Source organism: Herpailurus yagouaroundi, unplaced genomic scaffold (genome assembly GCF_014898765.1).
Source record: "Herpailurus yagouaroundi ecotype Mexico unplaced genomic scaffold, PumYag 159, whole genome shotgun sequence".
In the NCBI taxonomy this organism is placed as follows: Eukaryota; Metazoa; Chordata; class Mammalia; order Carnivora; family Felidae; genus Herpailurus; species Herpailurus yagouaroundi.
In genome coordinates, this window is record NW_024412400.1 from 73,920,155 (window position 1) to 73,992,243 (window position 72,089).

At 40.2% G+C, this 72,089-nt stretch overlaps 2 protein-coding genes and 1 long non-coding RNA gene across 3 annotated transcripts; 1 reads left to right on the plus strand and 2 right to left on the minus strand.

The window, feature by feature from the left end:
* Positions 1-4,734: 4,734 nt before the first annotated feature.
* Positions 4,735-32,291, minus strand: LOC121034040 (uncharacterized). The gene is made up of 3 exons (XR_005792257.1): positions 32,147-32,291; positions 6,020-6,103; positions 4,735-5,007 (listed from the first exon to the last, which is right to left on the minus strand). It is a non-coding gene; the product is annotated as an uncharacterized LOC121034040 (long non-coding RNA).
* Positions 32,292-49,020: 16,729 nt separating this feature from the next.
* On the minus strand, positions 49,021-51,662 carry LOC121034039 (uncharacterized). Its single transcript, XM_040480858.1, has 2 exons — positions 51,083-51,662; positions 49,021-50,807 (listed from the first exon to the last, which is right to left on the minus strand). The coding sequence occupies exons 1-2, from the start codon at positions 51,086-51,088 to the stop codon at positions 50,076-50,078; spliced, it is 738 nt and encodes a 245-aa protein (XP_040336792.1). The 5' UTR covers positions 51,089-51,662; the 3' UTR covers positions 49,021-50,075.
* Positions 51,663-66,380: 14,718 nt separating this feature from the next.
* Positions 66,381-69,004, plus strand: SOX2 (SRY-box transcription factor 2). Its single transcript, XM_040480856.1, has one exon. The coding sequence runs from the start codon at positions 66,922-66,924 to the stop codon at positions 67,885-67,887; it is 966 nt and encodes a 321-aa protein (XP_040336790.1). The 5' UTR covers positions 66,381-66,921; the 3' UTR covers positions 67,888-69,004.
* The last annotated feature ends 3,085 nt before the right edge of the window (positions 69,005-72,089 follow it).

Below are 72,089 nucleotides of genomic sequence, written 5' to 3' on the forward strand. Positions count from 1 at the left end.
TAGAGGCTTGTACCGTATAAAACATACAACTTACAAATATTGTCTTTTGAGTATTTGTGATCATGTGACATAGCTGATAAAACTAGCCTATCTAGCAATAAACACATGACTAAAAACAAAGTATCACATAAGTCTGAGGTTGCTTTCAACAGCCTTTGGAATGTCTGTATAATATTATCTTCTTACGGCTTAAAACTCAGTATTACATATGTCAGCCTATACCCCCAAGAAAGGGTCACTATGACTAGGAATTTTAGAGTGGGCTCTTTCTAGTGTTTGTTTACTTGTACCCATGTTATTCCAATTTTTTTTCTAAGTTGTGAACATGGTTGTTGTGCTTCAAACAACAACAGCCATCAAGCATGTTTATATCTCTAAGCGTGAGATTGGGTGCGGCTTTTTACTTATTGACCACACCTATTTAATACAAAGAATCAACTCTGAAGTGAAATAAAACTTACTAATAGTTAATAACTATTTATTGAATGGCAATTATGTGGTAATTCGCATGAATAATTGTAATCACTATTGTTGTTCCATAACGGAAGCACATTTTTGGCTTTTGTCTTCTCTTTTTATTCACATTTTGTTCACTTATCAATTATTTATCTTCAATATCAGTATCAAGAGACTGTACAGAGCAAAGTGTGTTGGAACTTTGGTGTCCCAACAACATAGCTCCAAAACCCAGTCTGTCACCCAACTAACCCCCAAATCTCTGATAAGAGTTGTCCTTGCTTGGGGTGTCCGGGTGGCTCAGTTGGTTAAGCGTCCAGCTCTTGATTTGGGCTCAGGTCATGATCTCATGAGGGTTTGAGCCCTGCATCTGGTTCTGCAGAGCCTGCTTGGAATTCTCTCTCTCTCCCTCTCTCTGCCACTCCCCTGCATGCTTGCATATACACACATGTGCTCACGCTGTCTCTATCAAAATAAACAAACTTAAAAAAAAAAAAGATTCTTGCTTGTGTCATAAGTCTGCTCAGGGCTGGGTGGCCCTCCTTTATCCTGTAGCTCTGCCATCTAATAGATGCCTTCCAAGATCATCCTCGTAGGGAAAGCAGAACCTGCACTCTTGTAGGAGCCAGTCCATCAGCTAAAACACAGTCATATAGCCCTGACCAAATTACAAGGGAAGCTGTATTCTTCTTACTTGCCCAGGAAGAGAAAATAGCGTGGTAAATACATAGCATTTTCACTGCCACAGCTTCTTACGCTACACGTACAACTCTGAGCAAGTTATGTCTTCTGAAAGCCTCAGTTTTTTCATTTGCAAAGTGGCAATAATAATACCTATCTTGCAGAGATACTGTGAAGATAAACAAGGAAAGAAACGTAAAGGGCTTAGCATATGGTAAGTACTTCATGCAACTGTTGTTTTATTACTAATAATCAATAGCTTCTCCCTAGAACACACATGTCTAGGGGACCTGAGTTATTAGCACCTGAGTTATCTGGCCCCTACCATTCTGGCCTTTTAGTCTCTGCCCAGCCTGTCGGGGGTGCAGGACTCAAGGCAGGTGAGACTCTTGGCTATGGAACTGACATCAGTATGAGCTCGTACTACAGGGGCCGGGATAACAGGAGACCAAAGCCAGGGCATGACATACAGAACGGGCTCTGGTTTCTCCAAGAGTCTTCGAGGGGAGGACTTTGAGGGGATGAATTAAAGGGGTGGAGGACAGAAGAGAAAACTCGCCAGTGGTTTGAACTTGTGCTTAAAGTAGGCCCTAAATCCCAAGATAGCAGCTGCGAGAAAGGGGGAAAATGAACACATATTGAGTCCTTACAATGTGGCAGGCATCATGCCAGGGCTTTCACACAGGTGACCTCATTTAATTCTTACAGGGATCTCTAGGTAAGAATCATTAACCTCAGTTTCCAGTACAAAGTACTCACTCAAGCTGACATAGCTAATAAGGGACATGGCTGGAATTGGGTCTTCAAAGCCCTAGTGTGGTGTTCTTTGTACACACCACCTCTTTACATGGTACTGAATTGTGCTGATGACCAGCAGATCTCAGAGAATACACAGGAAGTGTAACCTCCCTCAGAAGAGCAGGAAGTAGAGACATTCACCTCCTCAAGCAACCCCTCGACCCCCACTTCACACATGACCAAAGCAGCTTAACTGAGGGTCAGCCTTGGGTACAATGTATTTGCAAACACACACAAATGCATTCCTGTCTGCTTGCAAATGTTTGAAATTAATTTCACTGAGAGAAGCAATGAGTGTGTATATGGGTTCCTATTAACATGCATGTGAGATCATTTCCTTTTGGGGGCACATGGAGGATGGACTGATTTTACTGAGTAGACCACAGAGTTGGATGAAGAAAACTGATCACACCAAGGCCACAGCTCCTTGATTTCATAATCTGACAGCCTGGGCTATGAAAAATGTCCAGCAGTTTTGAGCCCTCTGTAGCCATGAAGGCCTGGAATATGGTGGGAACTTGTCCCATAAAACAGTCCCATGAAATGAACCCTGAGTACCATGCCATCGAGTGCCCTCAGGGTATCCAAATATATCCAGAAAAACCAAGGGATTTGGGGCTTGGCATTTTACAGGAACAGTATTAAAACAGAACTATATCTGCAGCAGCAGAACTGAAACGAATATAAGACTAGGTTTTTCCAATCTGTCAAAATAAATTTACTTGGAGTTGTGAGCAGCATTAACTCTGTAAGTTCCAGTCTCTGCCTTTATTTCTAACACATGTTAGGATCCAACACTTTGGACAAGTCCAACACTTTGGACAAGTGTAAGAAATAGTTCATGACCCAACATGCCCCTCATACTTGCAAATATTTTGGAACTTGTCATTTCTATGATATGGTATCTTCCTTACCATTAATTTTCATAGATACTACTTAGAACAAGGTTTTCATGATCCGCATCATACTCAGAGGCAGTACAGTGTAGTGGTTAGTGGTTAAGAATATAAGTTCTGGGGGGCGCCTGGGTGGCTCAGTCGGTTAAACGTCCAACTGTTAATCTCAGCTAAGGTCATGATCTCATGGTTCATGGGTTCGAGCCCCACATTGGGCTCTGTGCTGACAGTGCGGAGCCTGCTTGGGATTCCCTCTCTCCTCTCTCTCTCTCTCTCTCTCTCTCTGCCCCTCCCCTGCTCTCGTTCTCTCTCAAAATAAATAAACACACTTTTCTTAAAAAAAGAATATAAGCTCTGGAGCCCAAATACCTTTGTTTGAACCCAGGTTTCATCATGTACAAGCTGTCTGACTTTAGGCAAGTTACTCCTGTGTGCCTCAGTTTCCTCATCTGTCAAATTCAGAGGTTAATAGTGCTACCTCATAAGTTTGTTTCAAGGATTAAATAATTTAATATATGTAAAGGACTTAGCAAAGTGACTGACACATGGTAAGAGCCCAGTTCCCTAGCAAGAACCTCAAGAATGAGGGAAAGGGACCGGTGGGGAAGAAAAGCCAAGCGCCAAGCACCGTTGCCATGCAGCAGGATGGAGAGGAGCTAACACAGAGCAGCTAAAATTTGTCTCACTAGTCTGTGTCTCAACAGTGAGAAACAAAGTTGAGAATCGAATTTTCACGTGCTTATGAACCACCTGTAGATCTTGTGAGAATGTGGATCCTTATCCATTAGGTCCAAGATGCAGCTTGGGATTCTGTATTCCTCGTAGGCTTCCCAGTGATGCTAACGGTGCTGGTCTACACACCTCACACTGAGGAACGGGAGTCTAGAGAACACCGGGTTGCTAAACACTACATAGGCTCTTTCTCTAGGAGGAGAAAACTTCCCAGGGATCTTTCCTTTTACCCAGCCTCTTTTGCATTTTGGTCACACGTCACGGGCCAAGAAAATGTTTGAAAATAAGTACTGCTGCAGAGCAAGAAGGCACAGATATCCTATCTTGAATGACATAAAATATTTTTCATCCTTAAGCATTAAATGATTTTCCCCTTAGGGGAAAAATTGGCTTCTCTGATCTGGTCTGAATATCTGAAAAATTGGCTTCCCCTTTATGCTCATTAATTACAAATAGAGGATTGAGATATTTTTTGAGATAGGCGAAAGGTCTTCCCATCTGCTTTCCAAATAGGAATGGCATCGGCAAGACCAAGCACCCTCTTGCCAAATGATGACCTTTGCCAAGCAACCAGTCTTTTAATTCTAACTTCATGCACATTTCAAGGGAAATGTAAACCACATGTTTGTGCTCCACGGACACATACATCATTGACATAAAAAGATTTCCAGTTGTTAAAGAGCTTTAAAGTGCCCCGCAGGGTTTCGCTAAGACTAAAGTTGGACCTTCGCAGACCGCTAAGCCGAATAGCATTCCAATTTTAAGAGTCTAAAGCCAATCAGATGACCGTTTTCGACCTTGTGATTCACAGATTCAGGCAAAATTAATTTTTAATCATTGGATCCATTTCTTCACTATCCTTTACAGAAACCTCCTCATAGAAACTCAGGATAAGTAGAAAGTTGAACTTGTGTGTGTGTGTGTGTGTGTGTGTGTGTGTGTGTGTGTTTTAAAAATATATGTAGGAGCAAAATCATCAAACATCATTTCTACTCTTTTCTGAAACCAGCAGAAGACCTCAGGAAGAGTGATCTATATCCCACCATCAAGCCACTTGTGGCAAAATCTTACCTCTAATTCCACCAGGATTAAACCTTAGGCTTGCTCTCATTCTCTCTCAAAATAAATAAATACTTTTTTTTAAAAAAGAATATAAGCTCTGGAGCCAGAATACCTTTGTTTGAACCCAGTCATACCATGTATGCTTTTGCAAGGGCATTTGTAACAAAGTAACAAACTGGATGGCTTAAACAACAGAAATGTATTGTGTCACAGCTCTGGAGGCTGGAAGTCTGAGACCAGGGTTTCTGCAGGGTTGGCTCCTTCTGAGGGCTGCGAGAATGTGTTCTGTGCCTCTCTCCTGGCTTCTGGTGGTTTGCTGCCAATCTTTGGTGTTCCTTGGCTGTGTCACCCAGGTCTCTGCTGTCTTCTCACGGCGTTCTCCCTGGGGAGAATTTGGCATGCCTGTATCCAAATCTCCCCTCTGTATAAGAATACCAGTCATATTGCAATAGGGGCCCACCCTACTCCTGAATGACTTCTTAACTAATCCTAACTTAAGTAATTACATCTGCAATGACCCTATTTCCCCAACTCACTGTTGAGACATAGACTAGTGAGGTCACATTCTGAGGTACTGGGGGTTAGGACTTTAGCTTACTGATTTGGGGGAGGGAGGGGAGGACACGATTCAACCTATAATATACAGTATCTGTCCCAGCTACTCAGCTCAGCCTCTATAGTGCAAAAGCAGCCACAGAAAATACATAAACGGGCCTGCCTGAGTTACATATGATAAAGCTTTATTTACTTAGAAAAACAGGCAGCAGGCCTGCAGGCAGTAGTTTGCCATCCCAGTCTTTGAGTGTCTCTGATCTGTTCTGAATATGAAAGAAAACAGGAAGAGATTTGACAGTTAGCAAAAAGGGAAGAAAGCATTTGGCAAGGTATTTGGGAATACCTACCGTATTCTAGGCACAATTATTTTACATGTAGCTTTAATATGTCTCATGTTTACATCCAGATACAATCTGAGTTAATGTACATAGCTTTAATTAAGCAAACTGATATAAATTGTATAATGGTGGCTCTAGTTACCATGATACATTTTGTCTTTGGGATGTTACCAAGTTCTAGGATGACAGACAGACTTTTCCATTTGACATTATGCTGCATTCTTTTGATTTTTAGTATGAATGTGTCTAAAACATTAATAATTATTTATGGTTTTTAATCCCTTTAGAAACATATATATATTTATCCTCATAAATACATATGTACGTTTATTTTAATATAATTAATGTTGCTAGAGGCCCTATGTTAGGTTGTGTACAATGACACCTGAACAGGACACAAATATTGTCTCCAGGGATTTATTCTGTCCTAGAAGATATATACAAAGGAAATAGGTAGTACGGTAACGTATTCAAACATCATCCAAAGATTTCCATATGTACCTGCCATGTAGGGGAATTGCTTTGTCCCGTTTGGGTCCATATACATGCATATACATGTGAATCTTGCACCTCCGCTTATGGAAACTTAAACAGAAACAAATTAGAGTTCTGTATAGGGTCATAGATGTAAAAGTGCTTTCAAAAGCTTTCACAGAAAGCTTACAAGTTGACTATGCAGTAAAGAAAAGATATCCATCTGGCACATACTCTATATTTTGCAATAGTAGCAGAAGTCATGCTCCCACTTACATTAAAACATAGGCTGGGCTTATTAACGTCGTTTTATATTAAAACACTGGGCCGCTCAAAAACCCCAGAACTCTTCCTCTACATGGTTATGAAGGTGGCAGGAGTCAGAGGCCAGAATCTGCTTTAAATTTGGAGAAACAGATATATAAGTAGTGAGTGGCCTTATTGAGGATGAAGTGAGCCCACTCACAGGTATCAGTATTGGATGTAAGAGGCCCATTCATCTTCAACAGAGGTGCCTCACGAATCACTTATTGGAGTGCCCCAAAATTGGCCTTGTACTTAGGATCTGAAAGAAAATACCCACGGGATTGTACCAATTATAAAACAGGTCAAATTTGGGGGCCAAAAAAGTGGACCATCTGCCTTTAATCACGTTTGTTACTTAAAAGGTTTTCAGTTCAGACAGATTTTCAGAGAAAGTATCAGCTATGATGATACATATATAAAATTGCTATCTGACCTGCAATGTCAGATGTATGTGGCCTTAATAATTTTAACCATTTTTAGACCCAAAGAAAACTTTCAAAATCATAATTAAAACGTGATTGTTCTCTTGTAATTATGGAAACACTACCACATTTCCTGACTGCCACACCCAAGACCTTCAATAGTACAAGCCAAAATCTGCCTTTACATATACAGTTGATTTCATAACCACATATAACTGACTTTATATTGCCTGAAATAGGTTTGAGCTCAAGGAACGAAACTAGAGTTTATTTCACAAACACAACAGTAGAGCCTCCCTAATTTTTTTTTAATCACGAAATTCTTTTAATTTCTTGGATTCCCTGGCCTGTAGTTTAGAAGCCACTGTCTTATTCTAAAGAATCTTCTACATGCTTGTTTGGATATGGGGCAATTTCTCTCTTTTCCTTCTACTTTTACTAAAATGAAGAGAAGAGTCTTCAGTCTTCTCACAGAACTAGAAAAGGAAGATGGAAGTAAAAAAAAAAGTGAAAAAAAAGGAGAAAGAGAGAGAGGTTGGCTTTTTTTTCTTCTCAACACTTTGCAAACTTTAAGAAATGAAGCACGACAGCATGTCAATGCAGAGTAATGATAATATTAATAATGATGGTGATGATGATGATAATGATGAATTAGACAATATAATTCTCCTCTTATTCTAAGTGTGAAAACTGAAGCAGGATGATGAAGTGCCTTTCCCAAGATCAGTGGCCCCACAATTAGAACTTGGGCTTTGCCTCCCTGCACACCTCTTCTTCAGAAGAGAACAAATATCACTAATGTTCATCCTCCCCAGAAGAAAACCATACTGGCCCATTCAATGGCCAATTAGAATAAATTGTAAATTAGGACAAATACGATAGGTAGTACAAAAATCAAAAGCTCTCTAAAGAAAAGGAACAAAAAACCTGAATAAATAAGCTTAACGGTCCATTGTTTGTGGGGAAAATGATGAAATTATCATCAAAATATTCTATGAATTGAGAATGAAGATAAATTTTTATGTGGAAAAAAAAAATCTACCTAGAAAAGTAAGACTCCTTCCAGGACAGGTATTAGTTTTTATAAAAGGGGCATTGGTCTGTGTCTGATAAGAGATAAAAATATGCTTTGTGTGAATCTTAGTAAATAAACCAGGCAATTAAGATTCTTCATACTGACCGATATTTAAGGGACTATGTGCAACTGTGCTAAGCATTTGGACATTAAAACCGTGTCTGCACAGGAGAATGTTCTAATTATCCCGGAATCGGCCTCACAGAGTCTGAGTCATTCAGGTGAAAACACCCTTTCTCTTTAAGAGCAGTTTTAGGGACACAGGTTAACAGTAAATACTATAATGCTTCGTTTGGCCTGTAAAAAATAAACCTAGTCTAAATATCAATCTGCAGATGCCAAGTGTGTGTTTAAACAATGTGCCAGTCTGCTTCCTTCATCAAAAGTCCGGGTGAGGTGTTGTTTTCCACATTCAGGGACATTAGCCCAGCAATGCAAGAAAAAAAAAATCTTCATTTGGCCAGTGCATCTTTCAGACATTCCCTTCTTTTATTGATTTGTTTTCTCCTGTCCCTTTTCTCCTTCTTTTGTTTCCTTATCATAGCTTCAGGTTATTACGTGCAAAGTATTGATGGGAATGGATGGTTTTGGTCGATGGAGAGCTAATGCATCCCTAATCCCACTATTGTTATAGAGTTATGCTTTACTCTGGTCTCTGATGGGGGAAAAGGTGCAAAGCTGTTGATCCTAGTTTTATTTGTCACAAGCCCATCCATCAATCAAGCGCAAGCATGTCTGAATGCTGAATGACATGTGGGTCTCAGCTGAAAAAATTCGATAACACTGTATTGTCAGGTCTCTCACTCTTTTTTTGATAAGAAATACATTTGACTGAAATAGATAAGCATGCAACTACTAAAGACTTGAAGAGAGAAAGTGACATATTGGCACCAAAGGTTATATATCTTTGGTATTAATGATACTTATGAGTAAATAAAATGGGAGGGGGCAGCTGCAGCGGGAGACATACAACATCCCTAAGGCTTGGTTATGTTTAAGTACCATGGCTCTACTACCATTGGGATTTTCAAATATTAATCTGGCCATATTTCACAGTCGGCTACCCTGGTTAAAATGCAAGCAAATGTGCCATTGGTGAAGGTGGTGGGATGCAGGGAATCAAATAGCACTTGTCTACACTCCTCCGAACAATACGGACAGGTCCCTTTTTGTCATGTATGGTAGGTAAATCCCATGCAATATTTTTATGTATGTATGAACTCGTAAGTTCACAACTGTCTCCTCTTGTGAGTGAAAGCATTTATGGGGGAAAAAAGCTTTAATTATTTTAAACTGGAAATATATATGTGTGTCATTTTAATAGTGACTTAACTTATAATTACAGTCTCAAAAATGGTTTCTGTGTGTCCCTTTTATCCTAGTTACTAAATTAGGTACTTTAATACATTATGAAAGCCTGTCTTTTCAGTTAGATACAATTTTCTATTCATAGTTATTTCAAGATAATTGCATTTGGAAATAGTTAAAACATTAAAAACAACACCAGTATAATATAATTTTAGGGGCAAAATTAATCAACAAATCAGAACATTTTTAAAACCATTTTATTTCCTTGTCATAACATTTTTAGAGAAGACAAGATTTTTTTAAAATGACCTAAAAAAGCCCATCAAGAAAGGTAACAAAAAAGGCAGACCTGAATTAGAGGGCACTAAGATGAACGTTTTGTAGCCTTAAATATCACCACACTAGGAAAGTAAGCCATTTTTGTTCTGTTCAGTGACTGGGGGCTAGACAACTGTAAAAATCAATGTGGGAGTGCTTTAGATTTGTGGGGTAAATTACATGTGCTTGGCCGCTCCATTGTATCTGCCCTATATTCTATACAAGATACTTTAGATGGAGCTGTCACATAATACATATACTTCATATTGATTTTTATAGATTTAACAGAACTTGAATGGAACTCCATAATAAAGCAAGAAGAGAAACTATATCTCCTTCAAATCCCTAATACTTCAACTATTCTTGAAATTAAGTAAATGGTACCTCCCAATTCTGAATCACGGAGGGAGACAAAAAAAAAAAAAAATCATTTGATTCCTGATTCTCCTTCCCTTCCGTTCTGCTTCTCTTATTTACATTTTATCTTAACTTCCTTATATCTTTAAAAGTATGTTAATTCTCAAAGAGTTCACAGGAGGGCCCATGAATGGGCAGTGGGAGCCAACTGAACCTTTGAGAGTTGCTGGAAGTTAGTTCCAAGCAGGGACCTGTCTGTTGACTGTTCTTTTGAGTTTCCAACTTGCTTTAGTTTGGCCTTGCCTTGCAGTGATTTTTAGGTTGATGTGAATTCTGATGCCATTTACATAAAGTATCTAAACCATAAGGGTTTGAGCAAGGGTTTGGGGAGTCTGTGGTTATGCTATCGACAACCTCTCCCAGCCAGACACTACCTATGAGGCTCCAAACCATCCCAGTGGAGAGAAAAGCAGTTCAGCCCCTACTCAGAGAAATACTATGAGGTGGTTACAATCAACTCTGGATATGTAGGTCTTGGGCTGTAGGCAGAGCTGTACATACCCTTATAATTAAGTATTTATTGAATACGGAGTGGGCTTACTTCCAGAGTGAGTCTCCAAGAAGAATATGGACTTTGTAATTCTAGTTAGGATGTGAAATGACAACAACATCAAAAATACAAGGAACTGTCTTCAGAAGTGCCAGTATTAAGGACTCCTCTGGTCCAGAAATGCCTTGGGCAGAAGGATGAAATGTGGGATAAAAGGGATTCATGTTCTGGTGGCATTTAAAAACCATTTTTCAAGTATTTTAGAAAATATAGAATATTATAAAGAAGAAAATGAAATCATTCATAAGACCATCACCCACATGTGACATTTGTAGCTTCTACAATATAGGATATGTGATACAATGAAATATTAAGAAACAGATTATTGGTCTCATGGCAGTATTTTAATGTGACTAATTCTATATTAATAATGTTACTTCAAACCTCTTCTGATTTAAAAATAAAAATTATTACGAGAAGATCTATTATTTTGAAGTGACTTGGAGCCTTTTTTTCCCCATAAATGAATGAATGTTAAAGTTATCCAAGATAAAAAAATATCTATTTTCCCATGAGACAGAGTTTTGAACTCTACTTTCTCAATGGTGAAAAGGTCTAGAAATAACTCTTTCCCAATGACTATGAGATAAAGTTTTTTAGTACTACTTAGCACAACTTCTCTCTCTCTCTTTCTCCCTGCATGTGTGTGTGTGCATGTGTGTGTGTAAACGCATTTGACTTTGGGAACATTTATTATTGTAAATAAATCTTGTCAATCAAACATTTTCTTAAATGAGAAGAAAATAAGATTAAGGGAATAGACATGTATCAGACTACTCCAAACCTCTGTTAAAGAACACAAAAGACTTGAAAAAAGGAAAGATACCATTTTCCTGATTGAGAAGTCTCAATATGATAAACAGATTATTTCTTTCCAAGCGCATGTAATACAAACAACATAAAAACCCATCACCATTTTTAACCTTATAGACTAACTATCACATTTATTTGGAAGAATAAATGTGTTATCAAAGCCTGAAAAAGTAGAGAAAGAAATTTGAGAAAGGACTTCTTTTCTGCCAGGTGACAAAGTATATTGTAAAGCTTCAGTAATTAAACAGTGTGTGCCCTAGGGATTTGTATCCCCTGGGTCCCCAGTTCTGCTGATGTTCACACTTAAACTGTAGTGTCCTGTAACCTACAGCACTCTCCAAACCCCAAGGGGGAGAGAATAAAATTGTAGCAACAGTGATGAGAGACCTTTTCTTCCTACCAGTCTTCCTGAGATTTGACTCCTAACAAAGGACCAAGGGGTAGAAGAGACAGTGATCATAGGAACACATGAAGAACGGAGAAACCTGATGCACTATCTGTTCTTCCATCTTACAAAGAGGTAGAATTCATTTCAAAAGGGCACAGTGATGGGGTGACTGGGTGGCTCATTCGGTTAAGTGTCCAACTTCGTCTCAGGTCATGATCTCGGGGTCTGTGAGTTTGAGCCCCTCCTCTGGCTCTGTGCTGATAGCTCAGAGCCTGAATGAAGCCTGCTTCAGATTCTGTGTCTCCCTGTCTCTCTGCCCTTCCCCTGCTTACTTGCTCTCTCTCTTTCATGAATAAACATTTTTAAAAATTTAATAAATAAATAAATAATTTTTAAAAGGGCACAAAGAGAAATATTTTACACTATTCCCAACCCCCATTTCCATTGCATTAGTCAAAGTTCTAGCAGCTGTGCCTTTAAATAGCTTAAAATCCTCCCCCAAATAGTTATTTTAAAACTCTAACACCTTTGTAGAAAAGAAGAGAACACAACCCTGCACCCAAAGCTCACTCAAGCTTTTCTGGAACTGAATGTAGAAAAAAGAATTATCTTAATATGATTTGAAAAAGTAGAAACTGTCACATGGCTTTTAGTCCTGGCCCTGGTTCATGGATTTCCCAAATTCTACCCAAAGAGTGAGATGTTAGTAAAACACACAAAGCAGTATAATAGAAATAGACTCTGGGAATTTGGTATTGATAAAAGTGAGATTTTAAATAAATAGCATTGCTCTCATATACTACTGGGATGAATGTAAAAGTGGTAAGCCAATTTAGAAGTCAATTTTGCAGTGTCTGTTCAAATGAAAGACATGTGGAGCCCATGACCCAACAATTTCCCTTCTCCATATCTCCCTGAGAAACACAGGCACATGTACATAACAAGACAGGTACAAGGATGTAGCACTATTTGAAAAAAATGAAAATTGTAAATGACCGTCAGTAAGGGACTAGCTAAAGGAATCATACTATCTATATGGAAAGGATGAGATAGATCTCTTTATACAGACACAAAAAGATCTCCAAAACATGCCATTGATGATTTAAAAAAAGGAGCAAGTTTCGGAATATCACTACACAAGTTATTATATGCTGACTTATATATACCTCATACATACACCAATCATCATGAAAAACATCACATAAATTTTCATTAATCTTTATTTATCTCAAACCATACGCAAAAATATATTTCTTATGGATTAACAGCTTAGATATGACTTTTTTTAGAACTACAGAATTACTAAAAGGAATTATATGAGAATATGTGTTTAACTTTGCTAAGCTTAAATAAAGGCCAGAAATTATAAAGGAAATTTCTGACAGCTTTAAATTTATGACAAAATAATAGCAACAAGCTTCTATATTGGAAATACCACCAAGAAAAATTAAAAGAAAAATTGTTGAAGGGAGTTTAATGACTATAGCATCTTTTAGGGAGAAATCCATCAATATGTACGTGTAAAACACACACACTCTGTATACCCCAGCAATTCCACTTATGAGTTTATGCCAAAGAAATAATTGTACAGATTGTCAGTTATATGTGTAAAAGGATGTTCAGTACAGTATTTTGCATTTATAACAGTACATAAAAAGGGGGGCAGTGAATGTCCCTTGATAAGTAAATGATTCAGCAGATAATGGTGCTTCCATATGATGGAATACTATACAGCTGTTAAGTTGGATATTAGTATTAACCTTTGTTGAGTTCCAATGGCAAACTCTGAGTTAAATGCCTTATCTCATTCAATCTCTCCAGCAATGCTTTGAGATAAGTATGATTAGAATTCTTATTTTAGGAGCGCCTGGGTGGCGCAGTCGGTTAAGCGTCCGACTTCGACTTCAGCCAGGTCACGATCTGGCGGTCCGGGAGTTCGAACCCCGCGTCAGGCTCTGGGCTGATGGCTCGGAGCCTGGAGCCTGTTTCCGATTCTGTGTCTCCCTCTCTCTCTGCCCCTCCCCCGTTCATGCTCTGTCTCTCTCTGTCCCAAAAATAAAAAACGTTGAAAAAAAAAAAAAAAGAATTCTTATTTTAAAGATGATAGGGCTGAAACTTAGAGAGCTTAAAACATACACTGTCTCAAAATCTGGAATTTTTGGAAGATCTGTATATAATGACAGAAAGATATTAATGAAACACAGATATGGAGAAAAGGAAGTTGAAGAATAATATATATAGTGTGATCACATTTATGTAAATAAATGTAAAAGTCTGATGGCAAGAGAGAAACATGTCAAAGTGGTGGTCTCTAGAGCAATGTAATATGGGTGTTTTTTCCTTCTTTTTACTTAACTATATTTTCTGACTTTTTTCAGCCAGGAGCATATATTGCACTTTCAAAAACAATTAAATAATTCTAAGATAAAACCTTAATATGTGTTTTAGAACACATTAATTTAGTGTTTTAGAACAATTAAAATTATTATTCTAGCAAAGATAATTATTTAAAATGCAGTTTTGAGACTTAGTATGATTTTGCCTGCAGAACACATTCCAGTTGGTAGATGCTCTGTAAGTTAGAATATGAAAAGAGAGCCAGGCTTTTTCAGTGCTAAAAAAAAAAAAAAAAAAAAAATTGATATACCAGTGGCGAGATGAAAGCTATCTCTTTCTATTGTCTAATTACCTAGAAGTTCTGGTACTGTTTTAAAGAACATTGGAATAATAGTTTTTGGCCAGGCTAACATAAATTATGGGTTTCTTGACAAAAAAGGAGAAACAAAGCAAATTACTTTAAACTTATTGTCTCGGGCACCTAAGTGGCTCAGAAGGTTAAGCCACCAACTCTTGATTTTGGCTCGGGTCATGGCCTCACGGTTCATGAGTTCAAGCCCTGCATTGGGCTGTGCTGACAGCACAAGCCTGCTTGGGATTCTCTCTCTCCTTTTATCTCTGCCATTCCCTGCCCCTCTTTCTATCTCAAAATAAGTAAACTTAAAAAAAAAAAAAAAAACCTATTGTTTCCATTTTTCAAAAACCATCCTCTGAGATCACATTTTTTTTTCTAGGCAATGTGCTGATCTAGGGCATCCCCAGTCCGGTAGGCTGTGCCTGCCAGATCAGTACAATGGAACCTGCACTTGTCACTTCCTGGGATGTAGTTCCTGAGACAAAATTACCATCAAACACGAACCCTCAACCCAACCATGATCCTATTAACCACCTCTGCCATTATTTCTTTTCTTTCTCTTATTCTTTTCTTTCTTTTTTTTTGTCAAGTTTATTTATTTATTTTGAGAGAGAGAGAGAATGTGTATGCACCCCCAATGGAGGAAGAGACAGAGAGAGAGGGAGAAAGAGAGAATCCCAACTAGCTGCCATGCTATCAGCACAGAGCCTGAGGTAGGGCTTGATCTCAGGAACAGAACTGTGAGATCATGACTTGACCAGGAAGCAAGATGTCGACACTTAAACAACTGAGCCACCCAGGCACCCCTCTTTCTTTTTCGTTTTTAAGTCAAATCAGGTTAAAATGAGTATCAGGAGGAAGGCGTGAAGGCACTGTAACGAGACACTGCAATTCTACACTCTCAATTGGCAGATATGTTAAATGGGTCCTGAAGTATCAAAAGATCCCCCAGATCCTATAGCTAGAGTCAAAGCTAGAACTGGAATTTAGGCCTCCTGACTCCCACTGGCACCGTTTTTTCGGACAACACTAAGTGACATTTGATCTGAGGGGACTGGTGTATGATAAACAGGTAGGGTTTGCCTCAGGGGTAGTGTCAGGTTGAAGTGAGGATGTAGTGAAGAGACAGGGGTGCAGGCAGACTGTAGACATGTACGCTTTAATAGTCAGAGCCACTCTCTTTTGCCTTAACCACATTTTCCCCGAAGATGACAAGCCAACGGTCACCATGTTGTCGATTCCAAAATGCCATATGCTAAGGAAGGCTTGTGTCCACCAGTGAAAGGGCAAGGACTGGGAGGAAAAGAGCAACAGGTGTTTTCTCCCTTCCCCTCATTTGCAATTTGATTGAGAGATATCTAAGATTGGATCGAGGCACAGATAACCACTTTCTGGTATGATTTAAGAAAAGCCGCCCTCCTGCCCCTAAAATGTGTCCTCTAGTGACTTGCCGAAGTGCTTGATATACCCATATTGAAGACTCATTCCTTTGGGACAAAGTATTATTAACGTATTCAATATTGGAGAAATATTTATTAAGAACCTATGTGCCAAACACTGTACTTGGTGCTTGCCCGCCCTCCCCCCAGCAGAAAAAGGTGATGCATGAATAATAAACAGTCTCTGTCCTTAAAGCTCTTAAAATCTAGATGGGAATCAGACAAGAAACAAGATAATTTACATTAAACATGATGTGTTAGCACATGGTTAGGATGTTTGCCAAGCTTTCGGGACACCTGAAGGGCAGGTGGCAGGCAAAGCAGGAAAGGACAAAAGGAAAGTGAGACAAACCAAGCAGCAGACAGAGATAGTTCTGACAGGCCCCAGAGCAGCAGAGAAGTGGTGAGATGAAGACCCTCTGGTCAACACAAGCTTGCATGATCTATGCTCCCATGATCTATTCATTATATTAAATGTATAATGTACCGGAAAATGTGAGGAAAACATCATCCATAGTTGACCACAGCTTACATTTAATATAATCCTTTTTTATTGTGTGTATTTAAGCTGATTATCTCATTAAAGCTGAGCTTGCTATTTATTAGTAGATACCTTCAGGTGCCCATTCTGACCGCAAAGCACAAGCAACTATGTTAACTAACCCAGTTTTCCGACCTGTTAACGTACAGTTTTAAGTTTATGTTCAGGGTAATATAGATTTCAGGTTTTGAGCTGAAAGGAATCTCAGGGATTAAGGTCATTGCCCTGGATCAGTGGTTCTCAAAGTGTGAACCTCAGACCAGCAGCTCAGGCTTCACCCGTGGGCTGGTCAGAAATGCAAAATCATAGACCCCACTCCCACCTGCTGTATATGAATCTCTGAGAAAAGGGCCCAGGAAAGGGTTCTTTAACAGATCATTCCCATGCACATACAAGTTTGAGAACCAATGCTGGAGAACACATAGCTAGCTAGTAATAGTCGTGAATTTACAGCAAGACTGGGGGAAAAAATGTCTGATGGTGCCTACTGTGACTCACACACTGACTTGCACAGAGTAGGTACTTAATAACTGCTTGTTGACTGAAAGAACTGTCTCCTAAATTCTCCCAAATTTCCGGGCTTTTCCCCATACTCTTTTGAACAGCATGGACATTAACTGTCATCTTGTTAGAAAAGTAAGAATGTTAGGCCCTACCCCATATCTACCTGTAGTTTAACAAGATCCCCAGGTGATACATTTACACATTAACGCTTGAGAAGCAGTACTCTAGGGAGGCATTTACTACTCTTAATCCTGTGTAGATGAGCTTTGTAATAAGTAAATTTCAATATTAACTTTATATGACACTCATTTACTCATTCAATAAGTATTTCTGAAGCATCTACTGTGTACCCCGAGGGGTGGTGTGGAAATGCAAAGATGAAGACATGGTCTCAGATTCCTTAAGAAAGTCTCAACAGCTATACTACCAAGCAGGATATGGTAGGAGTTTGCTGAGCTTTCTGAGGTCCCCCTTGTGAAGACATTGAAGAGTATAGTAGAAAGACCCTCCTTGAAAACAGAGAGGCCTGAGTTCAAATCCAGCCAGGTGATTTGGGGAATGTTACTGAGACTCTCTGAAGGTAACATCCTCATCTACAAAAGAACACAATATCAATGTTTCAGGGTTGTTCAGAGGAGAGTATGTACAGCTCCCAGAAGAATGTCTGGCACAGAGTAGGCACTTGACAGTGGTATTGTTGTTGTTCTTGTTCCCAAGGTTCCCTGTGCCCTGTGCCCTGTCTCCCTTGACTCTGGAAGATGGCAGTAGCTACTTGAATGTGGCCACACTTGGGAGTGGCTGAATATGGCCTAATGAGGTCAAGATCTTCATCACCATCATGTAGCACTTTCTTCATATTTCAATCTCGAAATGGCACATTAAACCTGAAAATTATGTGCGTTTTTGTGACAATCACTTGCTGATCTGCACAAAACAAACAAGATAGCGTCAAGTTAATTTATGATTATACGATAGTATAGATCTGGTTATTTTGAAATAGTTTGAATCTGGACTGAGTAAGTGAGTTTTCATTAGGATAATTGGTATCATTTACACATGGTCTCCATTCTTCTCATTCTATCTAGATCAGTTTGAACTTGAGCTCATCTTAAGTCTGGTAATGCCAGAGGCCAGGCCCCTTGGAATCTTTACTCTGCCCTCCTTTCTTCTTCCTTGTCCTCTTCCTCATCCTTCTTCTTCCCCTCTCTTTCTCTCTCTTAGCTACTAAGTTTTTCATTCACTTCTCTTAAGAATGAGGCTTTGCTCTAGCACTGTGCTGCTAGGACGATGAATAACTAGATTGGCCTGATATCTTACATAAATTATAAAGCAGTCAAAATACTGGTGCAAAATGGTGGGGGTCTAGTGGACTATCTCATAGGCCTTAAGAGGTCTTCATAATTTGTAGAGGAAAGATGACAATATTTTTTAAATGTTAAAGATTCATAAAATAGTAGATGTTGTACCCTCCTATTTCTCTAAGGAAGAAAAAGCAAATGTTTCAAAGCCCAAAAGATTCTAAGGAAGAAGGGGGCAAGAAAAAAATCTTTACAATTACTCTTGAGTACGAAGTTCTTAAAATACCAAGTGTCTCATCCTCCAGTGGACAGACCTACACAGAGGGAGCCCCACACAATCATCATTGCTATGAAGTTAAAGTGTTCCAGCGTGGTCTTGGGAAACAGGGATGTATAGCCATCCTACTGAAAGACAAGCAAGGATAAAAATAAGATTCAGAGAAGGTGATGGCAGGCAAGGAGATATGGACAAATGATATTTTCCTGCATTTAACAGACAATGTTTGATCAGGTAAGCATATTCATAAAATCAAATTCACTGGGTCACAACTTGATAGGATTTTAGCAAACTGCTTAAAAACCTGCCTCATCTCACTTATTTGGCAAGCTCGGCTACACGGAACATAGCCTGGACCTGAGTCTCTGAGTGGCAAGGCACACCCATTCACAGAAGACACAAAAGAGAAGCCCCTTAAACTTTCCCTCAAAGCTTACTGAATCTTCCTTGAAATGCAACTCATTAACACATTCAGTTAACTAACACTAGCCATAGTCCGTAGAAATAAAAAGTTGTATATCAGGAAATATAATGGGCTTAGCACACTCATGAGCTACAGAGGACCTGATAGCCTCATTATGAAAGAATAGACAGAAGAATCACAAAACACAGTCTCTGTGGCCTATAAACCTATAGCTTCTGAAGACACCACTGTTATACAGCACAGCACAATAACCAATGTTCATCATTATGATCTTGAGCCATCAAGAAGAAAGTTATAATTGAAGTAGAGAAGCAGTGTAGTGACATAGAAAGAACATTGACAATGGAATCAGAAAGACATAGGTTGCAGCCCTAACTCTGCCGTTCACTAGCTTTGTGATCTGGGGTAAATTATTTAATCCCGCTAAACATTATTAGCATTAGCACCATCTGCAAAATAGGAAGAATACCTACCTAAGGTTAATTATAATGACGAATTGTGGCCATGTTTTTAAAAGGCCCAGTACTGTGCCGGCCATGTGGACCTCAATCAGTGGAAGTTATTCATAATAACAATAAAAATAAGTTTTATGTGTTCTATTTAAGAAGAACATTATCCTGAACGGCAATGGTTGCTAACTGATCCAGTTTAGGGCAGCAGATACCATGGCTTTCTTAGGCATAAAAATCAGATAGCCAGGCATGGTCATACAGAAAGAAGAAGAATATGAGTAATAGATCCTCACAGGCCAATAGACCAGAAAGTGGTTGGGGACTGGATAAGCAATGATATCTCAGGGACTAAGTTCAGGCAGTAATAGACTACCCTGGATAACAAGGTCCTCTTTCCAAAGTTGGGGCCTAGAATCGGTGGCAGATAATTTGACCAGCATGCATAAAATTTAGAAGAAATTTAAATAAGGGGTACCTAGCTGGCTCAGTCGGTAGAAGATGTGACTCTAGATCTAAGGGCCATGAGTTTGAGCCCCATTTGCACGGGGAGCCTACTAAAAAATTAAAATAAAAGGTTCTTTTCATAAAATATTAGACTTGGAATTCTCAGAGTAAAATATATTTATAAGTGAATTGCACTGCCTTGAGAAGTAGTCAGTTTCCCATCAACAAAAGAGTATTCAAATATAACTTAAAAGCCTCTTAATATGGGCATCGTTGAATAGATGTAAGCACTGGCTGAAAAGTGAATTAAATCACCTTACGATGTTCCTTTCTAAAACTAAAACAATATTTCACTTATGTGGAATAATTTAGAGATTCATAAAAATGCTAAGTAAATGAGATGCTATTATAAATAGTTTATTTTTTCTGAATATAAAGTGAATGTAAGTTAATTGAAGAAATTCATAAGGTATCAAAAAATATACACAAGAGAAAATAAATAATCATGACCTACTCTTCCAGAGATAACTATCATAAACATTTTCTTTCAGTCTTTCTTCCACAGATTTTTTTCCAAAGTTGAGAATATATTACACATATAATTCTTATCCTACATTTTTTTGCTATGTTGTAGCATAATCATTTTTGTGTCATCATAAAATGTTTGAGGCAGAATTTTATGATTGAAAAATATTACATTATCTCAATACATCAAATTTGGGCTCCAAAATCACATGCCTAGGCAGGAATCCTGCTTTTCCATTTACCAGCTGTGTGAATTTGAGCAATTTACTAACACCTCTGTGCCTGTTTTCTTACCCATAAAATGTGAATAATATCTACCATGTGCTGTAAATGTAGTACTACCTACCATAGTTTTATATTAAGAATTAAATGAGTTAATACATGTAAAATACTTAAAAGGGTGTCTGGTACGTAGTTAAGTATTCAATAAATCTTAAGGATTATTGTTGCTACTCATTTTCCTAACATAAGCCATTTAGGCTGCTTTCAATATTTCACTCTAATAAATAGTTCTATGATAAACATCTTTATAGCAAATGAGTTCTTAAAGAGTTCTAAACTCTTCAGCCATTAATTTTTTGTATTTGTATCAGCTGTTCATGTGAGCTATAAAACAATGGATGAATAGGTGCTATTTACCTGTAACCACTGGCTTTGCCAATATATTTTTTTAAAGAAAAAATAATAGCTGTCTCTACTGTTTTCTTTGTTATTTGTGATACAATACATAAAATTACTGACATTTAGTACATGCACAATGTTGTACAATTTGTCAGTACGTTTTGAGGCCACTCTTTCCAAAGACAGTCCATTATAATGCACAGAGTGAGGAGAAAGAAAAAGTAAACTTTATTACTCTAAAAAGTCTCTCATGAAAGAGGAAAAATAACTTACTCATTCTCAAATTTCCTGGAAACCATTGGGTCCAATCACCAAATTATAATCACCTTAAATGCTTTCTGGAATGTATGTACATACTTATTAAGGCTTCAATTGCCTTTATCTGTGGAGTCAGGAGGAGGACAGTCTAGAGGGAACTAACACCTAAGGAGTCCTGTTCAGACATTGTGGAAGATGGTAACGTAAATTACCCTACATAGTCCTTACAAAGACTACAAATTATAACTCCTGTCTTCTTTAACACAGATGAGGAAGCTGAGGTATGGGGACATGAAGAAATTAGTCTACATTTATACAGCCAAAAAGTAGCAAGGGGGGCCTGGCCGGCTCCATAGGTAGAGCATGCGACTCTTGATCTCGGGGTTGTAAGTTCGAGCCCCATGTTGGGTGTAGCGATTACTTGTTTACTTAAAAATAAAATCTTAAAAAAAAAAAAAAGTAGTAGAGATGGGACTCAAACTCAGACCTACCTGATTTCCCAAGGTCTATGCTCTTTTCATGACACCATACTGCTGTGTTGATATAAGTACATAATACTTTTCTAAGAGAAAGTGATTCTCTGAAAGCTACAACAGAAATCCCAATAACCATCTAGATAGAAAATAGCAAGTCTACAAACCAGGGAATCCAGTTTTTGCAGCTTTTCTTGATGGTTGACACCTTTCTTCTAATATTTCATCCTCCTCTATTGCTGTCAGTTTATCGCTTGGGTATCTCAACACCCCTGAAAGGGTTATTCTGAGTGGATTAGGCACTAGCACTCTGTTTTATGCCAAAATACACACAGGCTTGTTGACCCAACAAGAAACTGCTTGTAAAGCAGCTTTACATAAACCGAAATCACAGATCTCAAAAGCTTTCTCCCTTCTTCTATCACAGTTATTTTTTTCATATTTGACAACAAACATACACAGACTATCAAGAAGAAAAGGAAAAAATGTTTTCCATAGGAAGAGTCACTAGAATTCAGTGATAGAAATTCACTACCAGTGAAAAGTAGAAAGTAAGAGTATTATGTTCATAATCTCATTCTATCTAAAGCCTTGTTTTCTGTTTTGTTTTGGTTTGTTTGTTTGCTTGCTTGCTTGCTTGTTAAAGTAGGCTCCACACCGGGTGTGGAGCCCAATGCAGGGCTCGAACTCACAACCCTGAGATCCAGACCTGAGCTGAGATCAAGAGTGGAACCGACTAAGCCACCCAGGTGCCCCCCCGCCCCACACCAAACCTTGTTTTTTTATTTGCTCATGTTCTTGAGTTTTCCACGATGCTTAATGTCTCATTTGCAACACGGGAATAATTTAAAACCAGTGGCTCAGGAGCACATAAAATCATATTCATAGAGCACTTTGCTTTTAGAAGGGTTAGAAAGTCATCCATGCAGATATGGAGCCCCTAGTTCTGTGCTAAGCACATTTAAAGCAAAGTGGTTATACTGACTAGGCATTGGCTGCCTTATGAACACGGTTCTCTCATCCAACCAGTGCCGAGTGGGTTGGTATATTGTGGCTGCTGAGTTCAACCTCCCCTAGTGCTAGTGTGACCAGGCTGCAGGAATGCCCTGTAATTCACTAATATCGGAAGCCACTAAACTTTAATATATTATATATTAGATAAGTTGTATATTCCTGCCATCCTACTTCTCTGTTCTTAACATTTTTTTTTTTCCTGTGGAGGTCCCTGTCTGCTTCACCTGCTCTTATCTTACTTTTCTTGCACCTCCCCAACTCCCATTCTACTCTCCAAGGCAGTACCTGGTTTTCTTGAGATATGACTAACCTTCAAGGAAAAAGAAAAGCAGCTAGCAAATACTGTAAACCTTACAGGAAAAAACTTTCTTCTTGGATGACCACAATTGACAAACTTACTATTTAGTCTAAACAGAAATGATTGATTTTAAGTTAACCTTCAACTTTTTTAAGTGAGACCAGAGTTCCTACTCCTGTCTCATGTTCAGCACTTTCAGGTCGGGGTCAGCATGTGTCCATAGAACACAATAGTCTCTTTTTTTCAGAGTGACATTCATCTGCCCAGACAAAATTAACCCCATCAGCAGGAACAAGTTCACAGACAATAACTGTGCAGGTGCACAGTGAAAATTTAGAATCTTCCAGGGCATTTTAACCACAAAATTGTGAAGAATTAAGTTTCTCTTTCCCTCCTTCCCTCCCTGTCTCCCCCCAGCTCCCAGAATCATATTATGTGTAATGTGAACATTCCACATGTTTATAGTAAAAAGGCCCTGGGATGTCACCTCAGTCTGTCAGTAGATAAAGAGGAAGTATACACAAGAAAAAAGAAAGCATCAGAGAGGGATTTTATAGTTTATCAAGATATGAATACTAGTAACTAGTTATTAAATCAACAACAACAACAACAAAAGAAAGCATTGGGTATGATTGTCATACAGAAAGCCTCTATGGATTGCCTTGAATGACACTGTGACAGGCTGGTGACTTCCAGATATTTGCACTGGTAGGACACTCAAGCCTCCTTAAATCCCTCCACTGACATGGTTGCTTATTCCACTTATGGACTGTATAATTCAATTTTCTAGGGTGTGACTATAGACTATGAAAAAATCTGCTTGTAGAATAGTTTGAGTCAAGCAAATTGTTAAGAAAAAATCATTGAGACCTATCCTTTAGGCAGTTTGGAAAATATAGAATAAGAATTCTATAGCCAAGAATTTATCCTGATGAAATACATGTGTACAGAATGACACATATACAAAATTATTTGTGGTATCATTGTTTCTAATATACTGGAAAATATATTGTAAAATATTGGAAATGACTTAAATGCTCATTATGGAGGAATTGTTTAAATAAACTATAGGCGATCCATGCAACAGAATATGGAGCCATAGAAAAAGAAGAAGCTCTATAGAAATTTATATAGAAAGCTCTACAAAAGCTAAATGTAAAGTAGCTGAGAAACTACACAAGAAACTAATAACATCAGCTGTGAGGAGGGGAATTAGGTGGCCAGCGATTAAGGATGGGAGAAGAAACTGTCTACATTTTGAATGTTGACCTCTAGGAAAGAGTCTGGTTGGTTAGATCAAAATAATGGATGGACAAGGCCTCCAAAAGTAAAACTGCTGTGAACATTCCTCTTATAAATGCTCTCAGACTCCAAGATTTAAAAACTAGTAAATAAGCAAATCAACAATAAAAAGGCTTTATATAGTCTTTAATATTTGTATAATATATTGCAAGGCAATTTAATTTTTTGCCTTCACACAGTTACAATTACACTATGTAGACATCATTACTTATTTTATCAATTAGGAGAGCAATTCTTTATTCTTTTAGATACATTATGAGCACCTACAAGGTACCAAATACCAGTTTAGATTCTGTAAATTCAGTGTTGAATAAGACAGACATAGTTTCTGACCTCCTGGACAGTTCTGGTGCTGTAGCTATTAAGGACAGAAAAAGTTCCTTTTTTAGAATGATACATGCAACACTCAATAGCTGCTTTCCCAGCTCAGTAAAATAGTAAACATTCAAATGTGAAATGAAAACAGCTGGAGCAGCTGGCTACAATTTAACTTAACATGAAAAAAAAAAAAAATGTCCTCAGACATAGATTACTTATTCTCTGCACACACATGAGTAACTCCTGTTCCGGAGGCTCAACGTTAAGGATAGAGTGGGACAAGACCCTGTCTTTCTCAGGTCTCCACCTCCTTCCGGGACGTGCCGACTTTTCCTCAGCCCAGAAAAGGGAGGACACAGGAGGAGTGCTTATAACAAGGCTCCATAATTTATGATTGGATTAAATGATCATTTGCTGGATATAAGCTGTTTGTGTGATACGTGCTCTATTTTTAGAGAGTCTAGGAACGTGTTGCTTAAAACTCGTGAGAAAATGATTGCACAGTCCCTATTAAGATTCATTAGCATACTTGCTCCTTTTATTTGAGTTTAGACATACAATCATAAATCTCTCCAAACTAGCAAAGCATTCTTGAGTGAAAGGTGACGTAGGGAATGGTCTTCAAAAAAGCAGCAGCAGTGAAGGGAGAATGGGGAAAATGCGGTGGGTAACGTCAGCCCCAGTGCCTCCTTCGTGCATAGAGACATTATATGTTAGAAATAAGATGCTCTCCCACCCAAGACAACCAGAGTCAGGGGAGGAGAGCAGTCCCCAGATGCGGGAATAAACAGCGAATTGGTGTACATTCCGTGCAAGCCTGAGTAAACCACAGGAAGGAGACATCGGTGAGGCCCACTGGCTGGGGGACCCCAGATGGCAAAGATGGAGAAACAGCAGAATCACAAACAAGACATCTAAAACATGTTGAATAGGTAAAATGGTATCATCACTGATCATTTGATAAAGTGGGGTTGTTTTTTGCCTCCGTGGTTTTTTAAAACAATTATGGGACATACATTCTTGTGCAGGTACGCACAAGTTTCACAAGCACAAAGCCTTTGGGAAAACGATATATACTTTGCAAAGTCAAGTTCCTTTGCTGAATGAGAGAGATCATTTTCGAAGTGTTTTTTGAGAACATTTAATCGTACGTAGGAAAGGAAAGAGCCTCTAGTATACCACTGCATTTCTTTTGGCTACCAGGGTAGTGGCTATGATTTGAAGCAACTGTATGTCACTAACTTTATGCTGTAAAGAATTCCAGTCTGCCTCATAGTTTGTGAGACCACACACTTTCAAATGTCTAGCACACACAATAGAAATAATTAGTGAGTGCTGTACCGCATGCGTTGAAACAGGGGAGGAGACACATAAATATGTTAACATGAGATGAACTAGTGAGAGCAAATTTACTGTCCAGAATTCTAATATCCCACAGAAATAGCCCTGTGTTGGCTACTTATCACATATATAGTAGACACCAAAATTTTTTATTTGTTAAAGCCATCTGTGCTTTTGTATATTTGAGACTTAAATCATGAAGATGCCAGTGCAATTCTCTTACAGCAATAGCCCATGAAATGGTATCTCTTTCGGTTTGTGGGGAAATTAAGTCCTATAAAGAGAAATAACAAAATCAAGATCTTATATTTAATCATACTTCAAAAAAGCTAATCTGACAAAATGGTAAATTTTCATGAACCTCTTTCATACATTTTCCTTACCAAATTTTGGCCCTTTGGCCAAATAACTTCTAAGAACCAATAATAAGCCGTTTGTTTTTGGTAAGTATATGCTATCTGAAAGTAGGCCTGATGTAATACGGTGCAAAATGTCAATAGCATCTTTGAAAATTCATTTTTATAAACAGGAAAGATGATACAGATTGTCTTTGAAATTGCTTTCCAACTCTATTGGTGATGTTAAGGAGCTAATAATGATCTTAGGCCCATAAATATGTAACTACAAGGGAAATTCTTCGCATAAAGAAAAAGATCACTAAAGCTTTAGAATTACTAAGGGATTTAGGACCATCTTAAACCACAGAATTCCTAGTCTTCTAGTTATCATGTAAATTCCAGTAGTAGCAGCTGTTGGCCAATACAAAATCTTTTTAAGTAAATAATTCTGAATATCACCATCCATACTGTGGTTGCTAGAGCAATCGATAGCAAATAAGATTATGTTGCCTGGATTAAAAGAGGCCTTCAAAAAACTCTGAATTGATTAGCTATTCCTAAAATTCATCTTCTTGGTGTTCTGCACAATTCTCCACTGTTGCTTTCCCAGCAACTACCTTCTCTTTCTTCTTTCATGTTCTTCATTCACCAAATATTTACAGAGAACCTTCCAGGCACTGGGACCAGAGCAACACATAAGACAGGCAAAGAGTTAGTAGTACAGGTTTTAATTACCTTTGGGCCCTCATTAATCACCCACTGCTCACACCATTCTTAATTCATCAAGTTTGCAAAAGTGATCATCTCCTTTGTTTAATCCTAGATTTAGTTGGCTCAACATAATATCTCATTTCTTAAAGCCAAGGCTAGAAAATAATTTCACCATCATGGCAAGTGTGACCTTGCAATCTGTTCACTTCTTCCTTAGCCCACCTATCCCAGGCTAAGGTCACTTTTTATACTTTTTTAACTCCCTTTCAAATTCACCCCATGTTATTTGTTGACCGTTTGAGTAGATTTATTCATTAGTTAATTTTTGTGTATATAGCCAATTATATTAAATTGTTGATCTAAAGCAAATGTCTCAGGATGCCTGAGTGGCTTGGTTGGCTGAGGGTGCGATCGTTGATTTGGGCTCAGGTCATGACCTCACGGTTCGTGGGATTGAGACCCACATCAGGCTCCATGCTGACAGTGCGGAGCCTGCTTGGAATTCTCTCTCCCTCTCTCTCTCTCTCTCTCTCTCTGCCCCTCCCCAACTCGTGCGTGCGCTTTCTCTCTCTCTCTCTCTCTCTGTCAAAATAAATAAATAAACTTAAAAAAACAAATAAATCAAATATCTTCATGTCTTGAGGGAAACGTATTTAGTAAATTAAATATTTTGAGGCACTAATTCCTGAATTTTCACTTTTTATGTGGATGTTTTAATATTGTATGAAATACATTTCCTACATTTCTGCATTTAAAAACTGATAAGAATTTCAGGGTGCCTGGGTGGCTCAGTCAGTAGGTGTCTGACTTCAGCCTCAGGCCATGATCTCACAGTTCCTGAGTTCAGGCCCTGTGTCAGACTCTGTGCTGACAACTCAGAGCCTGGAGCCAGCTTCAGGTTCTTTGTCTCCCTCTCTCTCTGCACCTCCCTCTCTTGTGCTCTCTCTCTCTCTCAAAAATAAATAAACACTTAAAAAAATTTTTTTAATTAAAAAAACTAATAAAAATTTCAAAAACCTAGAGATTACAGAAAACTGCCACCAAACATATGTTAAAAACAAACTATTATCCATCAACACTGTTATGCAATAAAAGAATGGACATTTTAAACATTTAAAAGTAGGATGTGACAGAATCTTAGTGTAAAGGATAGTCCTAATTTAAAGTGAACCAATTTAATGATGAAAAATGCACCATGTTGTCTTAATATTCCTATTTTACCATAGATGGGTGAAAAGATGAATCATGAATCACTACTAAGGAACCACTTGTATAGATAATGCCAAGTTTAGACATACCAATTATTTTAGGAATTGCATTTGAAAGGTATTTGTGAAAATTTTGCTGCCTTTATTTAAAATGTTAGATTGAATTATTAGGCTTTGCTGACCAAAATAGTCATACGTTCTTAAGACACACAAAAAAATCATACATGTGCTTCTAGGTGAGATTTTAATAAAGCTATTTTAGAAATGAGGAACTCTATCCTGTTCTTAAATAGTAACTTTTAAGAGCTTCCAACACTTCTCAGTGGATAAACCATTTTGAGGTTTTTCAACTGTGTTGAAGAACTTTGGAGATGTGTTGCCATTGTATCTCAGAGCTCAAGCTGGGTCTGTAGGGTAGCAAAATAGCTGTTACCTATTCAACAGTTTGATTTGCATGCACTCTCAAAAATGAACCCCAGATGTAGAAATCACAAGTTTCCATAAACATTTTCGGGCAGGCAGACAATGTAACTTTTCTGCTAGTAATGAAAAAAACCTTTGACAGACTTCTCCATAGCTGTGCTCTGGCTCCTCCCATGTGTGAATGGGAGGCAATCACTGAAAGGGAATTCTCATTCCAACCATATGTGGAAATGGAGCAGTGATGCCTCCAAGTTTGAAATGATGCCTTTTCCCAGAAATTTCTATGCCACACAGTAAAGATAAAAATGAATACCCTCCCCATTAGAATTATTTCTGATTTTTCTTCTAACTATAAAGGTTGATCTCCTAATTTTCCAAATAGAACATTTAAATTTAAATAAAAATACCTGGGTGGCTCAGTCGGTTAAGTGTCTGACTCTTGACATGGGCTCAAGTTGTGATCTCGTGGTCAGGAGACAGAACCATGCATTGGGCCCCATACTAAGAGTGGAGCCTGCTTGGGATTCTCTCTCTCTCTCTCTCTCTCTGCCCCCCCCCCCTTACATGCACGTGCTCTCTCTCTCGAAAAAAAATAACCTTTAAAAATAAAATAAAATAAAAATGAAGTAATTTGATCCCATCATGTGGAATCAATTTAAGAGAGTATTGGCCTGAATTTTGTTAGTTATTAAAGTTAAGAGTCTTTAGGATAATAATTTTTACTTAGAAAATTAAGGAATAATTTTTATTTTATTTTTTTTCAATATATGAAATTTATTGTCAAATTGGTTTCCAAGGAATAATTTAATCATGGAGGTGTATCAAAAACAAATGGCTACAATTATGTCATTTATAAATACACATTTTTTCATCAATGCAAGCTTTAAAAAAAGTGGTGGATGGATTATTTTATGTTAACACGTGTATATATCCCTAAAGACATATGTCATACTGTAGAATTCTTCATCAAACAAACTGAATTGCATCTTTGCTCTGTTTTCCAATTACATGTCAGAAATTTGACACAATGGGGGCAACTGGGTAGCTCAGTAGGTGCAGCATCAAACTCTTGATTTTGGCTCAGGTCATGATCTCACAGTTCATGGGATCGAGCCCCGTGTCAGGCTCTGTGCTGATGGTGTGGAGCTTGCTTGGGATTCTCTCTCTCTCCTCTCTCTCTGCCCTTCCCCTTCGTATGCATACTCTTTCTCTATCACTCTCTCTCTCTCTCAAAATAAATTAATTAATTTAAAAAATTGATACTATGCAATTGTATTTTGAACTTCTGTTGTTTATAGTTATAAGGGGGAAAAAAAACCAAAACATAGGTAGGTGAGGGACACCTAGCTGGCTCATTGGGTACAGTGTGTGACACTTGAACTTGGGGTTGTAGTTTTGAGCCCCACGTTGGATATAGAGATTACTTAAAAAATAAAATCTTTAGGGGTGTCTGAGTGGCTCAGACGGTTAGGCATCCGACTTCAGCTCAGGTCATGATCTCACGGTTCGTGGGTTTGAGCCCCACCTTGGGCTCTGTGCTGACAGCTCAGAGCCTGGAGCCTGCTTCAGATTCTGTGTCTCCCTCTCTCTCTGCCCCTCCCCCACCCACAATCTGTCTCTCTCTCCCAAAAATAAATAAACATTAAAAAAATCCTTAAAAAAATAACAAAGTAGGTGAAAAATTTATGGTAATTACAGTATGTGACAATAGGAGTTTATAATAATTTGTATTATGTATAATAATTCATAAGTTTAACTGAGAAAACAAGAAGCTTTTTATTCTTATTCTTGACACACATTAAATATATATTATATAACATTATTATAACGTATTATATTGTATTATATTACATTATATTACATTACAGTGCAGTAAGTATATATTTTGATTTACTGGACTCTAAGTTCTTATGGAATGTTTTCTGACCAAGCAATTGGTTAGACATAGGAAAAGTATGCACATTCAGAAATCAATGGGTCAATTACAAAATCTCAAACTCTAGGCCTTGTCCTAGAGTTTAGCAATCCAGCTTCTGTCTACATGTACACAGAGCTTTAAATAAAATTTTCAGTTTCCAGTCCATTTATTTGGCATAATATAGACCCTGTTATATAGTTTGTAAAAGAAAATGTGCATAATTCAGAACCACCAGGATCTCTTACAGACATCTGCCCATTCACATGGAATGTTTCTTCCTTCAAATATGCTTTTATTCAGGTCTAGGTAGTGGTGCATGCGTGGAAACTCACGTTTATGAAAATGAAAAGAACTAGGAAGGAAAGAAGGGTAGGAAAGAAGATTAATGTCCCAAAGAGGAAAGATAATGGAACTAAAAGTGAATTTTATCTTTTGTGTGCACCGTTATCAGAAAATCTACCTAAAAGCAATACAATGTCATTACCCACTTGTTTCATTCATCCAATCAATATGCATTAGGTGACTACTGAAAATAAGATACCCTACATAATTTCAATTTCACTTCAGCAGAAAACAGAGGGATTCCTTTTCTTCCTATTTTCTATCTTAGTAACCAGAAAGGAGAAATTTAGTACTTGCTAGGTGATATAGAGAATTTTTTTGAGCCTTTAAAAACTGAATAATATACTCAATTTTTTTTTCAAAATAAAGTATATAAAGACAGATACACAGTGAAGTCTCCCTCCCTGTTCCTGACCTGATATGCCTCATTGCCATTAACTCCTTCAACATGCAATCATTGTTATTAGTTCCATACTAACAGACAGTTATTTCTAAACTTTTACAAATACAACCAATATGAAAAAACAAAAATAAAACAAAAACTTTGTATAAATGCAATTTCACATAAATGCATGAGCAAGTCCTTCCGTAAGAAAAATTCCCCACAAGTGGAATTGCTGAGGCAAAGGGTAATTTGCAATCTTGAGAGATACTTCTAAATTGTCCTCTACAGGGGATATAACCATTTATACTCTTCTAAGCACTGTACAGTAATATCCTTTGCCCTCTAGTCTTGCCAATATATTATCAAATTTAAAGATTTTGTTGATTCGATAAGTGGGAAATGGTACTTTATTGTAGCTCTAATTTGCACTTATAAAGAGTGAAGTTGAGCATCTTTTCATGTGAAAGAGCGATTCATATTTCCTTTTCTGTAAAATATGTTTATAAGCTCCATCCATTATTCTCTCATAGCCAGGAGTTCTTTATACATTAAGGAGGTTAGTCCTTTGACATAAGTCACAAATATTTGTCTTTTGACTTTATGAAATGGTTATTGTCATGCAGAATTGCTTTTTTAAAGGCATTGTTTATCATATAGTTTCTGAAATCATTGTTAGAAATACTTTCCCCACTCTGACACTCAAAGGTTAAAAATAAGTTCTGACATGGAGATTTCTAAAACTACAATACAGTCAGACTAGAGAATATAATTCAAATCTCTCTCTCTCTCTCTTCCTCCCCTCTTTCTTCGGTAACTTCTGGGTCTTCCTCCCAGATGTTGTTCTGTATCTCAAGTCAAACTCTACTAATTCAGTAACCCTTCTTCAATTGTAGGGAGTGGGAAGAGAAGGAAGCTGAGAAAGGGTGTTTGAAATTGAGAATTCTCAAAACAGCTTCCACCCTAGCATATATCAAGACAGTCACATAAAACCCTCCTAGCATTGTCACTCACCACGGTACAGGGAGGAAAGCCAGTTTCATTTAAGAATGTCCTTGATGGGGGCCTTGGTGGCTCAGTGGGTTAAGCTTCCGACTTCGGCTCAGGTCATGATCTCAGGGTTCGGAAGTTTCAGCCCCGCATCGTCGGGCTCTGTGCTGACAGCCGGGAGCCTGGAGCCTTCTTCAGATTCTGTGTCTCCCTCTCTCTCTGCCCCTCCCCTGCTTGTGCTCTCTCAAAAATAAACGTTAAAAAGAAAATCCTTGATGAATCAGTAGAAGTTACTGATTTTATTAAAGTTCAACCCTTGAGTATGAGTCTTTTTAATATTCTATGTTAACAAAAAGTGCATGAAGCACTTTTCATGCATACTGACTGAGGAGAGAAGCACGGGTATTTCCTCGTACTTTAGCCATCGAGTTGCAGACCAGACTACTCACTTGCACCTCGTTTCACCAAACACCATTTCTATTTGAAAGAACAATTGGCAAACAAACCATGGTTTATTCAGACTTGAATGTTTGGTGTTTTCTCGAAAATAAACAAAGTGAATCCGTAACCTCAAGGGGGAAAAAATGACAGCATTGTTGCCAATGATAAAATTTGAGCTTTCAAGTAAAAATTAAAATTTTGGAAAACTTGTATCCATCACTGTGAACTTCACAGCTTCCCAATGCTTAAGTACTCTTCTTATGACATCGGTGTCATAATTAATGAATGTGATTTTTTTTTATATTGTATAATGATATGCACAACTCAATGAACCAACAATTTCCAAAAGACCAGTATGTGAAATTACAAAATCATGCATGGGTAAAAGATTCACCAAAGTACAAGACGTGCCTATGGATTTTAATATAACAAACTACAAAAAGTTCATTGATAGTACTTTCAGATTTCACATTGAAAATAACCTTTAAGAAACTAACCACTTGTCGAGCTTTGGTGCAGTATCAAAGAAAAATATCCACGACGATCTGAAAAGGCTGTTATAATACTCCTCACTTTTCCAACGACATGTCTGTGTGAAGCTGGATTTTCTAGATACACTTCAATCAAAACAACATTTCACAAGAGATGAAATGCAGAAGCAAATATGAGAACCCAGCTGTCTTCTATTAAGTCAGACATTAAAGAGATTGTTACACATGTAGAATGATGCCACTCTTCTCACTGTTTGTGTTGCAAAATATAATCATTTTTCATCGTTAAATATTATGTTAACATTTTGTGGTCTTGTGATTCTTTTTTAAATTATTAAATAGTTAAAGTTTTTATTTCTAATGTGGTAAATAACACAAGTTCTTTGGAATCCTCAATGATTTTAAGAGTATCAAGGATTCCCGAGACCAAAATGCTTGAAAGCCGGTGAAGTTTGTCTCTCAGATCACTGAACCTCCAGATCAGTTATGAGGCCATGTAAACACCCTGGGTGGTAGGTAGGCACATAATTATAATTTTACCTCTCTGGTTGGAATACCGTGAGCCTGTCTTAGGAAAGAACAGGAGTAGAGGAGACACCCCCAGAAATGCATAGTACAAGATAAATGTTGCATTTGTTATTACAAAATAATATAGGACAGGGGCGCCTGGGTGGCGCAGTTGTTAAGCGTCCGACTTCGGCCAGGTCACGATCTCGCGGTCCGGGAGTTCGAGCCCCGCGTCAGGCTCTGGGCTGATGGCTCAGAGCCTGGAGCCTGTTTCCGATTCTGTGTCTCCCTCTCTCTCTGCCCCTCCCCCGTTCATGCTCTGTCTCTCTCTGTCCCAAAAATAAATAAATGTTGAAAAAAAAAATGATATAGGACAGACATAGCCGTTGTAGCAAAAGATTGAAAACCACCTAAATGGTTGGTTCATTGTTATTGTTGTTGTTCGTTTTTGAAACTTAGGTGCACAGACAGCAGGTTGATTTAATTGTTATCTCAGTTTCTCAGTGTGTTATCATCATGGGTCCGTGCAAGATCCCTTTTCTTCACTTTATTTCACTCTTTAATTTTCACTCTCATTTCCTCTCATTCACCTATTTTAAAGAGATTGCTATGTATCTTTAAATGTGTGAAGCATTATAAAACAGGTATAGTGGTTTTGTATACAATTATGTACATCGTATTTAAATAAATAATATTGGGGCACCAGGGTGGTTCAGTCGTTAAGCGGCCGATTTCGCTCAGGTCATGATCTCACAGTCTGTGAGTTTGAGCCCCGCGTTGGGCTCTGTGCTGACAGCTCAGAGCCTGGAGCTGCTTTGGATTCTGTGTCTCCCCCTCTCTCTGCCCTTCCCCAACTCATGCTCTGTCTTTCTCTCAAAAATAAATAAACATTAAAAAAAGGATAAATAAATAGTATTTGTGCTATAATTCTCATTCCTATTTTTTCTTTCATGATTAATGTTTTTTTAACTTTCTCCATGATCAGTTAGCTCATTGGCTTCTTACTGCTGCATAGCATTTCATAGCATGTACCCACTGTATTTTTACTTACTAATTAAATTCGCTTATTGGACACCTCAGATGTATCTATGTACCTTCATTAGGGATGGGTACTATCACATCCAGAAACATGCCCCACTCAAAGTTTTGCCAGTTCTCTGGAAAAAGATATCCATGAGAGGGATTGCTATGCATATGATCACTTTCCAGAAGGATTGTACAATTTATACCCCTCCCAGCTGTTCTGAAAGATCCACAAGCCCGTATCCTCTCCAGTATTTGCTAAGCCACCTTCTGATTGTTGCCATTCAAATACAGTACTTGAAAAGTGATATTTCCTGGTTGCTTTACTTTGAATTGTACCTCTTTATAATGAACTTCAGCAGCTCATCATATATTTTTTTATTCATTTAGGCCTCTTCTGTGAACTACCTGTTTACCCTCTTAAGAATTTTACGAATTGTTTTCTTTGATTTCCTACCTCGTTCTTATTGATTTAAGGAGTTCTTACATATTTTGGAAATTATCCCTTGCTGGTTTTAAACACTGCGATGTCCTTTCCCAATCTAACATCAGTTTGTTAACTTTATCTGTGGCACATTACATTGAACAAAGTCCTCAGTTTTGGTATAGCCAAATCCAGCCACTCTTTTTTGACTTACAATTGGTGATTTCGAGATTTTGTTTAAAAAGCCTCTCCCTACCCCTTGGTCACAAAGATTTTATTTCACATTTTTCTTCTATTATCTTCATAGATTTATCTCTTAACATTTAGGTCTTTAATCTGTCTGGAGTCAACCTTTGTGTATTAGAGGTCTATGTTTTTCTCCATATAATGATACAGTTATTCTAATATCTAATAAACAATTTGTCCTTTTTAAATTGCCATTATCATATAATAAGCCACCACATATACATGGATCTATATCTGAGCTCTGAATTCTGCTTCATTGGTCTATTTACATTTTGCTGGGACAACAGCATCATCATTTATAGTATGTCTTAATATCTGATGAATGAGAGTGATACTATATATTTGGCTCATCCTTATGTACTTTTTTAGAGATTTTGGGGCCTTGAGTCATTATATAAATTTTAAAATTTGTTATGTTCCTCAAAAATCTTTAAGAATTTTGATTAGAAATTCATTTACTTTGCATGTGTACTTGGAGAGGATTGATAACTTTACTAGATTAATTCATACCAACCATGAAAACAGTATCTCTCTCCATTGTCTCAAATCTTATTTCTGTTCTATTCTACTAAAGGAAACCAAAAGCATAAGGCTTTATATTTCTTAAAATATCTTATTTTTATTATAAGAATAATTTGTCTAAAAGAAGTGCTTTTTTGAGTTGATTTGTCTATTAATCTTCCTAAACTTTTGTTAGCACTCAACGTATGTTTATTCAGTTGGATTTTCTATATAGACAATCATATCATCTGCTAATAATGATTTTTATCTCTCACAATCATAATATGCCTTATGCCTTTATCTTACCTTAAAAGACAGGACCTCCAATGGTTATGTTTAACTGGTAGCGGAAATTGTAAACCTCCTTTTCTTGTGTTTTTGTTTCAATGGAAATGCTTCTAATTTATTCCAGTGAATCTATCACAAATTTTTCATAAATAGTTCAGGAAGTTCTTTGATGCTTCCAATATTCTGTAAATTTCATCATAAGTATTAATACTTTATTCTGCAAATTTTATCACAAATAAGATGCTTTCTGTGTCTCATGAAATCATCAAAGGATATTTCTTCTTTGGTCTGGTGTTAAAGTGAAATACATTGATACATTTTTTTGATGTTGAACTATCCTTTCATTCTTGGAATGAATACTACTTGATCAATATGTGCTATTTTTTAATAAACTGTTGGATTTGGTTAGCTAATATATTATTTAAAATGATTGCACCTATATTCACAAGTGACGTAGGTTTATGCTTTTCTATATCTTCTTTATCCTTTGTCTTGATTTTATATCAAGATTATGTAAGCTTCATCAAATTAGCTGGGCAACTGGACAGCTTCTCTTCTGTTCTTTTTTTTTTTTCTAGAGCAATTTATATAAAATAAATACTATTTATCACGTGACAATTTTATAAAATCTCACTAAAAAACCATCTAGTCTAGGAGCTATTTGAGAAGACCGGTTATTGATTATTTTTCTCTAATCATTATTTGTACACTGAGGTAGTTTATAAATTTTATATTATGTGAATGCATAGGTGTCGCAGAAAGGCATGCGCGCGCACACACACACACACACACACCTTTAAAAAAACCAGAGAAGTAATACACAATTATGTTTTTAAAGTCACACAGTAGTTTGTGCCAAATATCTCCCTTTGCCCATCCAGACCCTTGCCCACGCTGCTATGCCCCAGGAGGCTGCCCTGTTATAGACATGTTCCTGGACATCTAGCTCCTGATTGGGTTAGGCCAGTCTGCAGCAAGATGCAGGAAGATGGTGTGTGGCTAAGGTATTTATTCCCCTAGTCTCCTTGCTGGAGGTCCCCTCAGGCTTGTTGCTTCTCTGACCAAAGTCATATCTCCTCTCAAGGTGGTCCTCCCTTGACCATTCTTTCTGTCTGAGTTCCAGAAGTTGCTCCCTCTCCTCATCTATATGGCCTAAGGACACTAACACCCCCTGCTGTTGCTAGTCCTGGGATACTACACTAATCTTTGTGCTTTCCCAACACCTTTTCCACGTGTTTGTAAATAGTCTCTTTATTAAACACTTCTTGATTATCCTAATTTGAAAGTGCCATCTGTTTCCTCCTGAGATCCTGACTGATACACTTTCATGAACTTACACAGTGAAAATCTACCTCCTGACACTCCTTTGCATTAACCATTACTAACAGTTTAGTGGATGTCCTTCCAAACACAAACACACATGTGAGATATAGAACACCAAAAACATGCAGATAAAACATAAACGATGTTTTTAAATGAGAACATTCTTTAAAAAGTGAACATTTCTGGCTGCTATTGACCTCCTCTCATTTTTTAAACTCTTTCCCTTCTTGGTCCTTATAACTCTTCCCTTAATCTTTTTGATGATTCTACCTCTGTCTCCTCTTATGGGTTCATCTTGTTAAACTTACATGTCCAGGTTCTGCGCATAGTTCTCTTCTCTCACCGCCTTCTCTCTCTTTTTGAGATCTTATTTCCTTGTAAAATTCAATTATCATTACAATAAAATGATTCCAAAATCTCTGTCTCTAACTCTGACCAGTCTCCCAACTTCCTCCATTTCATGACTCTCTGAGGCTGTCCTCAACCTGAACATACTAACAGCAATTCAAATACAACAAGCTCAAAACCAAATTCATATCTTTCCCACTAACCCTGTTCCTCCATTTGATTTTCCTCTTTCTATTCGTAATACCACCAATCTTTTTGTCTTCCCCACTTAATTTTTGAGGCCATACTCAATTCCCATCACTCCCACTTAGGACAAATTTTAGCAGCTCCTATCACTATAGTATTCATCTAGTGTGCCCTGCTTCATTTAGTTAACACAGCCAAGATCCAATAAGTGATACCCTTATCCTGTGATCTCGCATCAACCTCCCAAGTCAGCTCCCCACTGCTAGTTTTTCTCTTCCTCATACCTGGCCACTCAACAGATTGACAGCCTAATCTTCTAGGAAGAAACATTTCTATTTTCTGAATCAAAAAATAACTGCCCAGTATTCCCCAAATTTATGTCTAAACCTCATGGTTTGTATCCAGATGCCTCTACTATATGACCTTACCTTACACAAGCCTTCATCCCAATACTTCCACCGTGATCGACTCATGGAACCTGAGCATATGCTGTTTTACCTACTTATAAAGTCATCCTCACATCTCTGCTGGTTTAAATTCTTCAAGGTCTGGTTCAAGCCCTACTTCCGTAATGTCCCTCCCTTGAGACATTAATCATATTCTACCTTACACTATATTTTATGTGTGCTGTCATCTTGTTCACCAGATTAAAAGTTCCATGGGGGACAGGGACTATTTCTTATTCATTTTTGTTTCCCGCACAGCATCTATGCAACCTGTTTCACAAAACCGGTTGTCAGTAAATATGTATTGAGTAAATTAATCAGTGAAAAACAAATCAAAAAGAAAGAGCCAAGTTTTCTTTCCTTTATTGAAATTTAGAAACCATTTGCTTTTTGGTTTGTTGGTAGTTGTTTTCCTTTTAAATGCATGCACACCTATATTCTGTAATAATTTTTTTTATTTTAGACTTATAAAAATGATTATGAATCCTATAAACTACATACAAGAGATGTAGTCCAGTACAAGATATGACTGATCACAACATAACCCATGATTGTGCCATGATCTGTAACCAAAAGTATCGCTTTGGGGGCGCCTGGATGGCTCAGTCAGTTGAGTGTCCAGCTCTTAATTTTGGCTCAAGTCATGATCCCAGGGTCTGACAGCACAGAGCCTGCTTGGGTTTCTCTCTCTCTCTTTCCCTCTCTCTCTGCTCCTCCCCCACTCATGCTTTCTCTCTTTCTCTCTCTCTCTCTCTCTCTCTCTCTCTCTCTCTCAAAATAAATAAACTTAAAGTGTCACTTTGGCATAAGGCAATCTTTCTTTAGAGAAAGAGTAAAATAAAAACTCTCACTCTATTGGGTCTTTACTGAAATACTGCTTGTAGTTACCTCCTCTTTAGTGACACCACTATCCAAATCTATTTGAATGGAATTATCTTAATTATATTTTTGTAGAAAATCGTGCAAACAAAAAATAAATAAATATGGTGCATCTGGCTGTTAGGAGTTGAATGTATCAAGTCACCAGCTCATCTTAAAAGCAGAACTATGGGGGCTCAGAACTGGGTGGCTCAGTCGGCTAAGCGTCCGACTTAAGCTCAGGTCATGACCTCGTAGTTCGTGGGTTTGACCCCCGCGTTGGGCTCTGTGCTGACAGCTCAGAGCCTGGAGCCTGTTTCAGATTCTCTGTCTCCCTCTCTCTCTGACCCACCCCATTCATGCTCTATCTCTCTCTGTCTCAAAAATAAGTAAACGTTAAAAAAATTTTTTTAATTAAAAAAATAAAATAAAAGCACTCCTATGAAGTATTAGACAGTGTATAAAATAAAAACAACAACTTGTGGTTTCAAAAATGGAGTGACACGGGTGGCTGAATAGATCTGTTTACTACTACAGTGTGAAGAAAAAAATGAACATTCCCTTCTTTCATTTCTTCCTTCCATCCTTCTTTCTAAACGCATCCCATGTGCCAATCACTATGGTAGGCATTGGGGCTATCAAGTAGGATAACAACATGAATCTTTCTTTAAAAAAGAGACAGAATTGCAAGCAAATCATGGGAAAATAATTTAAATGTAAAGTTTGTGCCAGGCATAGCAGTAGCGTCGAAAAGGAAAAAAATACATTGTTACAAATAGTTTTATCCTTGAGAGCCTTTGCTAATCTAGCTTTCTGTAACTTACTATAAAATATCACTCGCCAGACAAAACCAAGAAAAAAGAACATATTATGAGACTTTTAAGTATTTGAATAATTTATAATGTCTGCATTGCTTAAAAACCTCAATTCATTTTTGGCAACATGATGAGATCATTGGTCTCAAAGTTGAAGAAAAAGCATACAGCATCGCAGGGCCTGAAAAAAGAATACAATTGTAAGTATTTAAAAGTGGGCACTAGTTATTATTTTCCATAGTCAGGAGGGAAATGCATGTTTACTTCAGTTTTTAGCAGCATCGTTGCCTACCTTAGATTTCTTATCTCGGCACCAAAAAGTCATTTTAATTTCTAGCAAAGCCACGAAACATTGTTTCTCAAAACATGTATTCAAATGATTGTTTATTTACTTGGCTTTCTCCTCACTAGACCATGAGCCTCTTCTACGACAAAGACTCTTTCCTGTTCATCGTTACATCTAATGCCCAAGCACAATTCCTGGCACGTAACAGACAATAATATTTGTTGTAATATTACAAATGTAAATACAGCCCTTTGGAACCCTACCAGTTCTCAATACTCAAGCTCTCTAATGCCCACCATTTGCATCTTTTCTCAATCTCATTCTGCTAATGAAAACAAGGTGAGGGGAGAGAATTTTCAAACAGCCTAGTGTCGAGTGTATCAGAGCTTCCACAAAGTAAAGCCTCAAAGCTTACGAGGGGAATTTAATTCTCAGAAAGAAAAAGAAAGAAACCTTTTGTTTATATTTCAACTCAAAATTGTACACTTCCGGAAAATGTGCCTCTTATTGGCTGCCTCTGAAACACCTTGAGCAAATAGGAAACTGTAGACACGGCCTTAAACTTCACTTAAAATGACTGTATTTATTATTTTTATTTTGATCTTCATTTTTGCTGCAGTTGACGTGAATAGCATGGAACATGCAAAATATGCTAAGCAAGAAACACAGCCCATACCTGAAGAGTTAGCAGTTGAAAGGCACAAAGAGGTACAATGGATTTAAAAGCCTCTTGAAGAACAGCCTTTTGCTGCATAGATGCCAGGCAAGACAGTATGTGGCAGGAAAAGAGTTGGGGAAACTGCTTTAAAAACCTATTAACTAGGAATGTGAAAAAGCAGGGAACAACTGGGAAAGGAGGGAGGTGCTCACTGCTTAAAAGGCTTTTAAATGTGACCATATTTTTGTTGGCTTTTTGCCTGCAGCATAAAACGAGGATGGTGTACTGAATGGCTAGCTGGCTGTTGAAGGTGGAATGAATGGGAGCTGGGCTAGGAAGTCAAGGCTGAATTTTGAGATGCCACTCTGGACTGTGTGCAGCTGTTGAGACAACTCTCAGCAATGATTTAGTGAAGTAAACACAAAATTCAGTCAGCCTGCTCAATCACCCTTTCATTCTTGTGTTTTTCTTGATCCCATAAATATTTGCCTGTGTGGTCTTTGCTGCAGATATTAAGGAGTTAATAAATTAGCCAGCCAACAGGCAGGAATCAAGAAAAGCCACAGAACTTAGAATTGAACAGCTGACAGCAGATTCTGCAGGTGCGAGATGGGAATCAGCTCTGAATTTTCTCTGTAGCACAATTTTCTCTGTCTGGGCTGTGGCCTGATTTTCTGGTCCCTTCAGGACAAGCTGAGTTGTAAGAGAGAATTCCAGAGGGTCTTGCTCTATGATCCTCTGAACTCTAACCTTCTATAAAAAGGAAGCAATCTCCTTCTATGTTTAGATTGATAATATTACATATTGCCAGTGGCCTTGTAAGATTTTAGTTTCACGTTAGGAACGAAAAATACTCTAGACGCCATCCTACTTAAATAAGAAATGGCGGATCACACTGCACAGCACAATGAATCAGCCGCCTACAACTGGGTGTTAAGGGGCGAGCCCGCATATGTGTGTGTATGCTTGTGTGTCTGAGGAAAAGTGGATCACTCCTTGCCGTGAATATGTAAGTACCACAGCAGTTAGTGAGGTCATAACAGAGGAGGGAAAGGAGAGAAATGAATTGCACTAAAGTGCATCTCTCCAATACACTGGTTCGACATATTATTCTATCACTCCACTTGCTGATAATGGACATTCAAAACTAAACTCCACATTGTGGCAGTTCTCCCTTATCTTTTTGACTTACAGGGATAAAAATACTAATTACATGGCACTTGGAAGTGTTCCATGTGATCTTGTGATTAACAAAATATTCCAGTGTTTCTTCTCTGTAGGGTTTTGGGCTGCCTGCAAGTGGGATAGTGACTAAGTAGGTTGATAACAAGAAAATTGATTTGATTTTGCTTTACACTGGTGATATGGCCTACACATCCAATGCCCACCATTTGCCTCTTTTCTCAAACTCTTTTATGATATATATATTTGGAGTAAGGATAGAAAAACTCAGATCTGAGACTTTTCTCTAGACAGACTCTGTGAAAGACAGATAAATGCCTGCAGTTATTGAAAATGGAAGTTAGTGCCTACGATTAAATCTCATTTTGGATCTTCCTTTTCTCTAAGACCTGCTTTACATCCCTAAAATCCTATGTTCCTAATTTCTCCTTCTAAAACAGAAAATCCTGAGTGCCTGGGTGGCTCAGTCGGTTAGGCTTCCAACATTGACTCAGGTCATGATCTCATGGTTCGTGGGTTCGAGCCCCACATTGGGCTCTGTGCTGACAGCTCGGAGCCCTGGGCCTGCTTTGGATTCTGTATCTCCTTCTCTCTCTGCCCCTCTCCCGCTCATGCTCTGCCTCTCTCTCTCTCTCTCAAAAATAAATAAACATTAATAAAATAATAAATAAAAAATAAAAATAAGAACAAGATCTTAGAGAGCTCTGAAAAAGTTTCCCCAATCCAAAAATACCTTTTCAGACATTTTTTTTGGGTGGGGTCTCTAACTTCACCATTAGAAATTTTAATATTTAGAGTAAGTCTTTGTCCCTTAATGACAAATTCGCTTTCAAAACATAGTAAACTAAATAAATATAAACATCCAAAAATATGTGAACGACAAATATAATTTTTAAGTATTCGTGAGCCAAAGATCAGAAAGGAATATAGAAAATTAAATGGTGTTAGGGTGGTAGTATTATAAATTACATTTTTTCTTTTAAATTTCCCTTTAATGTGCTCATTGTAAACATCAATAAGGAAAAGAAAGTGTCAGTTTTAAAGACTCCAACTCAGTTTGGCCACTGTATTTCTCTAGCTAGGGACGTAAAAAACAAAAACATAACATTTTAAAAAAGAAAGTATAAATACTCTCAGTGACTATGCTGAGTACACACTCGATTTAGGAAGAAAAACATAAACATAACATATTTGTTAATATTCATTTACAAGTTAATGTATATCTATTATGAGGAAGGCACTTTGTTGGGTGATACGGTGGATACAAAAATGATCAAGATTTGTGCTCCACCCCCCCACCACCCGCCCTCCCCGTTCAAAAAGCTTCTGGCATAAAGCTTGTAACTTTGATGAAAGAATACATTGTTATTATCAGTCATTAGTACATTACGGTGAATCCATTTATTAGCCATTTGTTTCAGATTTTGAAAACCAAAAAATGGAATAAGCCTGGGACACTACCTAGGGAACATCAGCCTGGATTAAGATACTTAATGAAGGAAGAGGAGGGCAGTGGGCAAAGCAGGGAGAGGCCAGAACACAAAAGAGGGACAAAGATGAGAGCGTGCTAACCGCGAACTGTGTCTCTTTCAAAGGGTTGATCAGAGCTAGCTCGGACTTGGAGGAAATATTTTCAACATACAAAATGGACCCTAACAAAGTATTATTCCTATCAATCACGGTGTGCCAAGTAATCAGAAGGGATATTTATACACAAATGCACCTTAATATTCACAATATAAACTTCGAAATAGTATGTATCTCCTTATAAACTGTAGTGAAGGCTGTTTTAGTCCAATCACTTTTGAAGCTGATGTTGCAGATACCCTTGTGCTCTTACTCTGTTCCAAACATTTAAAACCAGGTGGAAAAAGTCATGCCCTTAAGGAGTTGAATTCATCATTAAAAATAAAGTATTTTTCAAGGTGTTTTGGAAATGAGTTACTTTCTCTTTTTTCCCCCTTTTCCTAGATGTCCAAATACATTGTTTTTTCCCACTGGTAAAGAAATATGGAATTGAGAAATATCAAATGAACCCACTTTAACATATTTTAGCACTGTAGTACTGAGCTATTATTTGTAAACGTTTCTCTTTCCAAGACTCCTTTCTTAACAGCTGATCATTCTCATTAGGAAGTGCTTACACTCATAGGCCCTAAACTGTCATTTGGTCCCAAATACTCCATTTGGTAATCAATATCCTCTTTTGCTCCTCCCCCTAAGCCCCACAACCTTATTCTCTGTCAGCACCTATCACACTTTTTCTTTAGCCCCTTTCATTTTTAATCCTTCCTTTTTAGCCAACTTGTCTGCCTTTTATATCCATATTTACTTCCTCCTTCTCTTTCTCATTCAACCCTTTCTAGACCTTTAGATAATGAACACTGACATTTGTGACTCAAAAAAAATTTTTTTTCCATGGTGGCCTCCCATTAATAAAATCTCCCTTCTTCACAAGATTGTCCCACGAAAGCATAATTATAAGCATCGGTTGGCAACTATTGCCCAGAGATTCACTTCATTTGATTCTTCATGCACTAAATCATATGTGTTCAAGAATATGATTTCCTACTCCTATTCTAATTTAGCATTTTTGTGTGAGAATCTCCTTTATTATACCTATACCTTTCTATTGCAACGTGGAAACTTAAGCTTTCTGTGGTCTAGTCTAAACTGTACATGGGACAGTGATAATGACCTTCTGACCCTACCGTTCTTCCTGGCTATGGGTAGAATTGATAGCACTTTTTCAATTTCTCCCTTGTCTTTGCTTGAACATACTGGAATTACAACCTCTGACAAAGGTAACATCCCTTTTGTAGTGGAAACAAAAGGAGTGTGTAATGAATTGGTTAAGATTACATTGCATGTTTAGATGATGAAATCCAACTGCAGCTCAATTCCTTTATTTCCCCTAGCTGGGCCTGGTCTTTCAATAAGACATTATTGACTGGCATCTTCCTCAGAACAGGTGCTTTGGAATACAGTCTTGCTGCTTCGAGTCCTTTAAACTGAAAAACAACTGTAGGGTCAAGGGAATCAGATATGAGACAATAATGCCCGGTCTCTTAGGATGAGCCCTGTGGATGATCCATATCCAGGTGGCACCAAAAAAAAATAAAGGATCCTTGCATTTCTATGATGTGCTGACCCTTTTCAAATTAACTTTAGTTACCGAGATGGCAGGATGTGAATTAGAGTTTTATATGCCATTTCTCTGCAAGTTTCTAGGACTGAGAAAAGCCAGGAAAGAAAAAGAAGACAAATTTTTATAATTCATTACTATAGATTTTACTGAACTCACATTATAAACTGAATCTTTAATCTTTATGAATATGGACTCAGTTAATGCCACAGTTGTAGAGTATTAACAAACTCCGTATTTTTATCACAAGACATCGTCTTGTTGCTCTGAATAGCAAATTATTGGCCTCTTTCTACCTTTCCTTTTATTTTCCTTGTATTTTTGCCTTTACTTAAACAAAAATCACTTAGAATTTTTGCTTAGCATAATAGCAATATTGGCTGCAGAAAATATTTAAAATGTGTGTTTTCAAAGAATTATCAGATCGTTTATTCATCTTCGAGAGAAAAATGATTCTATTCATCTCAATTATTTTTGCCAAGGACTGTAACACTAATTTTACTCTTTCTAAAAATTAAAATAGCAAACAGTTTATATAAGGTGTTGATAATTACCTATATTATTGTACTGCTGTGACAGATGTTGGCAAAAAAGCCTAAAATGCCTACAGCTGTGCACTCCATGACATCTAGTTTATACTCAGACAGAAGGCTAACAGATGTTCTGAACTGTCACTTTGCCTAAATGTTTTTTAAAGTCTAAGGACCTGCTTTATAATTCACCAGGGTCTGGTTTGGTTTCACAGAGGTCCTCAGAATTCCCATCTGTGACAATTAATGTTAAAGACATTGATAAATCAACCCTTGTGTTTTCCCTCTTCTTTAACAAACAGGCATCAGTTTATGTATGGATTGTGGACTGTAAAAGCTGTTTTTATATACGTCCTAGTTGGGCAATTCTTCCCTTAGACACAGATAGAACTGGGCTGCCAGAATTCATGAAGATTTGTTTTGAGCATATGGAAAGCGTGTTTGTTTTGCGTTATTTGGAAAAAGCGCGCAAAGATCATCCATTCTTTTCATTTTGCTAAGTCTTATGCACCTTGGAAGTAAATGTTACCAATTTCCAATGACAGTCCTATTTTCCTAGTGCATAAAAAAGTGTTCTTTTTATTTCAGTTATGTTTATTTGCCATTTTAATAACTCTGCTCTTAACAGTAACTATTGACTGTGTAGCCTATCAGAATGATGGAAGAACAAAATAAATGGCATTCACACAGCATACAGCACATCTTCTCCTACTTGACACCCTAATACTTCCTCTTCCCAAACATACCTTCAGATCCTTCATACAGAATTACTGCCCCGTGCAAAGGCCATCAATGCCTTATTTGCTATTGCTCTTAATTTTAACAAGCAGGATTCCTGTAGTACACTTGCTTAATAGTTTAAACATTCTGTTAACAATCGGGTGTTTGGCCTATCCTGTTTCTCCTCCTTCTGTATAGAAATATAACTCCAAATAGTACATCTTTCTGGGTTTGTTTCTAAATTAGTCCCCACACTTAATTATGAGGATGAGAGGGATGCCTTATTCCTCTTTGTTATAGGCTAAGCTCTCAGTAATCCCAAACAAAAGAGCCAGTTCTGGAAGATATAGGATTTGCTAGCAGGATTATGGTCTCATAGATAATGATGTGCAGTCAGCAGAAGCGAAGCTTTATTTTAATTCAAATAAGCTAGTAAACAAACCACTGACAAGTCTGCTGGTGAGAGTAACTGGCTGCTGTTGCCACATTGGCAGCTAAATTACAGAAAATCTATTATACCCTGTTCACCATATGTTTAATTTAATACAAGATACAAATTAAACTATCCACAGTGCCTATTAAAATAACAATACTTTTTTTATATTTGAATGTCTTAAAAATAATTTCCACTGACCTTTTAAAGGATGGTTTTGATATAGGTGATTATCTGGAGGGGAAAGGTAGTTAATAGAAGGCAAAAAAAAATTTAATTGCCTTTCTGAGAAAATAAAAATATAAATGTTAGCTGGTTTGCAGTTGTTAATAAGGTTAATTAGCAGTCATGTGTTCTGTTATTACTGTATTTCCCTCCCACCCTTTTGGTTGCTGAAGCTGGGGTTTTAAGAGTGATACACTTCGTTTGACCTGTATGAGTCTGTCCTCATGAAATCATTACCTTGGTCAAGCCAGCCTGTGGGTAGTCTTAAACCTGATGCCGGTTGAGATGCCTATTCAGAAAATTCAGTTTACACTCTAGGTCCAACTTTGGTATGACACAGGAAAAAGACGTAGACTTTTATAATCCCTGCCTCAAGCCAATCTCTTCACAGCCAAAAGATCCTATGAGGGCCAGAACTGAGAGCCTGCCATCCAGAGAAAGGAAAGAAGAAAAAGACAAGACCACACACTGTTCACAACCAATTTCCTCCTGTACCCTCAACAGTCAGTAACCAATGATGCTTACTTGAGTCCATTTGGACTCAGTCCACCAGACTGTAAAGACCAGTCTGGGTTTTAGAATTACAGATTTGAAACCCAGATCTACTGTTTCCCAGCTGTGTAACCATAGATATCTAACCCAGCTGGATCTCCCCTTACTCTGTTAAAGAAAAGGGGGGGGGGGGGGTTAATAGTTCCAATTTTATAGGATTATTATGAGAGTTAGATAAGAGAAAATATCTGATAAATAATAGATGCTCACTAAAGGTTAGTTCCTTTCCTCTTTCTACCCTGAAGCAAACAGAATGTTGCTCTTTCTTCAAGGGTGAAGGGAGAATGATAGGAGAAGGGATTGGAAGGGACGTATAAAGAGAAATTCTGCCTAAAATCATTTTCCTCGGCTCATTAACTCCTTTCCACAGTCAAAACCCTAAAGGGCATGCTCCTCTTCTCCCAAAATTTATCACAATATTTACTCTAAGAATGTATCAGTAAGCCACCCAGACTCATTGCTTCTCCTTGGGCCTCTGCAATAGAGAAAGAGTAATCACCACACTTTGGGATACTTCTTCAAACTTTCATGTATATCAGCTTTTGCACTGGGTCTGCAACTGTGCTCAGGGCACTGCCCTATGTGAATTTTGGTCCAAATATAAGCCTATCAAATCCAACTATGTACTGGTGGTAGTTACAGTATTGCATAAGATGTACATTTGGAAAATAGCCCCAGGTTGGGTTATTCTTGAAGTCCAGCAGAAGTTAAAAGTATTTTTTTTTTATTTTTTTTCAACGTTTTTTATTTATTTTTGGGACAGAGAGAGACAGAGCATGAACGGGGGAGGGGCAGAGAGAGAGGGAGACACAGAATCGGAAACAGGCTCCAGGCTCCGAGCCATCAGCCAGAGCCCGACGCGGGGCTCGAACTCACGGACCGTGAGATCGTGACCTGGCTGAAGTCGGACGCTCAACCGACTGAGCCACCCAGGCGCCCCAGTTAATAATATTTTACCCAAAACGCAAGTTGATTTATCTCAGAATGATGCAAGAAGCAACTTCAGGAGTATGGTGCTGGTAAAATATGCCAGAGAAACACAGGACAAATATCCCATGGTCCCACTACCCTGTTACTCAGAGGTTGAGAGCCTAGAGACATTTCCATTTACTGAAACTCTGAATTATTGGTAAAGTAAGAAATCAGAAAAAAGTGTCACAAAATGTGTGGCACATTTTAAGTGTTTAACATTTTTAAATTAATACTGTTAACACATAAACACAAAACGTGTGACTGCGCGTATAACTTAATTTTATACATAACAAGAAAATACATTTTTTTAAGTTTATTTATTTATTGTTTTAGTAATCTCTACACCCAACGTGGGGCTCGAACCCACCACCTGGAGATCAAGAGTGGCAGGTTCTTCTGATTGAGCCAAGCACCCCATAACAAGAAAATGTAAAAGAGGCTATTGATGAATGTGCGCCATAGGCCTTGCTACTACCTCCAACTTTCCTCTTAGTGATAAAAGCACACCTTTCTTTAGTCCCTGGTGTCAGTCTTCGCCTGAAACAAAGACTGAGGGAGCCTGAGAGAGTTCCGAAGTTTTCCCACCGGTAGGAAGGAAGGTCCTGCTAAGTATCTGGCCACCGGAAAAGCAGGCCGCTTTGGAGCCTATGCTCCTACCTTCGCCACCTGGGCTTTCCAAGTCGGGCTGGCCAGCCTGGGGGCTGCCCTCCGCTGCCTGGTTGGCAGGAGCTCGGTTCCCGAACTTTCCATATCTGAAGCACCGGGGTGACCACGGACCAGGTCTCCGGGAGGGTGCACGCCTCCCACCACTCCCAGGGCTCTCCGGAGCTCGCGTCTCTACACGCGGCGCACTGGAGGACAAACCAAGCTGGCCACGCTGTGCGCTCGCGCGGAGGAACGAGCGGTTACCAACGTCACTTGGACATTTGAGCCTAGAGTTGGGGGGGAGGGGGGGGGGCTTGGCCTGCCAGCCGCCCGCCCGCGCGCGCCTCGGAGAAGCCCCGAGGCCCGCCAGGCCCGCCAGGCCCGCCAGGCCCGTGGGGAAGGGCGGCCTGGAAAGCCTGGGCCTGCAGGCGGCCCCGGGGAGCCTGGCTTCGACTCACTCGGCCCGCACCGCCTGTCCCTCGGCGGAAGGCCCTTCACCTTCCTTCTCGGGGCCGGGGCGGGGCCGCGCCGGGCGCTGCAGGCCTAGCGGGCCCCAGACGGATCGGCACCGAGATGCGGGGCGGAGAGCGCGGGAAACGGGGCGGCGCGCGAGGGCCGGTGGGGGCGCAGCTCCTCCCGGGCCCGGGGAACGCCCGCCGGCCCGCCGGCCGAGCCCCCGCTTACTAACGCGAGCGACGTAGGTCAAGGCTAACCCGTCCCGCAGGACCCATAAGACCGAGAAGGATCGCCGGGTCTGCGAAGGCTCGTGCGTTCCTCCTCAGCCCCAGGTGTCCCTCGGTTTTCCCCGGCCACGGAAAGGACCGATGGGGGAGCGCTGAAAGTCGAGGCTCCTACTAGAAGCTTGCTCCAGAGGATTTGAGAAATGGGGCTTCCAGTCTTTAACGCACGCGCGCGCGCTCTCAGGTTAGGTCCTAGAATGTGCGGAGCTCGCGTCTGAACCACGTCCTTCCCAGGGCCGCGGCCGGCACAGACGTCTGCCTGGCGGCGCTGCCGGGTCATTTGGAAGCGTGCATCAAGTGGCGGCGGGAGTGAATAATGCAGTCGAGGAGGGCGAGTAGAGGGCAGCAACACGTTCATAGTCCCATGGTATATTTGATAGCACTCGCAGTTACCAGCCCCCGCAGATGGGGAAGCAGCCGTCCCCTCCCACCCGGCGCGGCCGCTCCTGCGGAGCCCGGCAGACCCGCGCAGGGGAGAACCTGCTGGCCCGCGCCCCGCCGCCGCGAGAGCCGGCGCCGGGAGGCCGCGACCGCGGAGCCTGAGCCAGGCCGGGGGGCCGGGGGCCCGAGTTGTCCGAGTGAGAGCGACTTCCACGTGCAGACGGTAGAGTGGCCAGTTAGTGGACGATTGGTTGCTTGGGGAGAGCGAGGCTGTAGCTTGCACGGTAGCTGGTGGCCAAAGCCGGACACTGTGCCATATCTGTGAAAGTCGTGGTGTGTATGGCCATTGGGTCGCTGAAACATCCAGACCCTGATCGTGCGTACAGTGTTTTCCTTACAGGCAGCACTCGCCAAGTTAAAACCGGGTCCCGCCCCGGTGCCCCTCTTGCTAATCCTCTCTGCCATTAGTCCGCTTAAATCCTCCTTTTATGCTCTTTCTACCTTTTCTTTCCCTTTCTCCCTTCCTCCCATCTTTTCCTCTTCCTGCCCTCCCTCCCTTCCGTCTTTCCTGAATTCTGAATGCCACTCACTCACCGGCATCTCAGTCCAGGAGTCGGGGTTAACAACCCCACATCTCCCCAGCACAGCTTGCGCTTGTAGAATTGGAGAGCTCTGCTTTGGCCCCGCCACGTCTCGGTAATAGTGAAGTTTCCAATTCAGAGCAACCCATAAACGCCCATAACTCGGTTCACACGGACTCCCCAACCTCGTCAGAAAGCCTTTTCCACAACTTAGAAACGTTTTGGTGGTTAGTGTTTGCTCGGAGAAAAGGAGCTGACCAGTCAGCTTAGTTTCTGGATACAGAAAGGTTATTTTAAAAGCAGTTTTCCAGTCGCAGAGAACTGGTTCTTGATTCCCTCACCTACCAGGGCAGTATGTCACTTTGGCCCTTCACCTTAACACATTCCACATTTTTGTTTGTTTGTTTGTTTTTAGTTCAAGGCTGAAGTCTTCCCCCATGTCAGATAGAATGTCACTGCATTACAGCATATGAGACAACTTCTGGGGACTTGCCTACAAAACTATCTTCCTGATCATTCACAAGAGAATGAGGCCAACAGAAATTTTAAACTTTCTTATGGCTGGGATTGAATAGATTTAATTGATCAAATGTGTGAGGTTTACCACTTTCAGTCACCTGAGGCTACTGTCTGATGCCTTCCTGTCTTACAAACTTAGCTTCAGCCCCAAACCCCTCCTTCAGTGGAGAGAGGACAGTAATTCAGATTCTTCTCTCAGTTCATTATAAGAAGAAAAATAGCTTTTTTATGAGGTTGGAGCATCTCTTATAAGTTTTGATATTTAGAAAAAATATGACAAGGGAAGCAGGAAAAGGTCATTCCGTTATTTCAGTGGATCACTTTTTTAGTGCAAAGTTAGGAACACTGGATTAAACATTTTACATTTGCTCTCTCCCACTCCTCCTTCAGTTGGAAGACGTGTTTCCACTATTGACTTTCAATTTTGCATAATGCTCCCTACCTTTCCTACAAGGCCAGAAGTCACAGGTACACAATCCTTACTTAGCCTGTTCTATTGGAGGAAGCTCTTGATTGACAGTCTTCACTTCCCCTCCCCAATGCACTGACACTTACAAATACACTTTTCTTGATCCGGATGGGGTGCATAACTTTTTGGGTATTGCCCTCCCTGACTTTTGTTCTTTTCAAACTGGTATTAAGGTGTTCGCCCTGAGATTAAAAAAAATGAATTATTGAGAAACAACCAGGCGAACATTTGTTCAATTTTCTGCTATTTTGTTTGCGTTTGTTTTTCAAGTTTCATAGGGAAGACTGTAACAGGTGTCTAAGTAACAGTCTCCAAGAATCCCTTAGTAGATGACTTCTAGACCAGTTCTAAACCAATAACATTATTGTTTCCAAAAGGGAAAGTGGAAGCTAAGCTCGGTTTTGTCAAGGGATTCATTTGAGCGTTTGTCTTTATTTTATTCATTTTATTTATTTGTTTAATATATTTATTGAATGGTTTGTGGGAAGAAAAGGAGGACTAAATGGGGCAGGGGGCAGAGATAGAGAACCCAGTGACAATTTGTTTTTATGACTAAAGCCATTTTCCCAGACTATTGTCTTGCCACAAGTGACGACACAGAGAGCGCAAGTCATGAAAGTGGATTACTGTCATTCTGGGCTATTGGAGGCCTGGAGAGCCCTGGCATTAATTCCTATAGGAAGGTAGACAAACCCAGCCATCTCCCCCTGCAGCACCTCATTGCCTCAGAGTTCAAGGCTCTCTCAAAATTGCTACTGACCTCAGCTAGGTCTAGGTGGCAGGGCTTCCCCACTTGGGGGAAGCTGACGCTCTGTGAGAACTGAAGAGGAAGCAGGGTGGCTGTAAGAACAAGCCTGAGGGGATGGGGCACTATAACAGGCAGGCTGTGGCCACCAGTCCCCGGGCAGGATAGCAATCAGTGAGTCAAAGCTAGCTAACAGTGAATGAAAGAGAGCCGAGAATGGGACCCTTTGGGTGCTAGAGACTAGCCTTTAGCTTGTTCCACTCCTCCCCCTGGGCTCCAATCCTAGGTTTTCAGGGTTGGAGATCTAAGAGAAGACAAGCATGGTAAGAAAACATGCCTAGCCCCCGTCCAACATGCAAGCATGGGTGGACGCTTGCAGAGATCAGGAGAGATGCCTCGAGTCCTGGGTGATCTGTGTGTCTGACTCATGCAAGTTGTACATGGTCAACAGGAGAGTGGGGTGCAGGAGGAAAGCCTTGTTTTCTTCAGTCACTCTGTCTGGGGTTGTTGTGTCTCCTCTCCCTCAACCCTCCATCTCACCCATCAGGACCAAATAGCATTGAAACTCCCATTGCCTTTGCCTGCACTCAGCCTAAAAACTCAGGATTTGATAAGGTTACTGCACCATTGATACAATCACAGATTTTTTTTTTTAAGCCTCCTCAAAGAGACAGATGTTTAGGCTGATTAAAAATTGAGGAGGAAACCTGCAGCTGCACCAAGGAATAATCTATTGGACAAATATTTTAATAAAAAAAATATGAAGAGATCAGCCCGACCTTGCAAGGTCTTCTGCTTTAAAAAAATCTTTATCAAACCCCTATTCTATGGCTTCAATAAACAGAACCCATTACCTCACGGCATCTTTTGTTGGCCCCATACAAGAGAGAACAAAATGGTTATTCAGGGGAACGCTTTCGATTTTTATTGTGGGTAGCCTGCACAAAGAGCCGTGTTATTGTATTTAAAAGAACCATCTGTAGCAGAAACAATGGCATCAAATTATCTTTGAATACCCACTGAAAAAACATAAAGCTTTTTTTTTTTTTTTTATTCTTCTTCTGTACGGTGGGGGGATAGAGCAGTGTTAGGATAACTGACTTTTTTGTTGTTCTCTGGGTGCATTCTTCTCGCTCCCCCTCTCTCCCCCTCACCCTCTCTCTCTCTCTCCCTCTCTCCCTCTCCCTCTCTCTCTCTCTCTCTCTTTTAAAAAATCAGCCATTTGGGGTTTTAAGCCATAAACGATTTTTCTTGTTGCAGGGGATTGCAGTGGCAAAGCTAGGCTAGGTCTTGGAGGCTGGTGTAAGGCGAAGCGGGTGAAGGCAGGAGGCTGATGGAGAGACTGGGGGGAAGAAAAGCCGAAATGGATTCACGGTGCCTTGGATGGAGGACGAGAGGGGAACTGCAGGCTCCTTCAACTCGTTCTGTCCGGTGAGAAGTGATCAAGCTTGGGCTGACAAGAGGCTCAGGGAGTCCTCACGTTCTTTCGCTTTTTTACCTGCCAATCAAACTGCTACAAGACAACACCCTGATCTGGCATGGACATGTAAGTAGCTTGCAACCCAACTTTGACATTCACTGCTAGCTCACTCCTCTCCGCCCACCCCCCCAACTCACTTTCTTCCCCTCTCATTCTTTTTTTTTTCTTTTGACCTTTAAGAGATCTGGAAATACACCCTGTGTAACAGTCATTTAACACAGACAGATTTAAGTCTGAAAGCGTTAACTTTTGGAATTAAATGCTAATTGTGATTTCTTTAACAAATGCAGAAGTGAAGACATTATTTTATTCTCTTCTGAACAGTTTTAGTGCTGAACATAATCAGTTGCCTTGCAAGGGTGTGTGTTTCTTTTTCCTTTGAAAATAAAGAAACCCGTGAGCCCCCAGAGAGAGATGCAGAAATGAAAAACTCAGGCTTCCATCTTAAAAATGTCAAATGCTAGCATCTCATCCCTACAAACACACACACACACACACACACACACACACACAGAGAAAAAAAACAAAACCAAAACAAAACCAAAACCAAACAAAAAAACACCCTTCTCCAGACCAAGGTCACACAGAATGGAAAGAGTGATTTGAACCAAAAGGTACATATCATTAAGGGGTTGCTACTCTTTGATCTGGCGTCTTACTATTTTGGTGGTGGTTGGGGTGGGGGTGTGAAAAAAGAGAAGGAAGAGGACATGGCGATACCTCATTCTTTATGAGAGACTGACATTGAAGGGGCTAGAGATACAAGAGGACAGGAGAAGCAGGAAATATTACCTGAGAGAAGGAATCACAGAGCATGGCGGAGCTGGAAGCTAGGAGGGCTTCGGTGGGAAGTTGTGCGAGAGGTGATGGGGCTTGCTCTCTGGCGCCCTCTAATGGCAATCGGAACCAATGTTTTACTTTCTTAATTCAGTACTAGGAAAAGCAGCTGGGTTTTTGTTGTTGCTGTTGGTGGTTTTTCTCCGCAGGCTTAGAAACTAGATACTATTAGTGGAGTAAATTGATTGTTTTCATCCCAGAAACTTATGTATATGCCTTAAAATTATCAATGTTTTCTCCTCAAACATCCCCTCCTCTCCACAAATTTTGTTAGACTAATAGAGGAGGAAAGGGGTAATGGCAGATTGACTTATTGAGGGTGGCCCAAACTCAATTAGTAATTCGCAGAAAGGGATTCCTTTCCTACCTGAACAGCATTCTGACTCTTCTAATATGTTGGAGAGGTCTTGGGGGCTGAGGTGGGGAGGGATGATTTGGAAATTGCAGATTCTGACACAGGCTCATTAGAACACAATTTAAGGGGGCCTCTTAGGAACCTCTGTTATTGCGACATGTGGTGGTCAGGGGGCTTTCCTTCCCGCCTCCTTTTTCTTTTTTCTTTTTCTTCTTTCTTTCGTTCTTTTTTTTTTTTCCTTAAATTTGGTAGATAAAGGTTAATCTTGGGCTGAATGATAGAGCTATGATTGACAAGAGAAAAGGTGTTGAGGGCAGGTCGCGCTGTCTTATTTACAGCCCACTGCTTGCTGTAGAGTCTTTGTTAGGACTGGAAAGCTAATTTAGTGCTGATCAAAAGCACCACAGAGTTAAAGGACTGGTAATGACTGCTAATTTCATTTCAGCCTCATGCATCCCCAACTGCTGTAATTAAAGACACGCTATTTAAATACAGGTGAAGGTTTTTTTTTTTTTTAAGTTAGGGTGGGGGTGGGTGGATTACAATATTATTTAGATTTCATCTTATACATGGGTGTTATGTAGTCCAACATCAGCTTTTTTTAAGAGCCGCTTCTTGTCATTTATACCTGGCTTTGCAGAATCGGCAGTGTGAAATATGTCAATCACACAAAAGCTCCTATTTAAAGAAAAAAAAAAGCAGGATGCAGAACAGTAAATGTTTAGGGGGGTATTTAAATATTTGGGTCTCTTTTATTTTTCCCCTTAAAATTAATGGAAGGGCCTTCGAAATAGCTAAAGTATTTGAAACTTAGGGCAGGGTTAACAGGCCAAAGGGATCAGTGTCAGCTTTTTAAGTACTTCTAAAAAGATCATGTGAACAGATGGAAAAATATATTTTTAATTAAATAATTTCCCCCACACTGTAGCTGCAGTGTTGGCTCAGAAACCGTGTAATTCCTCAACCGATAGGAGTTTCTTTATAAGAACATCAAAGGATAAAAAGCTCTACATTTTCGTAGTTGGTTAAAATTGATAACCCCCCCCCACACACACACACACCCAAAAAAAGAATTTAGCCTTTAATCTCTTTTTATCCACGAAGACTAAAGCTCTGTACTCGACCCCGCGAGCGGCTCTCGCCTTCCGGGGCTGGAACCCGGCTCAGATGTGAAGCGGCGCTGAGCCGCCGCGCAGGTTCGTGACCAGCGCCCCCTGTTGGACACAGTAGGAGATGCACAGCGCCAGTCCTGGAAATCGCGAGAACCTTGCTCTGGGGTTAGATAAAACTCTTTATTACCCTCCAAAAAGGAGATGGGGCGAGGAAACAAGTTTTTATATCCTTGAAAGATAGTATAATTTAATTCAATAAAAAATAAAAAGGAGTTAACACAATTTCAATCCAATCAAAAATGAAGACTAACCTATTCCTCTTTCTCACATTGCAGCCACCCCCTACCCCCGTTTGGGTTTGGGACTCTTTTCAGATTCTGAGATAGTAAAACAGGTGGAGAAGCTTGATATAAAACAAAGAGAACTTTCTTTTGTAGCTATGGAGAACCAAGCAAATTACTTCTCCCGTTCTGTACACATTTACAAAAATAAAACGGAAGAGGCTACTGCTTGCTGCTTTGACGTTGTCAGCAGCATCTTGAATGCCCTCGGAGGTCCTTCAAGAATTGTAACTGAGTCCCTGACTAAACGAAATAACTTGCTCGTTTTTATTTGTTTATTTTCAGAGTGCAATTAAGAGGCCAGTCTCTGCTTTGAATGTTTCCCATCCCCCAAAGCAATCTTGATCAAACTTTTCCTTTCCGGGCTAGCGGTTAAATTCCAGATATTGTTTAAGAAACAGGTGCCTGACACCTTTCTTCTTTTATCTCAGCATCTCAGCCGTAGGATTTCAGGAAAGGTGTGCCAATGGTAAAGAGTATTTTCTTTTGAAATTCAGCATTTTCCTGGACCAGGAATCCAAATTATCCTAGGGGGAAGAGGAGTACTTTTACATCTCCAAAAGTATCTGTTAACATAAGAAAGAGCTTTGCCTTTTTCTTTGGTGAGCAAGTAAGGGTAAAAGTACACTTTGAATTCTTTCAGAAAGATAAACTATAAAAATGACATATCTTCTGACAGGAAAATAATGGGAAAATACGGGTTTGTTTAGGTGTTTAAAATGAACTTGAAAACAATTCGAGTGCTAAACGAACACCTGATCTCAACAAGGTGTTTTATGATTTCGATCTTCAGGGATGTACTTAAAAATTTTAACTTTTAGGTAAAAACCTTAAGATGTTTAGGACTTGCTTTTTAAAATTTTGCCTTTTGGAGGAAACCAGATTAGTTTTCATAACAGAATTACTTTTTAAAATATTTAATACTGTGGCCACGAGATTTGTTTATGTTGATCTTACATTGATTCATCCCACCTCCCCAAATCAGCGGATCCGAGATTGTGTTTTCAGGGGAATTGCTGTTCAGTGCGATGAGAGATGTCTTCTCCATCTGATTCCAGAATCGAATCTCAGCTTGTGTTTCTCAGTAAATGACTTTGGATACAGTGGCAGGAAAAGAATCAAGGTCTGGATCAGTTTTTACCCGGAATCCTATCGAAATAACGGGCAAGAGGGATTCCCTGCTACAGGCAACCCCACCCTTTGCTTTACCAAAAAACAAAAGCAAACAAACAAACAAAACCGAGTCCCCATTACAGAAATGTTAAGTCCGGGCCAGTTTGTGAACGAGCGCCAACCTCCTAAAGTACCAAACGGTGCGTGACAGCCGCGGTCCAAGGCTGCCCGTGGCGAGAGGAGGCCAAAGCCAGCAGAATCTTGGAGGCGACCCGTGAAAGGGGATATATGCCTGCTGTTCGGAAGGGAGGCAGAATTTGCAAAACCAGAGGCCGGGAGATTTCGACCTGGTACCGCCCCCCGGGGGGTCCCAACCTGTGGGGAGAAGCCAGGGGGAGGAGCCGCACTTGGCTGCAGGGGGGCAGTGTGTCCCCAACTTCCCAGGGCCCCAGGTGAGAGCGCAACCCCTAGTTCAGCAAAGAGAACTAAATAAGTGGGTGGCCTAGGCCTGGGAAAGCCACCCAGCTTTCCCAGCGCAGTGTCATTTCTGTGGTTTCAGGCGGCCTCAGCCCCTGCCGGAATCCCACGCCCCACGGCGGCCAGCAGGAAGGCAGCCCTTCCATCTTGGGGGACTGGGGAGGGGACAGCGAGTGACTGACTCCTTAGAAGCAGGCAAAACCGCACGGCTGGCAACGGGGCCGCATTTCCCTGCAGCAGCAATGCGCCTTTTAGGGGAGGAGCGGACATTTGGGGTCTCTTGTCCCAGCGGCCAGGCCTGAACCCGCGCCTCTTGGCAGAGTGCCCTGCTTTATAAGTAGTCAATTTTGCCCGATTCTGGGGGCGATCCCGGATAACGGGCCAGTCTTGCCTGAGCCCACTAACTCTGTGCCAAGTTTTCAGTCCTCTCTCCCCTCCATACCTCAAACCGTTCTTGCTGAACCCAAGCCTGACTATGAAAGCCAGTGTATGTGGCTCGGAGTTTGGTAACTATTTGGGGGTGGAGCAGATGACTCATTATTAAGACCACGATTCAAGGATGAGCCTTCATTCATTAAGTTTGCTCTTTTACTTTGTTTTTAAACTTTGAAGAACCTTTAGTTCCCTTGACCCAGCCCTGAGACAGACGAAGGCACGGGCTTGAAGGAGCTGAGATATTGACAGATACTCATCTCTCTAGCACTCAAACGGGCAGATCAACGCTGCCAGACTGTGGGTCCTAATCCAAGGCCCAGCTGCTACGTAGGTTGCTGAAGGGTGTTGAAACCACAAGTACAACTTGACACCACTGAGCCCACGGTGCTTGTCAATAATCTGTGAATTAGGTGCAGAGATTGTCACTGTAGATCATAACAGTTTCTGAAGGACTCATTACAGCCTATCGTGTCAATGATCTTCAAATTAAGGAGGGGGGCTGGGGCGGGAGAGAAAAGGAATGGGGAGAGCCTACAAAAAAGGGAAGAAGGTTGGGAGGGGAGATAAAAGTCAGAGTCCTAGCTCCCAAGGAGCCTTTAAAGATTATCATCAGGCTAGTCATCTGAGAATTCCATTGGGAAGGGTTTGGAAACCCAACTCCATCTGAGCCAGGGCTGGAAAAGGGGCAATAGGGAGTGAGTAGAAGTGGGCCCCTGGGAAGGCAGACTTCTCAGACATTTCTTTTGAGGCCAGAAGAGCTTTCAGGAGAGGGCTCCAGATGTCAATGGGAGGCCTTGAGCATGCCAGGCCGCCCAGGATGGGTGCACACTTTGATTTAGAGCACTTTCCAGGGCTAGCCACTGCTGCAACTCTGAGAAAAAGTGGGTAGTAGTTTTGTTTAGGGCTGATGGTGTAGGTGATTTTTTTTTTTTAATGATTTGCTTTCAGCTTCTTTTCATACAAACAGGTGAAAGACTTCCTTCCTTTTCCTTTGATAGTACTCCTGTCCCTCACGCATGTTAACAGATCTAATTTCTTTCCCCAACCTGCTTTTTGAGGTGCCAAACACCTCTGCCTTCTGCCCTCTCTAAAGTGTTGTCACTTTTTGAGTTTGTATTATGTCTGATTGTACTTCTGCAAAGGGGGCTTGAAGGTAACACAGAAGCAGTGCACACGATGAGATCTCCAGAAGAAAGAAGACAAATCCCATTTCAGGAGTTTGGAAGGAACCAGACGAAGGGAGAAATGTTCTCCCTTCTTCGTGGATTGCCGGTGCAGTGAGTGTGAAGCTTGGCATGCACTGCGGTTGTCATTCATGTACCATTTAATATAGTCTAGAGAAATCCCAAGGAAGCTTCAGTTTGTTTTCCCACAAAGGTTGTGGTCACAACTCAATGAAATAATCACAGTCGGAGAATTTAAAATGGTGACTGTCTTTTTCCTAACATTAGGGTAACAATCCTAGTCACTGGAAAATTGGGATTCTAAGGAATCCCTGTTCCTTTGGGATGATTAATTGTGCAAGATAGCGTGGTCAGTCAGGGAGATATGTATTTAGACTCCCAAGCAATGATTTAGAGGTGTAACAGGGCCATGGATTTGTTGGGCCACTTGCAGTTCCTGATGCTCTGTTGGCTTGGTTTTGTTTTTGTTTTTCATTCCTGTCTTCTGATTTTTAAAATCAAAATCATAGGTTCATTTTTTGTCAATGTAACTGGAAAACACTGGTAGCAGTCTCTTTAAATTCTCAGTTTGTCTTTTTTTTTTTTTTAAGAGAATTTCTATTTAAAATAATTAGATCATTTAATGGGCACACTGCATTTTCCCCTGGACAACAGCTGCAGTGCAGAGACAGGTCTTACATTAAAACTACTTGACAATTCAGAAATGGAAATGAAATCGTGAAACAGGAATCCTTTTTTCCAGAAAATATTTGAGCTGGGATATATGTAGAAGATACATATATATGAAATACTCTAAGCAATATGATGACTGTTATATATAGCCCTGAAGACATACACAAGTGATTATATATTACTTTTGTTGCTATAATTTGAAGTAAGGGAGAAATATATTTGGTTTTCTTTATATCCTTGAATTCTTTTTAAAATGTATTTATTTCATCAGTGGGATTCAGATGAAAGAGAGTGAATAAAAAAAGGAGCTGGATTCAGAGCAGCTCTGCATTCCTTAGGTTTCAAGGGTCCTTACAGCCCTTGAGTGAAATTATTTGGTGAAATTGGGTCTGGACTGAAATAGCATTTGTTATCCCCTTGTTCATTTGTTACGTGTAATACCACTTCTGGAAATTAAAGGCAAGGTGCTGAAGGGACAGACAAGAAGAAAAAATATAATTAAGGAATTTTAAATTGCCAATCTACCATGCATCCATATGCATATTTATGTCTTAGTAAATAAAAAAGGGATAGAGATCTGTGCTTGCTCTGTGTATCATCTAGAAACATGTATTATAGTTCCTGTCAATAATTTTTCACACTTCCAAAATCTGACAAGTTTGGCAATAGAAAGAAAAAGATGGCAATAGAAAGAAATGTAGATGAAAGAATTTCTCTCATTTTGAAAACTGCTTTATAAAAATTGCAGTATCCCCTCTAGGATCTCACGAGGGATCCTTCACAGTCTAAAGCAAGTGAAGTTTGATAACAGCACAGTTCTATTCTAATTTTTGCTCTTAGTTTCAATATCCTAACTTTTTCTGGCTTACTTATTATTTTTGGAAAATATGTGATGCTTTTGTAAGGAAAAGAAATTTTCTAATGCTTTTCTTTACCTTCATTGATCTGTGTTTGTTTCACATATCTTGAAGAATTAAGTGTTGATCATTCAGGAAGCCTTGTGGCACACTGCAATTTGAGGTGATGGAGGAACATTTTTTTGCAACTTGGAAGAAGGAAACATTTTTTAAATTGGCTTATACCAGTCTCCTGACTCTGTAATTCTCAGTTTTCTAGAGTTACGGGATAAATATCAATAAAATCTCATCTTACCAGATTGCACCAGCATTGTCCTACATGTTGGAATTTTTCTCTATTTTTGGCTTTTAAAATCACAAACTTTTCTTGGCCTGCCGTACTTCTCTTTTTAGTTTATATGCCCCTTACCACACTACCGGTATCATCTTTTTCACTGCAGTCTGTTCAGTGCTATGGTCGCTTTCAGTGGAGAAGGCTGGAAGGTTAGGATCCGGAGGAAACATAACAAAAAAAGGGAGAAAAAAGCCCTTCATTTGGCCAAATCTGGCTCCTAATATATTTAACCACTTCCAGAATTAGAAAGCCTTTCTGTACATTTTATTCTATTTTTCTCTGTCTTTTTTTTTTTTCCTTACGTAATGAAATTAAAACTTTTGGAGCCCACAGTTGACATTTTTCAGAAAATTGAGTTATCAAGGCAGTAATTATTTCACGGGGAGATAAAACTCTCATAGCCCTAACTGTCAAATAGGGCCCTTTTCAGATTTTAATTACAAAATAAAATTAGTCTGCTCTTCCTCGGAATGGTTTGTGAGTGGTTAAACAGAGCTTTCCCCCCAATACTGGTGGTCGTCAAACTCTGCTAATTAGCAATGCTGAGAAATTCCAGTTAACAAGGACATTCTCCAAGACTCTGCAGGTTCCCTGCCGTTTGCCTTCATTTCCATAAGAAGATTAAGAGAGGAGGGAACACACTCAAATGCAGATGCAGAAAAGAAGCGTTTTTTAACAAGCATCATAATAGTAAGATGCTTGGCTAGTTCTCACCTAATTACTGCAAGTTAAACCTCTATTTGCCACTAAGAAGAAAAAATAAGTCTACAGTCCCCTATCTCCACAAAATTGTTAGTTGGCTTCAGATATAATACTTGAGGAGGGATAAGGGGAGTTTAGGAGAGAAATATCAGTGCAAAAGATAAAACTGAGCTACACTTAATCAGTTAAGGGTTTGGGGCTGGGGCCTATAGTAAAACAAAATTAAATCAGAATATCCTATGAGTTATGCATTTTGTTCTTAATTTCTAATCTTGCTCTAAAAGTATACAGCTTTTTGCTGCCCATGAAAGGGAAATGTTATACTTCCTTTAGATTAAGCACTTTAAATTTTCATAAATTGTGCCAATGGCAACATTTTTAAATTCTTGAGGGATGAAGCACCCTCTTCCAAGTCTTATTTTGATACCCTAGTAGTCAATGGTGTAATTGTTATTAGTACTGTAGCCATCTGTTATAAACCTAAAACAGTGCTGCTTCTATCATCTATTGTGATTATTATAGTTATTATTATATTTAGGGGCCAGTGATGATGCTAGATTGAAATAGAGTGGCCGGTGATCTGATTTTTTTTTTTAATGCATATGTTCTAAAAAATCTAATGAGAAAATTGTTTCTGCTATCACCATCTTCTTTAATCTTATTTTCATAGCACATTATTATGCATAAATGCCAGCCACAGTTAGTTTATTGCCTTGATAAGTACAGCAGGCTTAATTAAAATAAAGCTGTAAATAAATGCAACCAATGATAACACAATTGTAATGTATTTCCATAGCTTATTTATATGATAAAAGCAATTAACAAAAGACCTAGTCAGCCCCTTTAACCTCTTAAATGCATTATTATAGAGTTCAGGCACAAACACATGCATCTGAGAATGTATAAAAGCTTTTATATATTATCCCAAGGAAATATTTGTGCCTCCTACTACTACCCCTTGAGAGAGAAGATTACAAACATTTGCTTCTGTAACTATCCATTATTAATATTTATTTTAATACACATACACCATTATCCACATCAATCCCTTGTTTGTTTGTTTGTTTGTTTGTGTGTTTGTTTTTCTTTTCCTTCAAACTTAATTATCCATAAGCTTTTTTAAAGTTTTCAGAATAATGCTACTAAGTGCAGACCAATGCATACGCAATCATAAAGTGAATGCTTGGTCTGCCCTTCGTGGCATCTGGACAATCATAATTCATTCATATGTTGAATCTCATAATTTGTACCTATTTTTTCCCAAGGTTTAACCTCCTACTTATCTGGAGGTTATATTATGTACATTTCTAAGTTAAGCAAATTAAATCTGATTCTTATGATTTAGTTCCATAGCTTATATGATATGTTAACTTTTCTTTTGTTTAGATTACGTGTAATTAGTGGATCTTCCTCCCAGTCCCCTCATTTAAAAAAAAAAAAATATTTCCAAACACCTTTTTTTAAAGGTAAAAGCAAAACTGTAGTCTTGGAAAAGCGAATTCACCAGTAGGGGGCGCACCAGCTACATCCCTAAAACCAGACGCGCTGAAAAGCCTGGTGGCTGCGGTGTTGTCTTCCGAGCCTCTAACCTTTTCTCTTCCTAATCTCCATGTCCCTGTTTAGCTTAATATTACACCTCGAATAAACAGAAGACATTATTTTGTTTTAAAGAGTGCCATATATTTATCCGTTTCGAGAAAGCCAGTCTCACCCTTCCCAGGTTCCCAAGAACTAAAACAAACCATAACTTGAGAGAAAAAGAAGACACTGTTGGGGGAGGGGAGGTTGATTGGAAATAATAATTTATAAAGAAAAGTCTACAGGATTCTTTTCTCAACTTTTCTGGCTTTCCAGTGAGCGTGCCTATTTTGAGTTTGACGGGAACAGAAAAGCCCCGGAGGGCAGGGATTGGAGAAGTTGGAGTGGGGGTAGTGATGGTTATGGGAAGAAGGTTAGTAAGGAACAAAACAATGCAAAGTTTTGTAAAGATAATAAATGGAACGTGGCCGACAGATACTATTCAGAACATTTTCTTAGGGTGAGTAAGGGTATATAGATCAGGGAAGGAGGGGGGCGGAGAGAGTGTTACAGAAGAAAGAAAATAAGTAACCCTCATGGTTTAAGCCCTTTATAAAAAAGAAATGGCATCAGGTTGTTTTTTTTTTTTTTTCCCCCCCCCCCCCCCCCCCCCCCCGCTTTGTAGTCAAGTGCATTTTAGCCACAAAGATCCCAACAAGAGAGTGGAAGGAAACTTAGACGGGGCTTTGTTTGACTCCGTGTAGCGACAACAAGAGAAACAAAACTACCTATTTGTAACGGACGTGCTGCCATTGCTCTCCGCATTGAGCGCCTACCTATTGAAATCTTTACGTCGGGACAATGGGAGAGCGGCTAAAATTACCCTCTTGGGTCCTAGGCGGGCGGGATTCCTGAGCCCCTACCCCCCGCCTCCATCGCATCCTCCAGCCCCGGCCTCGCTGGGCTCCCTCCGTCCCCAGTCCTGGCGGCCTTCTTCCTGCCTGCACTGCCTGCACCTGTGCCTGGAGAGCACCACACCGGCCTCCCAGGCCTGGAGTCCCCTCCAAGCGCTGTCCCAGACCCGGCGGCCCAGGCAGAGCGGCCACCACAGTAGAAGTCACAAGGGGGAATGGCAGAGCTGGTGCTGCCCGAGTCCTGGGAACTCTGCGTGGGAGGGAGTTTGTGAGTGCGGCCCAAATGCCGCCTCCATACTCTGCCGAGGGATGCCAGGAAGTTGACACGACGCTGCTCTAGGCGCTTCTGAAGGTCCTTCTGTTGATCTCCTTCTTCCCCTAACCTCCTTTTGAAACTCGCCCAACTGAAATCCTGCTTTGGGGGAGGCTCAAGAGGAGAACGGGGAGAGAGGAGGAGAGTGGGGGCATCCCCTTTCTGTCGACTGAACGGAGAAAGATGGTGGGAGATGAGGCTGGGGGTAAGGGGAGAAGCCGCAGTGTCGGGGCCAGAGCCGAGCTGGTCAGGGGACAGCAGGCATGCCGCAGCTTCCCCAGGCCCGGCCTCCCCTCAAGTGCGGAGTCGGCCACAGAGTCCCAGCAGGATTTATGCTTAAAACAGAGCAAAGTGCGTGGCAGCTAGGAGGGTTTGGAGCACTGAGCTTTCCGTCTCATAACTTCTTGTCGGGACAGTGTAAGAAAGGGGCGAACTAGTGCCGGCACCTGTAGAGGAACAGGGGCGAGGGGAAGAGCGAGGTTAGGCAGAAGCACCGAGGAGGCTGGAGCGGGGGAGGGGGGGGGGGCGGCGGTGGCGGGGGGGAGCATGCGGAGGAGCGGGACAACAATGACACACCAACTCCTGCACCGCCTGTTTCCTGAAATACTAGTAGGACAGTCGTCCTGAACCACCCACTCTGCCGTGCCCCACCCCCACACCTTAGCGGCTTCTCGCGCCCCTTCCTCGTTTCAGCAGCCCGCAGCAAAAAGTAAATCAATATTAAGTTTGAAGAAGAAAAAAAATCGCAGTCTTGGTGCTGTTTACCCACTTCCTTCGAAAAGGCGTGTGGTGTGACCTGTTGCTGCGAGAGGGGATACAAAGGTTTCTCAGTGGCTGGCAGGCTGGCTGTGGGAGCCGCCTCCCCCTCCCTCCTTCCCCCTCCTCCCCTCGCCTCCCCCGCGCGGCCTGCGGCGCGGCAGGCCCCGCCCCCTTTCATGCAAAACCCGGCTGCGAGGCTGGGCTCGAGTGGAGGAGCCGCCGCGCGCTGATTGGTCGCTGGAAACCCATTTATTCCCTGACAGCCCCCGTCACATGGATGGTTGTCTATTAACTTGTTCAAAAAAGTATCAGGAGTTGTCAAGGCAGAGAAGAGAGTGTTTGCAAAAGGGGGAAAGTAGTTTGCTGCCTCTTTAAGACTAGGACTGAGAGAAAGAAGAGGAGAGAGAAAGAAAGGGAGAGAAGTTTGAGCCCCAGGCTTAAGCCTTTCCAAAAAATAATAATAACAATCATCGGCGGCGGCAGGATCGGCCAGAAGAGGAGGGAAGCGCTTTTTTTGATCCTGATTCCAGTTTGCTTCTCTCTCTCTTTTCTTCCCCCAAATTATTCTTCGCCTGATTTTTCTCGCGGAGCCCTGCGCTCCCGACACCCCCGCCCGCCTCCCCTCCTCCTCTCCCCCCGCCCGCGGGCCCCCCAAAGTCCCGGCCGGGCCGAGGGTCGGCGGCCGCCGGCGGGCCGGGCCCGCGCACAGCGCCCGCATGTACAACATGATGGAGACGGAGCTGAAGCCGCCGGGCCCGCAGCAAACTTCGGGGGGCGGCGGCGGCGGCGGCGGCGGCAACTCCACCGCGGCGGCGGCGGGCGGCAACCAGAAGAACAGCCCGGACCGCGTCAAGCGGCCCATGAACGCCTTCATGGTGTGGTCCCGCGGGCAGCGGCGCAAGATGGCCCAGGAGAACCCCAAGATGCACAACTCGGAGATCAGCAAGCGCCTGGGCGCCGAGTGGAAACTTTTGTCGGAGACGGAGAAGCGGCCGTTCATCGACGAGGCCAAGCGGCTGCGAGCGCTGCACATGAAGGAGCACCCGGATTATAAATACCGGCCCCGGCGGAAAACCAAGACGCTCATGAAGAAGGATAAGTACACACTGCCCGGCGGGCTGCTGGCTCCGGGCGGCAACAGCATGGCGAGCGGGGTCGGGGTGGGCGCCGGCCTGGGCGCGGGCGTGAACCAGCGCATGGACAGCTACGCGCACATGAACGGCTGGAGCAACGGCAGCTACAGCATGATGCAGGACCAGCTGGGCTACCCGCAGCACCCGGGCCTCAACGCGCACGGCGCCGCGCAGATGCAGCCCATGCACCGCTACGACGTGAGCGCCCTGCAGTACAACTCCATGACCAGCTCGCAGACCTACATGAACGGCTCGCCCACCTACAGCATGTCCTACTCGCAGCAGGGCACTCCTGGCATGGCGCTTGGCTCCATGGGCTCGGTGGTCAAGTCCGAGGCCAGCTCCAGCCCCCCCGTGGTTACCTCTTCCTCCCACTCCAGGGCGCCCTGCCAGGCCGGGGACCTCCGGGACATGATCAGCATGTACCTCCCCGGCGCCGAGGTGCCGGAACCCGCCGCCCCCAGCAGACTTCACATGTCCCAGCACTACCAGAGCGGCCCGGTGCCCGGCACGGCCATTAACGGCACACTGCCCCTCTCGCACATGTGAGGGCTGGACAGTGAACTAGAGGGGGGGAGGAATTTTCAAAGAAGAACGAGGGAAATGGGAGGAGAGTAAGAAACAGCATGGAGAAAAAAAAAAACCCGGTACGCTCAAAAAAAAAAAAAAAAAAAGTCATCACCCGCAGCAAATGACAGCTGCAAAAGAGAACACCAATCCCATCCACACTCACGCAAAAACCGCGATGCCGACGAGAAAACTTTTATGAGAGATCCTGGACTTCTTTTTGGGGGACTATTTTTGTACAGAGGAAACCAGGGGGGTGGGGTGGGGAGGGCGAGGGAATGGACCTTGTATAGATCTGGAGGAAAGAAAACTACGCAAAACTTTTTAAAAGTTCTAGTGATACGGTAGGAGCTTTGCAGAAAGTTTGCAAAAGTCTTTACCAATAATATTTAGAGCTAGTCTCCAAGCGACGAAAAAAATGTTTTAATATTTGCAAGCAACTTTTGTACAGTATTTATCGAGATAAACATGGCAATCAAAATGTCCATTGTTTATAAGCTGAGAATTTGCCAATATTTTTCGAGGAGAGGCTTCTTGCTGAATTTTGATTCTGCAGCTGAAATTTAGGACAGTTGCAAACGTGGAAAGAAGAAAATTATTCAGATTTGGACATTTTAATTGTTTAAAATTGTACAAAAGGAAAACATTAGAATAAGTACTGGCAAAACCATCTCCGTGGTCTTTAAAGGGGCAAAAGTTTTAGATTGTACTAAATTTTTTTTAACTTACTGTTAAAAGCAAAAATGGCCATACAGGTTGACATCGTTGGTAATTTATAATAGCTTTTGTTTCCCAACTTTCCATTTTGTTCAGATAAAACAACAACAACAACAACATGAAATTACTGTGTTTGAAATATTTTCTTATGGTTTGTAATATTTCTGTAAATTTATTGTGATATTTTAAGGTTCCCCCCCCCTTTATTTTCCGTAGTTGTATTTTAAAGATTCGGCTCTGTATTATTTGAATCAGTCTGCCGAGAATCCATGTATATATTTGAACTAATACCATCCTTATAACAGGTACATTTTCAACTTAAGTTTTTACTCCATTATGCACAGTTTGAGATAAATAAATTTTTGAAATATGGACACTGAAATTATGTTTGAGTCTTTCATTTATTTGGATAACACTGATTATACATAACTCCTCGGGGTATATACTGTGCTCAGCCAGGAAAGCAAAATATCTAAAACCTTGATATTCTAGTCCAGTAGCATGTGCTAATGTTAACTGCAACAAATAAATGTCTGAATGATTAACTGAATAAGTACTCTCAAAAAATTGAAATGCTTGTGTCATTTCTAAAATAGAAACTAGAGACATATATTGTAAATCCACCCCCTCCTTTTCTAAGCAGCATGAATAAGCATGATGGGGACTTATACTTAAAACTGATTTATGCCACTTGTTGCCAGAAAGAAGGAGTCAATTCTGAAAATTTTCATGTGGCTCAGCAGATGGGGTATTGAGCCAAATCAGAACCAGGTTGGCTGGTTTTGTTTTCGTTTTCTTCAATGCACAATGGCCCTTTGGAAACCTGGTTATAAGGGAAAATGATGCTTCTTGTATCGGAATAATTACAAACTAGACATGCAAAGTGCTCATCTGCTGGGTGGGTGTTTGGATTACTTCAGCCCTGCTATTGTTTGAGAGGAAACAAGTGGTTTGCTTTCTTTGTTCCTTGACTTCATAAACTTTCTCCTCTACATTCTCCTGTTTAGGGGAGAGGGAAAGCAAAGAGCATCTTACAACCCCCCCCCCGACTTATCACGGCTATTTATTATTATTATTATTTATTTTCTTTTTTCCTCTCTCTCCCTCCACGAATTCCATTTCTTAAATTGGCAGCGCGGGTCCAAGCCTGTAGTCCCAAATCGGATATCTCTGCAGCTGATAACAAGCAAAAGAGAAGCCAGGCAACAGCCATATTAAAGAAGAAAACAATCAACTCTGAGGTAGATATTTTACTTTGTCCGGGCTAATCACAGTTGGAGATGATTATGCTTTTGATCTGTTAACCATGTTTTACTACGGTAGTAGAGAAGTAGGGGGAGGGGAAAGGGGTGGGGAAACAAGATTGGATTTGTTGTTTTCTTTTGCCCTAGGAAAGGTAAAGAAAGACTCTAGTTGTCCACAGTGGGAGCGAAAAAGTTGGGGGGATCGCCACGGTCTTTGAATTAACGATGTTTCTACATCACAACCGACCCGCGCTTTGGCGCAGCCGGAGAATCTGTAAGACCGACTCAGAGACTTTTCTTCCTTATTTACTGCTTACCTCGCTCATCTTCCCCCACCACAAGGGACCAGGAAACAGGAGTCAGGCATACTTAAGAGCGTGGGTTTGCTACCCACATTTCAAGGGCTTGTTGTGTCAACTTGCTACAACTTTGGAGAAGTTGGAATCCGGCAGCGCCTTCCACCCTTGAGTAAAATACCGGCTGCAGCCACTAAGTTAGCTCAACCCGTTGGTGTGCACTTTCGCCTTTTCCAAGAAAGTATTCCTTTCTCGTGGTGTTGCTAATATCAGTTCTGGGCTCAGCTGGAAATATCCTCATACTTTCTGTATTTTTATTTCATATGGATTGCTTTATTTTAGGCGTGTATTGGTTTTTATTTATTTCTTTTCTTAAAATCCTCATTTTAGGGTAAAGGACAATTATTATGCCAGTTCCCAATTCTAAGCGAGGCATTTCCCCCCCTAATTAATGCAGAGACTCTAAAAGAATTTCCCCCGGCCTGGCCAGCCATTGTAATGCATATACGGATTATTCACGTGGTAATGAGCACATTCGCCAGTTCTTGCTCACACATACGAATAAAAGAAACTTTGAATAAAGATCCAAATGATCTTGCTGGGGGGTGGGGAGGATATTCTCGGAATTTGAGCCAATCAACTATATGGTGTGTATATATTTGAAAAATTAGAGATATATTAGAAATATGTATTGCATTCAGAGTAATTGCACTGCACCAGGCTCTCTTAAAAAAAAAAAAAAATATATATATATATATATATATATATATATATATATTAAAGTAAATAAATAAATAAAAGAACCCACAGGATCAGATTAAAAAAAGCAACAACTTTTTGGCCAAATGCTCAGGTTCAAATATTTTGCAAGAGGGAAGAGAGCAATTTCAGGAAGTTGAACTAGTTTTGAGTGATTGTCACTTTCTGCCTAAAACAAGAGAACTCCCATTTTCCCTCCTATTCCTCCATATCCCCTAACTGAAAGCCAAATTATTTTGTTCTTAAATACATTCTTTTTATAAACTGCATTTGAGGAAAGTGGTATATATTTCATCATTTATTTGATTGGATTAAATGATTCCCCAAGATGTGTAGTTTCATGACTAGATTAATAGTGAACATACAGTATTTTAATTATAATGTGATTTCCAAGAAGGGGATAAACCCATAAACTTTCCCAGAGATGGTTATCTCTCAGTGCTGAAGTTAGTTGTTGAATGTTCAGTTTCTTCCTTGGGATATTATTCTATTCACTAAAACCATTCAATTTCCAGTCAAAGGGGGTGAATTTAATGTTTTGTTAAACTTATACATGGAATGGAAATGTGTAGAGGGATGAGATTATAGTTTGTTCCCTCTGCAATTTTTTTTCTCTCCGCGTGCTCCCCGCCCCCACTTTAAATAAAGAGCGTTAAAATATTTTGCTGAGCTGTAGTAGATTAGCAAGGTTTCTTGCCAATGCTGGGAAGCTGGTATTACAGACGGTCCCAGGGGAAAATGGCTCACATTAACCACTAAATGAATATTTGACAAGGGCTCATTCGGAGGTATTATTACTATAAACGTGTCCCTACTGGACTTTTCCAGGGTCAAAGAGCAACGCTTCAATTAATTATTTAGTCTGCTAGTAGATTTGGTTGTAATAGCTGTACTTATTTCTAGAACCGACACATTCTTAGAGTAGGAAATCTCAGGAGAATCTTCTCCATCAGCCATGCCTTGGATTGAAATACACACAGAGCCCTGGCATTCTGAAGCTGACTTTTTCATAAAACCTTTTCCTGGGCTGAGAGTTGGGGGGGGGGGGGATTATAGTTTCTTTTTCTATTTCATTTGCTGGTTTTGATTTAAAAGAAGGAAACAAGAACATAGTAAGTTATCTTAGATTCTACATCACGTCTGGCAAGGTCTTTTAGGGCCTTGCAGT

Bases quoted from the DNA above. Each gene is read 5' to 3' on its own strand.
- SOX2 (XM_040480856.1), top strand. From the start codon at position 66,922: ATGTACAACATGATGGAGACGGAGCTGAAGCCGCCGGGCCCGCAGCAA.